The sequence below is a fragment of the Chiloscyllium plagiosum genome, unplaced genomic scaffold, assembly GCF_037043375.1.
Source record: "Chiloscyllium plagiosum isolate Xiang-an unplaced genomic scaffold, Cpla_swu_hap1 HiC_scaffold_17, whole genome shotgun sequence".
NCBI classification, from domain to species: domain Eukaryota; kingdom Metazoa; phylum Chordata; class Chondrichthyes; order Orectolobiformes; family Hemiscylliidae; genus Chiloscyllium; species Chiloscyllium plagiosum.
In genome coordinates, this window is record NW_028270155.1 from 22,235,469 (window position 1) to 22,307,557 (window position 72,089).

Sequence of the window (72,089 nt, forward strand, 5' to 3'; positions counted from 1 at the left end):
TTAACCTTAAAGTTAGTTGTGGCATTAAGAAGCACTTCTTCATAAAATGGAAATTAGCAATTTCTTCAAGCTGTTGAGCTAAGATTAATTGAACAGTGTTCGGTAAGGTCATCAAGAACTGTGAAACTAATTGAATTGAATTGAATTGAATTTATTGTCATGTGTACCGAGGCACAGTGTAAAGTTTTGTCTTGCGAGCAATATAGACAGATCACAGAGTTAAGTAGCATAGATAGTAAATAATAGGTAAACAGCAGCAAAGACAAAAACACAGGTACAGGTGAATGTTAAGAGTTTGTGAGTCCATTCAATATTCTAACAACAGTAGGGTAGAAACTGGTTTGAAACCAGCTGGTGTGTGTGTTCAGGCTTCTGTACCTTCTCCCTGATGGTAGAGGTTGTAGAAAAACATTGCCAGGGTGGGATAGATCTTTGAGAATGATAGCAGCCTTTCCTTGACAGTGGGCCTGGTAGATGGATTCTATAGATGGGAGGTTGGCCCTTGTGATTGTCCAGGCCGAGTTCACCACTCTCTATAACCGTCTCCGATCTTGAATGTTACAGTTGTCACACCAGATAGTGATACATCCAGGCAGAATGCTGTCGATGGCACACCTATAAATGTTGCCAAGGGTATTCGCCATCATGTCAAATTTCCTCGGCTGTCTGAGGAAGAAGGGACATTGTTGGGCCTTTGTAGCCAGTGCATCCACATGAAGAGTCCAAGACAGCTTGTTGTGGATGACCACTCCCAGGAGCTTGACATTCTCCACTCGTTCCACCTCTGTGCTGTTAATGTGTTGGGGGCATAAGTAACATCCCGCCAAAAGTCAATAATGAGTTCCTTGGTTTTGCCGGCATTGAGAGCTCGGTTGTTCTCAGTGCACCATTTTTCCAGGTCTTCTACCTCCCATCTGTAGTCTGTTTTGTCGCCATCTGAGATTCAACCGACAATGGTGGTGTCGTCAGTGAACTTGTAAATGGCATTAGTCTGGTATTTGGTGATGCAGTCATGGGTATACAGTGCGTACAGTGGGGGGCTGAGTACGCACCACTGGGGGCTCCAGTGTTGAAATGTTATTGAAAGGATGAAATGTTGTCCCCAATCTTCAATGATTGTGGCCTGTGGGTCAGGAAACTGAGGATCCAGTTGCAGAGAGTGGGGCTTAGTCCAAGGTCACTAAGTTTAGCAATCAGTCTTGAGGGGATAATAGTGTTGAAGGCTGAACTGTAGTCAGTGAGTAGGATTCTAACATTGCTGTTCTTGGTGTCAAGATGTTCTAGGGAGGAGTGAAGGGCAAGTGATATGGCATCTGACATGGATATGTTGGTCCGACAGGTAAATTGGAGTGGGTCAAGAGTAGTGAGAAGAAAGTGAGGTCTGCAGATGCTGGAGATCAGAGATGGAAATGTGTTGCTGGAAAAGCGCAGCAGGTCAGGCAGCATCTAGGGAACAGGAGAATCGACGTTTCGGGCATTAGCCCTTCTTCAGGGCTAATGCCCGAAACGTCGATTCTCCTGTTCCCTAGATGCTGCCTGACCTGCTGCGCTTTTCCAGCAACACATTTCCAAGAGTAGTGAGAGGCTGGAGTTGATTAATGCCATGATCAGCCTTTCAAAGTACTTCACGACCACCAAAGTTAGGGCCACTGGGTGGTAGTCATTGAGACAGGCTGCATGAGCCTTCTTAGGCACAGGGATGATGTTGGCCCTCTTGAAACAGGCAGGGACAGTGGCCTGCTGCAGGGAGAGGTTGAAGATGTCCGAGAAGACCTCTGCCAGTTGATCTGCACATGCTCTGAGTGCACGGCCTGGTACTCCGTCTGGTCCCATAGCTTTCATAAACTAAAGTTTGTAGATGGAAATGCAATACAGATAAGTGATGATTGGAGTAAATTAATGAACAGTTTGAAGAGGCTGAAAGGCCATTCTTTCCTATTCAGGTTAAGGCATGTAACTTGCCATTTGGATGAGGTTGGTATCCATAAAATCCATAACCAAAACTTTTGAAATGGAAATAAAATCCCAGAAAATTGGACGGGGTGGAATGGCGTGGGGTGTGGGATTCAATTGGGTTATCACCCTACACCCTTAGCATTTGACTTAAGCGGTAGGTTCCTGGGAAACCTGCATTCTCCCTTCTGAATTCCAACAGGGGGAGACAACCATGCTCAGCGGCCACTCAGATCAGAATTAAGGAGGCAAAGTGAGTTGATCATGACAGACGGAAATACGACATCACCAACGCCCAAAGCCGGTAAAAAGGGGTTGCGATGCATCCGCTAAAGCCGCTTGCATTTATCTGCAACCTCATAGCGGGAGCTTCCTAATCTATGCCTGAGCCGTGTTATCGGATACTGTGGGAGCTGCAGTAAAAAACCAGCCGCAGCGTTCCTACGAACTACAGCCTTTTTATTATCCTTGCTTTTGCTCTTCTCTTAGTCCATTGATAGTCGGATCAGGGATTTGTTATACAGAAGTTCGCCAGCTGACTCACCTATCGCTCAAATGGCTACGAAGATAGATAAAGATGCGTGCAGAGAGTCTTATAACCTCGTCCGGGATGATAACAACGATGTCAATTGGTTCGTTTTAACCCAAATCTGCCTCACTGACCTGTAATTATGCAAACTTCATCTTTTTTTAAAAAAAAATCTAACTGTGCATGTGTATCTCTTCCTTTGCAGGGTTATTTTTAAATACGATGGACACCTTATTGTTCCCGATTCACAAGGCACAAATTACGAGGACTTTAAACTTCATTGCACAAGTAAGATTTAGGGCTTTTTTTTTAAAGAAGCAAGATGTAAACGCCATTTGTTCTCGATTTATTCATGTTTGGTGTGTGCAGCATCCATCTCATGGAAGGAAGGAGATAGCTCGCCTGCCTCCGAAAACACTGCAATGTGAGAGATCACTTCGTTGTGTGATGCTTTGTAGTCGCAAAGAAAAGAGGGTATAATCTCAGGTTAGCCTGCATCTGGAGAACTGCAGTCCCAACAGAAATGATCATTTCTAATCCACGTTCCCCACCAATATGCCGATGGTTCAGCTTTTCCGCACTATGTATCCAACGCCAGGTTAACCATTAACCAGGCTGGGCTGGACTGTCCTCCGGTTTAACATCTCAATGGAAGGGGTGCGCATGTTTCTTAAACCAGGGAGAAAATTATTTGACAAATCTAAAACAACGTTTTAAACAACAGCTTTTTTAAAATATCTGAATGATCATTCACTATGCAATCAATGTGTGTTTTAAAGGGGGCGTTTGAAAAATCATTTATTTAAATACTAAATATTCATCACTTTTTATTAATTCTTAGAGTAGCCCACTGCTACGACGTCAGCCGACTAAAGCTGTTTTTTTAACCTCAGGAAGAAATGTGCGTTAAATTAGCTCCCAGATATGTTTTGTTACCAGTTTAAAGTTTGCGATTAAATTGTAACTTTTTCTTTAAAAAGGTGTGGTTCTCCACTGGGGAACTGTTCAGCGCCTACTTTTGGTTCCTTGTTCCTCTAAGCGCTGAAATCAGCTGATCTCCCTTAAATATTTAATAAATTTTTTTGACTTAAAAGACATTTTAAAAACCAATTATTTTTTATGGTCCGAATTCCGAAGATTGGAATTTTATGTTGTGATGCTTTAATTGACCATAAATGTAAAATAGTTTAGCTGCATTGAACTGCAAACGTTAATCAGGATTTAACTGTTGGGCAACTTCATTTGTCTTAGGAAGGAACCATTTTGTTAAAAGAAAATTTGCATTTGAAACTAAGTGATTTGATGTTTGCAAACGTTTACTATTTTAATTTCCATTTTGAAAGATCTATGAAGAGTAGATTTAAGATCATTTTCTATTACTATTGGATAGTTTGAGTTGATCCCAAAGATAGTTGAGATTTTGCTGCTTTTTTTTGTGCTGACCTTCATTACCCATCACAATTGGGTGTGGGGAGATATGACTCTGAGCAAGACATGAGTCAGAAGTTGGAGCCCAGTTTCTTTTCCCTTTTGGGGATTGGTACAAATGCTTAATGTCTTGTCATCCTATAAGCATTGCATGTTGGCACACATTCTGCAACACCTTCAAGAAGTAGCTGTGACAAGTTATCCCTTCACTTTTCAGACTTCTGCCTTTGTCTTATGTGCTTTAAATCTTTTGGTCATTAATGAAAGAATAAGTGTTAGAAACAGGTAATGATTTATTAGCGAATACATTCTGCCTCTTTTATTTGTTTTAAAAAAAAATGTGCAGCACCTAAAACTCTAAGATAAACTAGGAAGCACTCAACATCAATAGAGAGAACAGCCTTGCTGATGCTTATTGATAAGTAATTATACTCCAAATGGAGGTCCTTCTAATTTACTACCATTCTGCAGGTGACTGTATTTTGTTCGGGTTTCATCGAATCATCACTGGGGATGCCATGAGCAAACGTGCCAAGTTTGCTCTTATCACCTGGATTGGGGATGGTGTTGCTGTGCTGCAGAGAGCCAAAGTCAGCACTGATAAGAGTTTGGTGAAGGAAGTAGTACAGGTATGTCATTAGCATTGGTTGATTTTTCTTTTCAGACTTCTTAAACCCTTTTCAATAGGCGGCTTTGCTCTCCAGTACAACTGCAAGTTAACCACTTATGATGTTTGAACTAATGAAATATTATAATATGGCGAAGGTATAGAAAATCTGGTGTAGATTTGTAGGATGCCTTTGTTGCGCAAAAAAAAATTGACTGTGCCCTAACATCTATAGATGCCAAGAGAAGCTTAATTCTTCTGTAGTTGCATTAGGAATGGCCCAGTAAAACATAAGGGCTTTTCAAATGCAGCTACATTTCACTCGTCCAAGCTATGTCTTCCTATGTTTCGTGATGACTCATTGAGCTGAGTGTGTGTGTGTATATGTATTCTGCTCTTTTTTAATATCTAACTGGTGTGCAGAATGACCATTAACCAGTTGAACACTTTAATAGTTTGTTAATCTTATTCATTCTAACCAACCAGCTTGCTTAGTTACTTCAAATAAAAGTTGCTATTCAGTAAGCTATTAATATAAATATAGGCAGGGGTGGTGTTTCTCTTGAGGAGAAACTAATAAAATACTGTACTGCCTGCCTTTGAAAAATCCTAGCTTAAAATATTAAATCTCCATTTAAAAAAAGCTTTAGGGCTACAGACCCTGTATTGAAATTTTTAAAAGCATTTTACAATGTGGCTTGTTCTGTCAGCAATATATTTATGATTTAGACTTTCTCTCAACACTACTAGTATCTACAGAGAAAGGCAGTTTCCATTAGCAGACAGTCTCTAATGAATCATAACCTGCTCTCCCAAACATCTTTTGTGTGAGATAGCATGCCACAGGAGTAGTAATTAACTTTAATTGTAATGTAACCCACTAGGGATTAAATAGAATGTTTATCATGTGGACTACTATATTTGTCTTCACAATTTATTTTTTACAAGTTACATGATTATTTGGAAGCAAGACATATCAAGTAAATAGTACAAGTGATTTGACCAGTTTTAATATATATTTACATATATTATTTCTTGCACCATCTAATTATATTAAAAATAACTTGCGGCAATTCTTTAATGGACTTCTGTGCATTAATACATGAGCAATTAATTTGCTCTTTCATACTAGCTCAGAATTTTTAGTGCCTCCTGTTCCACGAATTGGCCACAGAGGTTAAGTAGGCAGTTTATGGTTAAGCCCAAGAAGACTCTGAAAAAGTTGTTTAATTTATACTAGAATTTTGTGCACTTATGTAAATATAAAATGGTAAATAACATTGGTAGCCTACAGCTACACAACAACATGGGAATATGATGTCATGGTGTTTAGAGATTTGGTTCGAAAGGATGTGACCTTTGTTACTAAATATTCTTTGAGTAAAACGTGATCAGGAAAGATCTGGAGTGAGAAGGACAGGTGACTATTGATTTTAAGAAGAATATTAGTACTGGAGAATGTGGATGCCCTGGAGAGACTAAAGAGAAACCATTTCGTTAAACTTCATAAACCGTGGAGGTACCAGTATACTAAGTATGCTATTTAGATCAACAAGGAGGGAAGACGTGGAGGGGCAAAAGAAAGAATTAGTAACGATGATAGGAGTCTTTCTTCCATTTGCCATATGTCTGCTGGGAAAACCAAAAAAAAAGACAAACGGGGAAAAGAGATATGAAGTATTAGTGAGTTTTGAGAAGATTTGTAGCTCAGATTGAGGTTCAGGATGTAGCTTTGCTCACTGAATTGGAAGGTTCGTTTTCAGGCGTTTCATCACCATACTAGGTAATGTCATCAGTGAGCCTCTGGATGAAGCACGGATGTCATGGCCGGCTTTCTGTTTGTGTTTCGGTTCCCTAAATAGAAAGCGGGCCATTCCACTAGTGCTTCATCCAGAGGCTCACTGATGATGTTACCTAGTATGGTGACGAAATGTCTGAAAACAAGCCTTCCAGCTCAGCGAGCAAACCTACATCCAGAATTATGAAGTATGCTTGAGCACATTTTCTTGCTTGGTACATGTGTCCTACCCAGGAAAAATTGATAGTTCTATCATCTGGTTCTGATGAGTGAGGTAATTAGTGTCAGTAGGGGGAGCATTTAGAGGACCGTGATCACAATACCAAAATTTTTAAGTTGGCTTTAGAAAAGATGAGCAATCAAGTGAAAAATCTTAATCGGATGCTGGAAACCAGTGTCTAGATTAGTGGTGCTGGAAAAGCACAGCAGGTCAGGCAGCTTCTGAGGAGCAGGACTTTTGCCAGAAATGTCGATTTTTCCTGCTCCTTGGATGCTGCCTGATCGGCTGTGCTTTTCCAGCACCACTCTAATCTAGGCTTGTTTATCAAGTCCAAACTAGTGTTTTGTTTCCCTGGTTGTCTCCTGCAGAATTAGGAGTTTAGATATCAGTTAACAAGTGCAAATTGCATACAAGTAAGGGGAATGTGATTTCTATAATCATAGAGCCATAGAATCTCCACAATGTGGGAACCAGGTTATTCAGCTCATCAAATCCACACTCTCTTCCTCCAGAGAGTATCCCATCTGAACGCCGCCCCCCCCACTCCATCCATCCCTGTAACCGTGCATTCCCCATTGCTCATCCACCCAGCATCTTTGGACTCTGGAAGGAAACCAGAGCACCTGGAGGAAACCCATGCAGATACCAGGATAACATGTAAACTCCACACGGTCTTTCCTGTTGTTTGGACTGTTTGCAGAATGGAAGGGCTAGTTGTTTCAGATGTTCCTGAGGAAATAGTTGTGTAGCATTTCACATGTTCAATAAGGGCAAGATTTTGTTTTTTTTAATGTAGGTGCAAAGGGTTATCTACCCAAGGTAGGTCTCTTCCTTATTTCTGCTCTCCCTTTGTTATGCAGATGACTATGATTTATGGCCTAGAGGGCAATTGAGAGTAGAAAAAGACAGCAGATTTCCTTCCTTAGAGGACGTTAGTGAATTTACAATGATTGACAGCAGTTGCATGAAGGCCATCTGGCTAGATTTTGAATTCCAATTCTTGCTGATTTTAAGTTTCCCCATCTGCCATGGTGGGACTCTAACTAGTGACCCCAGAACATTTAGGAGTTAAGGTGTCTCAGTGGTTAGCACTGCTGTCTTGCCCACCAGAGACCTAGGTTTAATTCCAGCCTTAAGCAACTGTCTGTCTGTGTGGAGTTTGCAAATTCTCCCCATGTCTAGTGGGTTTGCACCAGGTGCTCCAGTTTTCTCCCATAGTCCAAACATGTGCAGGTTAGGTGGATTGTCTGTGCTAAATTGCCCTGTAATATCAGGGGTGTATAAATTAGGTGAATTAGCCCTGGCTATTAAGAGGATGGGGTCAAGGTAAGGACCTGTGTCTGGATGGGATGCTATTCGGAAGGCCAGTGCAGACTCAATGGACAGAACAGGACTCTTTTTTTTTTTTTTTTTTTTTTCCTTTTTTTTCGACACTTTATGGACTCTATGAATTACTTAACAGCTGACATTACCACTCCAGCACTGTCTCCTTGTTTTAGAGGTCACTCTGAAAAAGCTGTTCATACTATTTAAAGTGTCAGTTGGTTAATGAAACTGAAAATCCACTATTAATTTGACATTTTAAATAATTGAGCAAAATGACAGAATGCTTGGAATACTTGGGGGTTTAGAACTGTTACAGTGCATATTATAGTGGTGTGCACTGCCTCTGTATCACTGGTGGATGGATGCCAATTATGTGTGTTGCATTGTCTTGGAAGGTGCCAAACATCATAAATGTTGGAGCTGTACTCTGCAGATAAGTGGCAATGTATAGAACCCCTACGGTGTGGGAAAAATGCCCTTCGGCCCAAAAGGTCCACACTGATCCTCAGTACCTTGCCCAAACCCATTACCCCGACTAATGCACCTAACCTACACATCCCTGAACACGGGCAATTTAACATGGCCAATTTACCTAACCTGCACATCTTGCGATTGTGGGAAGAAACTGGAGCAGCTGGAGGAAACCGAGACAGACACTGATAGAATGTGCAAACTCCACACAGACAGTGACCTGTGGCTGGAATCAAACCCCGGTCCTCGGTGCTATGAGGCATAGTGCTAATTACTGAGCCACTGCTGCCTAAGTATTCCATATCCAACTCCTGACTTGTGAAGGTGGGGGGCAGGCATGGGCGACAGGAGGTGATTTACCCACTGTGAGATAATTCCTAACTTCTGTTTATATGGCCAATCACATTCTGTTTCTGGTCAATGATAACGTCTGGGATGTTGATGGTGGAGGATTCAGTGATGGTGGTGCTAATGAACATCTAGGTAATGGTTCAATTCTCACAAGTATGGACACAGATGTTAATTGTCATTTATCAGCACAAGCCTGTTGAGATCTTGCTGCAAATGGCCATGGACTGCTATCATATATGGAGAATGTTTATGAAGTTGGACCTTGTGTAATCGTCAGTGACTGTCTGTCTACTTTGGAGCTTTATGAAGGAGGACAGTTAATTGAAGCATTTGGAGATGTTTGGGTTCGAGAACATGACGCTGAGGAGAGCTGTTGTGCCAGAAGACCTGGTTCCAACACCATACCTGCCCAACACACTTTTTTTTTTACCCCTCCCCCCGCACACGCACATGTAATAACAACCTGTCTGAATTTATTGATTCAAAATATCTCACCTTGATGTCACTCTGTTAAATGCTGCTTTTGATGAAGAGCATTCACCCTCGTTTCCCTATAGAGGTCAGCTGTTTTGTCCATGCTTGTTCCAAGCCATAACGAGGCCTGGTGTTGAGTAGTGCAATGGATCCCAAACTAGGAGTCAATGAGCAGATTATACCATTGCAAGTACCATTTGATAAGTGATGACTTCTTCCTATCACTTAAATGATTGACTGATGGGGTGGTAATTGGACAAATTGAATTTGTCCTCCTTTATGTGCACAGCACTAACCTAGACAATTTTCCGAATTTTCAGGGTGATATCAGCGTGATAGCTATACTAGAATAAATTGGCTGGAGGTCCACCCCAGCTTTGGAACACCAGTCCTCTGTTTTGTTGCTGGAATGTTGTCAGGAGTTAGTCTTTGCATTGTCTGAATTCTTTGGCTGTATCTTGGTCTCACATTGATGGCATCAAATGATGGACAGGCATCTGACATGGGAAAAGTGAGATGGCTTTTCTGCCTGAAGGTAAATGCAAATGTTTCAGCAGTGTAATTTGCAGAAGGAAAACTAAAACTAAAGCTATGTCAGCTAAACAACAAAATATGTAGGGCAATTGTGGCTACACAAAAATCGTTTAGCCGTGTTAAGAGTAAGAAAACCAAAAATATTGTATTGAGGGCTAATGAAAGGTTCTCTAGCAGATACATTATATTCAATAAATGATTTGTACTAATGTTAACTGAAATTAATAACGTAGATACTCAAATTATTCTGTCCAAGATAATAAACCTTAAAATAGATGAGTGCTGGCCTAGTTGAAATGTGCCAAGAGTCCTTAAAGGGACAATTGTAATGCAGGCACTGTATATTTTTAATAGTTTACTGGAGTCAAATTTGTATAACTGCAGTGGCTGGATATTAATTGTTCCATATTTAAAAAAGGTACAGCCAGGTAAGCACAGCCCGTTAACTAGACTTCAGAAATGGGTAAGCTTTTGTTTTCAAGCATGTTTTCTGTTGTAATTAGCCCCCATCCTTGATGAGAGATGGCACCTGGACGTGAAGTTTTGTATTGCAAATGTAATTTTACTTTTATGATTTAAACAATGTGGGCAGTCATGTCAAGTGTGTGTCTGGACTTCCAATACATTTTTGACACTCTCTTGCAAATATTTGTTCCATGTAAGAATCTTGTGGAATTGGAGAGAATTTACTACAACTGAATGCCCATAGTCAAGGATTTTTGGATTTGGATTTGTTTTCTGACCAATTACCAACAGCCTCCAGCAAGGTTCTCTGTTTGGGCCTTTCAGTTTGTAACTTTGTCCAAGCCGTAATTAAAAGGTAGTAGACAAAAAGCCATTCAGTTTGGAAATTGAACAAAGTAGTGTTAGGCATGTAGAACATATTCAAATACAGAAAGCAGTTTTCAAATTATGGGGGCTATTACTGTATATACTCATGAAAAAATCAAATTTTTTTTAGACTTTTTAAGGTTTGAATTTATGGGATCGACTATTACATGGATACTACTTTGAGCTGAAATTCATGCTACAGTCCAAAATACCGTATCATTAGCAGAAGTCCAATTGACCTCTAAATGAATAAAGAAAAACACAACAAATTACAGTAAACTGACCTGATGCATCTTAGATGTTTGTGCCACATTGGTGTGAATTGTATATCAAAACACAATAGCATGAAAAAATTAATTTCCTTGAACATTTTATATACAGGATAATACCTTGACTCTCAAATATTAATGTTATCTGTGAAGAACTAGAGTCGACAATTACACAAGGTATATGGAAAATTCTAGGTTTTGGGGCCAAAAGTAGGGGGTCAACTTTTACAGGAGATTAACTTTTACTTGAGTATATACAGTAATTTGTTTGTCAAGTGATGTTTATCTCCAGCAAATATAGTGTTGTGCATGTAGGGAGAACTAAAAATATACTTGCACCTTAGGGAACAAAAGTGAAAGCAGTATTGAAGGAAACTCTAAACAAAAGAGCCGAACTCATGAGGTGAGTGATTGCCTTTGGCATCACTTAGTTGAGTATTGCATCAAGGAACCCTAACAAAATAGAACTGGGAATAAATTTGACTAATTTGATTTATACTTTTTGATATAACAAGGTGACTAAATTTTGTGCAGCCGAGTTACTTCAACTAGATTGGTTAGGGAGGGTTGAGGGTCACCATTGGGTTATCTGGGGGTCTGTGTTTTTCTCCCAATTCTTCAGAGTGGTCGGCCTGTGAAATGAATTGCAGGCTCAAGTGGTGAATGTTGACCTTTCTGTTTGCATAGAAGGGTAAACTTGAACTTTCTTAACCAATACAGCAATCCTATTACACGAGTCCTAAGTACATTGTCATCATTGTGGTTTCCTCGGATAGTTTGGGTTGCGCCAAATGATTAGGAAGTTGGGTATAGATGAAGGGCTTATGCCCGAAACATCGATTTGGACACTGCTTGACCTGCGCTTTTCCAGCAACACATTTTTCGGCTATAGATAATTTGTGACTGGATGTGACTAGCTTTGTTTCTGTCTGGTTACATTGCTCAGTATGGCTAGTGGGTGCCAAATAATACATTGCAATTCTAAAGGAGCATGTTTCATGAACCAATTGGTGTTTTCCTGCTCAATACTTTGGATTCAAATTTAGATTTCTATTTGGAATGTTGTGGCCTCTCTAAAAATTCCACTAAGTAGAACAATGTTGTATTTGTGCAACAGCTTTTTGTGTAAGCAAGGATTCCAAGATTCTTTACGGGAACATTGGCTGGATGTCATTCCCTACAAATCTTTAAAACAAAAATAAGGTGGCCAGGTTAGAAAAGAAATGCTTAAGCACTTCAAGAAACTGAGCTTGCGTAGAAATCCAGCGCTTGCGACTAGGCACCTGAAGGTCTGGCCACCAGCTATGATGTGATTTTTAAAATTGAGAATGGTCTGGAAGCCACAGTTTGAGTACGTAAATCACTAAGGACGTGGGGCTAAAGGCTATGGAAACTGAGGGCTGAGGCTGTGGAGGGATTTTAAAATGGAGGATGAGAATTTAAAAATAAAGATGTTGATTGTCCAATCCCTTTGTTTAGGTTAGTGAGTGGAAGCACACGGCTTACTGTGAGTTAAGACACTGCTTGAAATTGTATGGAAGGTAGAATGTAGGAGACCAGTCAGGGGTGTGTTGGGATAGTTGAATCAAGTATGTTTTGGGTAGAGACAGTGAAGCTGGAAATATTATGGAAATCAGTTTTTTTTTTATTTCTAGTCATTCATGAGACATGGGCTTTGGCTGGTCCAGCATTTTAATGTCCATCCCGAGTCATCCTTGCCATGATGGTGAACTGTTGTTTTGAACTGCTGCAGTCCAGTTAGTTTAAGTAGATTCAAGAAGCTGTGAAGGAGGGAGTTCCAGGATTTTGACCCAATGACTGTGGCGGTATGTTGATATATTTCCAAGTCAGGATGGTGAGTGTTATTTGCTATCCATGTCCTTTTTTTTAAATGGAAGTGGTCATGGGTTTGGAAGGCATTGTCTAAGGAGCCTTGCTGAATTACTGTGGTGCATCTTGTAGATGATGCACACTGCTGCTACAGCCTGTCAGGGTGTGAATGGTAGTTGATTTGTTTGCCAATAAAGTGGGTTACTTTCTCCCAGATTGTGTCCTGCTTCCTGAGTGGGGAAATTCTGTTTCATTCCTAATTTGTGCCTGGTAGATGGTGGACAGATTTACAGGAGTCAGGAGGGAATTTACTTGCTATAGGATTCCTAGCCTCTGACTTGCTCTTGAAGCCGCTGTAATTTTCATTGGTTAGTCTTGTTCAGTTTTTGTTTTTCATCAATAGTAATCCCTTGGATGTTTAGTTTTGCTGGGCTCCGGTGTTGTCACATTCTGCCCTTGACATCACAGTAGTATTTGGCAATTACGCTTTTTTCCCCCTTTTGTCCAGGTTTGAACCAAAGTTGTAATGAGGTCTGGAGCTGAAAGGCCCTGACTGCTCACTGACATTCAGTTTGGTTTCAGGTCATTGCTAGCAAGTACTGCATTGTTAATTTAAACCCCTTCCATCAGTTTACTGAGAGAGAAGACTGATGGGACAGAAATTGGTTGGGTTAAATGGGTCCAGCATTTTGTGTATAGGGCAGAACCTGGGCAATCTTGCACATTATCAGGTAGATGCCAGCATTGTAGCTCTATTGGAACACTTGGCCAGGGGGCTAGCAAGTTCTGGAGTGCAAGTCTCCAGTCTTATTTCTGGAATACAATAGACTGTGTGTATTCTTTGTAATTTAAATGCCTTCAGTTTTTTTTCTGATCATTTTGGAGTGAATCAAATTGGCTGAAGACTGGCACCCTTGGAAGAAGCAGAGTTGTATCAAATATCTGGCATTTCCAGCTGAAGATCACTGCACATACTTCAGTCTTGTCTTTTCGCACTGATATTCTGGCTCTCCCATCATTGGAGAGAATGATACTTATGGAGTACCTTCTTCTAGTGAGTTACTTACTGATTCACCCACCATTTGTGACTGGATGTTCAAGACTGCAGAATTTAAATCTGATCTGTTGGAAGAGAAGAATTAGCTGCTTATGCTGTTTTGGCAAGAAAGTGTTGTGGAGTAGCTTAAATCAGATTGGCACTCCCTGGTGCAGCTCCTGGCAAGGCATTTTGTACTCTGTTGGATAATAACGCTAGAGTGGACAATATGCTGGGCTATGAGCTTGCTGAAGTCCAGTTGAGTTGCAAGGTCTGTTATGAGGTCTGTCCCATTTTAGCACTGTGAAAGTGCAGTAAACCTAGAGTATCTTTGCTGTGAAGACAGGACTTGTTAACATAAGGACTGCGTGGTGGTCACTCCTACCATTACTGCCATAAGCTGATGCACCTGTCGCAGACAGATTTGGTGAAGATGAGTATGTATGGATTTGTTTTTACTTCTTGGTTCCTTTGGCACCTACCATGAACATTTTTAAGCAGCTATGACTTGAAGGCAACAGCATATGGAAGCTCATTTCTAAAGCACATGTAACACAGATTGTGAACAGGCTAGAATAATCTTGAACTTTTCCTGGGAAAAGGGATGGCGTCTGTATCAAATAAAAGGGTGTCTTCAATAGTGTCTTCAATTTTCTTGAGTGGAGGAAATTTATTGCTACTGCAGTGCTAGCTTTCTGATACACTGTAGGACTCTAGAAATGTGGTGAAGTAAAGTTGGTGTCTTATGTGCACAGATGAAAACCTAATTCTGTGCTTTTGAACATTGTTCTGGAGGTAGCATTCAACTGAGAAATCATAGTGATTTAAGGAGAGAATCTTGTGGGATGTTGGAGATGATAGATCAGGAAGAGCAGCCATTGCAAGTGACTCTGACTTTTTGGATGTGTGAGAATGGGTTTACATGAATGCAGTTCAACTGTACAGAAGGGTCTTGGAGGCAGACGATGTGATCACCCATTTCAAAGGTTGTAAATTTGTTTCGAAGCCCAAGGAAGATATGTTTAGCTTTGTCACAGCAACATAGAATGGAATTTGTGACTCTGAGAGCTGATTCTGTACTGTTAGTTGAGGAAACCAGATTGCAATGAATCAAAGATGTAGTTCTGGGAAAGTTGGCAATGGATTTGGAAGCCAGTAATTCTGAAGGATATCATTATGGCCGAGGAGGCATTTAATCATCATCTGTCAGTGGGAGGGTGTTTTTGCAGCATGACTGGTTAACATGGGCAATTTCTATTGTTAATGTGAAAATAGTGCTATGTGATTTTAAAATAAGGACCGAGCTTAAAATGAGGACTAAAGTGTGGCTGGAAGCAGGGGGCAAGAGTGAGAGTTTAAGTTCTTAGCACTTTTTAACAGCAGTTCTGTGGTGGGAGGCATCTATTCAAAATGAATATTTTGCCCCCCTCAAGATTGGGTTAGGTGCTGTCATGGCATGGTTCATGAAGGGTCTGGAGGCTTTTAGTAAGGAAATGGCCTTGAGAATGCAGATGTAGAAATGAGACGTATAAAGAAGTGAGCATTGGATAATATTTTTGGAAGCAGTGTCATATTAGAGGAAACTAGGAACTGAGGAAAACTGAGGGGATATTGATGCATGTATGTAAATGCACAACTTGACTGAATAAGGTTGGTGAGCTACCATTATAAATGATCAAGTGGGACTATGATGTAATAGCAGTGACTGTAACGTTGTTTTAAAATGGAACACTGGACACCAAATAGTCATCAATTCAAGTGATCAGAAAAGACTGGAGGGAAAAGTGGGGGTCAGTTAGTATTACTTATTAAGGAAGAGTTTTTTTATTTGAAATGGGAAAGGACAGATCCATTTGGTTAGATTAAGGATTTCCAAGAACATGCCATGATGACTCTAATGCGGGGAATTCCATAAGCTTCCGAATTCAAAGTATGCCAATATAATTTCCAATGTAACTGTGTTCAGAGATGTTGTTACACCTATCTGGAGCAAGTGGGACTTGAGTTAGGACTTCTGGATCAGAGCTGGGACACTACCACTGCACCACAACTGCATCCCCCTTCAAGTTTGCCTAAACTGGACTGGTGCTACTGGACTTAAATGGAAGGGTGGGGTCTCTGAAATGTGGGAAGACTTCTGTGACTAGAGCACTGAACATCTAAGAGGGATTGCAGGATCTGGTCCTAGGAACAGTGGGCCAAGTGTATGTTGGACAGCCCTTGAGTAAAAGTCATCCTGGTATCATTAGGGTTGGATTAGCAATACAGATAACAAGTAACAATCTAAAATAGAATCAATCAATTAGGATGTTGCAGGGGTGTTGGGAGGGTGTGGTGGGGAGGGCAAGTGGGCAGTGAGTGGGAAGAAGGTTGAACCAGGGTAAAGTGGAACCAAAGATTGATAGGAAACTGAACAATGAGATATTTAAGGTAGGTTCCAACATGTTGGGAAATCTGATGTTTCTTGGTTTTTGTAAGAGATAAAACGCAAAATGTGCATCATGCACATTGGGTGAATTGAAGTGAGAATTTGGTTGAATACAATAGATTGAGTTGGAGATGAGCAGAAAAATATCTCTGGCAGAATGAGAATAGAAGTGCAGTTAACATGAAGGTGAAGCAAAAATATTGTCATGCAAACAGTCAGTGGGTATTAATAGCTGGTAAAGGGCTTGATAAAGGTGCAGGGAAAAGCTAGAAGACAAATGAATTAAGGAAGCAGAAACTGACACAACATCCATGGAAGTGGAGCTGATGGAACAGGCTGAATAGGTTGCTTTTTAAAAACCACATTAACATGGATGAGGTGGCACTGATAAAGGATTTTTGGAAAGGTTGGCTGTACTTGTTGCAAATGGATTTCCTCTGGATGGCTGTATCCCAGATTGCTGAAGGAATTTGGAGTTGAGATTGTGGGAGGACTTGCCATAATCTTTCAAACTTTCCTGAATATTGGGGCAGTACTTGAAGAGTGGATGAGAAGCAGGGGTGTACTGCTTCTATCACTGGCCAGGTAAGACAGACCCAGGCTCATGCTGTGCGACTGTGGCTTTCACCTATTCCATGATGGAATTAAAATCCCATGTATAAGTATGGAATTTCAAAGAAATTAGTTTACTGGAGCCCATGAATCCATTGTTAATTTTGTCACTTAAAGGAAAATCTGGGTCACTATTGTATTTTGATGGAAGAACTGTTTACCAGGTCTGTCCTGTGTGTATCTCCAGAATGACAGCAGTATGATTGATTGATTGATTGATTTATAATGTCTGAAATGGCTTCAAAAGCTATTCTGTCAGTCATGTATGAAAGGATCAGGATCCCTTGGTGGGTTGGTTTTGCTCTCATGCTTAAGCCTTTGTCTGCTGTTCAATCATTTTATCTGTTGCAGGTAGATGTTGAATCTAGAGGGATAAAGACCTCAATCTACAAGACCTTTTTTTAACAGATTTTATTAAAACTATTTAATCTATCTTCTTGCTCTGAAATCTGCATGTATGTGGACCTTGAACATGAAAGATTTTTGAAATTTTAGACTGGGTTCTGTACAATTTTAAAAAAAAATATTCAAGGAAATGTTTTATAATCACAACTTTCCAAGTTGACACTGACCTATTGTTTTAAAGAAAAAAAATGAGGTGTGGCGAAATGAGGGAGCCAGTCTACTCCTTGCCTGATTGTAACCAGATGCATTTGTTTTCTGTTGCTCTGTCTGCTCTTCTCAACTTTTTTCTTTATTCAGTTCCACTCATGCACTCTCTACAGTACTTGATATCCAAGTTAGATACGTGGAACTCCAAAAAGCTTCTCTTTGTTTTGTTTCTACTTGGCAATGTAAATTGCTATGGGTGGTAAATCTGTGATTGTGAAGGAAAGTTCAAACAATCCTACACCAGCCAGGCAAATATAGAGGGGTCGGGGTCTGATACAAAAGTGTGCTTCTGAAAGGCAAGTTTTTTATATAGCTGTGGACAAATGATGCCAATTTAAACTAGGGAAGTGATGAATTGGGATATCGACTAATTGGCTTCAACCTAGAAGAGGGCTCCAGGGGTGTTGGAGTAGATTTCACAAAAATTGTGCCGAAGGTAGCAGCAAGAAAGAATGATACACAGATCTTGGGTTGTGGATATTTTAAATCAACCTGTGCAGAGATGTTATTGCACCACTTTTGGAAAAGGTGAGATTGAACCCAGGCCTCCTGGTTCTGCATTATGGGATCCCTTAGATCTTGGATTGTACACTCGAATGAATTCGGCAGAAATAGAAGATAAGTCTGCTCAAGATACTAGTGCAGCTACACCATGACAAGAATTGTATATTTCAATGTGTTTCAGAAATACCATGCATTAAAATAAAAATGGTACACCAGAGATAGTTTAGTCTCGGTGTGTTATTTGTGGGAGTGAAAACCTCGCTCTGGAAAGAAGGGCTTCTGTTGATCTTCAAATTTGTGCAGTTTGTTTATTAATTTCACTTTCCACAGAACCAGCAAAAACAACCTCTGACTTGAAAGGTGAGGGGCATAGAACATTTTGATGCTTGTAGGGAATTAATTCCCCAGAGGGAAGGGGTGGAGATTAAAGTGCATGAGAGGTTTTGGGATTTGGAAATAGCCAGAAAGACCCTGTTCACTTAGGAACCTGCATTTTTTTGTGTTCCTGAGTACAGCTAATTTTCCTCCTCCACTTCCCCAGTATATTCGTCTCCCTGGTATCTTGCTGTGCTGCTTCAATATATTTATGGACTAGCTTTTTTTTTCAAAAGTGCAGATATTGCACATTGTAATTGGTGAACAAATGGCCCACTCAATTTGATCACTACTCAGCACCCTTAATTTTATACAAATGTGTAATTGATTTAATGCTCGTGAATTGTGTAGAAATTTCAAACTGTAGCTACCAAATAATAATAACATGAAATGGAATGTAGCCCAATGTAATGTGTAAGATGTGCTACAGGCAACTACTTCAGAATGTTTTTAAATCACCCTTTCCAATAATGTTGCTACTGTAATTTTATAGCAGTTAAAAATAATTTTGTCATTCACTTGTAGCTTGGAGAAAACTCAGACATAAACAGCTTGGAAAGAAAATAAATATAGCAAACAATTAAAACTTGTTCCTTGGAAACTAATTATGAGCTGAGGTTTTTGTTGACTAGAGCTTCTGCAAGAAGTAGGATATGTGCGTTTTACAAAAGTACAATTTGTGTTCATTGTGCAGAGTAAATTAACATGAGTATCAGAGCCTCTGCTAGCAAAACGCAACCATTCTGTCACTTACAATGCTGCTTTTGTAACCAATAATAAATGGGTCAAAAAAACCGGATGGCCAGAATTTATAAAATACTGAATGAGACTTGATGCTGAACCTGATGTTAGCATTTCTCCAGTTTACTGCTTAGACTACTTTCACCAAATTTGAAATATTCATGAGTTACCATAACAATTAAGTAATTGATTATAAAATTAGAAAACTTTTTGAATTTTCTTTCACCCAAAGGGCGATTTCAGTCTTGGAATTCACTGCCTTAAAGTGTAGCTGAGGTATGAACCTTCATTTGCATTTAGGAAAAAATCTTGTTTGAAAATGTGCATTTGCAGTGCTGTGAATTCAACAAGATTATTGGCCTTGAGCTGGGAAATGGGATGAAATTGCATAGGCCCCACATTTTGTCTGAATGGTGATCTTCGTTTATGATTGTATACAGAATGAGCTGACTCTTGGATATGGGAGGTCATGCGCTAAATATTTAGTAACATTGTACAATTCATTGTTGTTTTCCTATAAACATTTTAGCGGCACAGTGGCTCAATGATTAGCACTGCTGCCTCATCGTGCTAGGTACCCAGGTTTGATTCCAGCCTTGGGTGACTGTGTGTGGAGCTTGCACATTCTCCTTTGTCTGTGTGGGTTTCGTCTGGGTGCTCCAGTTTCTTCCCATATTCCAAAGATGTGCAGGTCAGATGAATTGGCCATTCTAAATTGCCCATAGTGTTAGGTGCATTAATCAAAGAGAAATAGGTCTGGGTGGGTTACTCTTTGGAGGGTCAGTGTGGACATGTTGAGCTGAAGGGCCTGTTTCCATGCTGTAGGGAATCTAATCTAATCATTTTAACTTCAGTTCACTGACATCTAAGTAACAGTTCCTTGTGTATATTTTAAAGTATTTTGTCAATATAACAAATGTTTTATTTATGCATTGTATTAAGTCAATGAATAATTGATCAGGCCTTGTATAGAACAGATTGGTATATTTGTGATCTCCGAGGAGAAAGTAAGGGCTGCAGATGCTGGAGATCAGAGCTGAAAATGTGTTGCTGGAAAAGCGCAGCAGGTCAGGCAGCATACAAGGAACAGGAGAATCGACGTTTCGGGCATAAGCCCTTCTTCAGGAATGATTCCAGCAACACATTTTCAGCTCATACTTGTGATCTCCCACTGGATGAACACGAGTCAACAATAATACATTAAGCCTTTCAACCTAACATTTAAAATTACTGGAGTGTGGTTTATACAAATCATTAATTTCCAAAAAGCAAATTATTACTTTTGTTCCAGTTTTGGAGGTAAAATGCTTTTGAGGTTCAATATCATAGATACCCCTTGGCTCACAGGTTGCTTTTTCTCCCAAAGCTATTTTAACAATTCATTTTATTCATGCATTGTTAATTTCTATGAATATTCTAAACTGGAATTGTTTGGCATCATTTTGCTACTTGAAATATTTTTCCAAGTTCTACTTAATTTGCGATGCTGATAGATTTTATACAGGTGGTGTGAATTGTATAATCATTTTATTAACCTAAACCATCTCAATGTAAATCTAGATCTGTGTGCATTATTGGGCTTTGGGCCGTTCTGTGTCAATTCCATTTACGTGTGGTTTTGAAAACTTGATTTTCTTTTAAATGTGGTAGCAGAAATAGAAATGGAAATTGGTTGGTTGAAAGACTTCAATGTTTTTGAGGGGTCTATAGTAGAGAGTTATGTGGGAGAAGGGGAAATTGTATTGCAACCTCTCTGAGGAAGGAGCCACTCATACCCTTTGGGAAGAAATAAACCAGATATGGACAACAGTTCCTATACATGGCAGTGGATTGTGGTACGAAATATTACATGCATGTGCATTTGAATGCTTGGTTGAATTTAATTGTGTGGAAATCCATACCTATATGGATTTGTTCATAATTAATATACCAACATTTATTTTTTAAGTCTTTTTGAAATGGAGTTCAAGTTGACTGAATACAAGATTGTCACTAGTGCACAATAGGCTTAATATGCAACCAAAATATACACAAGTCTTTGGACTGTTGTTAATTTTCTGTAGTAATCCTGATTTTCCTGATTTTTTTTTTTCAAAGTTGCTTTTACAAATGAATAGTTGCTCAGATAATGAGATGCATTTCAGCTTTTTTTTTTTGCTTGTGGGATTTGAATTCAATGTGTATTTTAGCTCTAACAATCTAATTAAGAAAGCATTTTCACCTTTTTATTTTCCAAGGTCTTGAGCCATTGAGGTCATTTAACTCTCTGGCCCAGACTTTTGACAGTTTTTGTTTCTCCAGAATTGAACACTGGGTATAATGTGCATTTGGTTTGAAATGCTTTGACGCTGGTAATCTTGGGGGAGTCAACTGTGTATCAGGTGCATAAGTCATTGTGAAATCTTTCATTTCATTCTTTTTTTTATCTTGTAGAATTTCGCTAAGGAGTTTGTCATCTGTGACCAACAAGAATTGGCTGAGGAATACATCAAACAGGAACTAGAGAAAACTGGAGGAGCCAATTATGATGCACAACTTGAATGAAGTGTATTAGCAACCTTCTACTTGCTGCTTGGCTATAAGGATGTGGGAAAAAATTGGATGGCTATATAGTTGCACCTCTACCCACAGCAACCCCCAAGGGACATTGTAGTCATTCAGCATTGTGAATGCCCTCTTAAATTTAGTTTGGAGGTGCATGTAAGAGTCCACCGGCACAGTCAAAAGCTTTTCATCAGTTTATTTGTTTGTTTTTGTTTCAAATTGTGGTTGACACAATTTTTCTTCCCAAATGGTCCTAGGAGGAGATTACTTATTTTGTTTCAATTTTTATATGCAAGTTTGCCAAGGCTCCTTGTTGTGGAAAGATGTCTATTGGAGGAGGTTTGGGGGTAATAGATGGTGGTGATGCATTCTCAAATAAATTTTTTCAAAAACAAAACGTGTTTTTATTTTAATAAAGCAACTTTTAATGATCCTGGAGCTACAAGCTATTAACCTTAATTGTGCTTACGAGATGTGATAGCAGCACTTTGGCTAGCAATGGTTGCTGTGGTAACTGTAACTTGATGGTAGGATTGCATTTTTTTTACTAGTGTCCCCTGGATAGTAACTGCCTCAATCCATTTTAAATGATGAAATCCCATTTTGCTCCTGCCTCATGATAGAATTTCATACCACTGGTTGTTCTATTCCGTAACCTTGCTGAGTGAACTGGTAAAATTCCAAGGATTAAAATTCTACCCACAAATATGCAGAAGCTAAATAAAGGTTGCCAGCAATGGCTATTTGTCGCATCTGTTGGCTATAAACAATATGCATTCAAGATGGCATTTTGTGTTCATAACTCCATGTGCATTTAAGCCATTTTTTTGTTTTGGTGCATTTATGATTTTGGTTTGGCAGATGCCCAGTGAGTGGTTTTGCACACTAGTCTTGAACCAACTTTGCACTCCTTGTTTCTTGCTTGTTTAATACCATTTGATGTAACATTTAACAAAGAACATTCTCTGTTTGAAACGCAAGTTGTACAGTGACTTGGGATGATTAACCTTTATTTTCTTCTAAACTTACATATACTAGCTACTAGCAAAACCTGTGCTAACACCTGTGCATGCAAGTGGCTCTTTACTCCTCTTCCCTCATTGTATGATTCAATGGAATGGTCACAGCCATCTTGGATGCAATAAGACTCAGAAGGAGGTCAAAGTCCTCTTGAGTATACCACATTCAGATAATGGTACCTTGTAGTGCTAGCAGCCTTTTTAATATAGCATCATTTAATATGAAATGTCCAAAGTATTTCAGGAACTTTATCGAACAAAATGTAACACAGACCATGAAACAAGATAGACTGAGAAAGTCTGAGGAGAGGGGGAATTCGAGTTTAAAACTTGGGCAGCTGCATGAACAGTCATCAAGGGTGAATAGTACTAAACGGAGGCTGAAGTTAAAGTACTTGCAGTTTTGTTGGGGTGGGGAAGGTTAGCAATAGGACAAGGATAAGGCACAATAGAGACTTGAAGATATTTAAAATTGAGACTTCACAAACTGATATTCTGTTTTGGTCAGTGAGTACAAGGCAATGGATAAACCAGGAGTTGGTAAGAGTTAGGATCAGTACAGTGGAGCTTCAGATGGGCTTGTGTTTATGGAGTTGGGATGGGGTGGGGTTGCAAATGGGGAAATATGGTTAGGGGAAATGTTGGAATAGCAACCAAAGGTGCAGTTAAGGCATATACCAGTGTTCAATGCAGCCCCTAACCAGACCAGAATTTCTGTAAGTGTTGGAGATTAATCTGTCCTCTTGCCCTCCAGCCAAAGCAGCATTATCACTGGCAGGTGTATATGAAGGAAATTGCAGTGGATTGAGATGAGCCACTTTGTGACCAGTCAATTCAGGTTGGTGCAATTGATCAGCTGATGCAGTAAAAGAGAGGTCAAGGCTCAGCTGCACTTAACAAGCAAATTATTTGGTTCATAACAAGAATGGGTTTGATGTTTTGGTTATCAGGCTTTATGTAAGCAGTGGTGATATAGGCAAGTTGTCAACAGGTATTCGTTGCATTTGTCTCTCTATATCACATTGCAGTTCCTACTCCTGGAAAAGTACCAGACGATTCTCCATTCTTGAAGCTTTGCTGAATGATATTGATTTTTAATAAGCAGTGCTACAAATGGTGATGTAAGTTAAAATAGCATGCTTGTGACTTTTTTCCCCATTTGGATTTGTTGAGAATTGTAAATTTTTTAGATTCCCGAAACTCTCTTCTCTCCTGTAGCACTTCTCACTAATCCAGCTGATGCATGTCTAATGGAATATTGGCTGAATCTTAACAAGGACTCCATTTTTAAAGCTGATGGATTGGAGATAGTTTGGTTGCTATCCTATGTTAAGCTAAATTGATTTGATAATATAGAAGGATTAGGTTTTTTGCTTTGTTAATTATCAATGATATTGTTGAAAGGGAACCTGGACTATTTATAGCCTGTATGTACCAACTGAAAATCAAGTAAAGACTAGCCTTTATGGTCAGAAGCGACTATAAACTTATCTTGCAACTTGCTGTGACCTGAGATGATAGTGCTAAGACATCTCTCATTTTTCAGCAGTTAGTTCCTATTCTTCTATGTTGAGCAAACGGATACATGATTTCTATAAACAAATGATGCAGATAGTTGCCATCCATTAACATTGACCCAGAATGTAGCTTAAAGGTGCATTGAATAAAGGTATAAAATGGAATTCTGAGGGCAAGCATGGATTGTTCTGTTGTCTGTTGAGTTTGTACATGTATCAATTGTAGTGGCAGTATAATACTCCAAAGCAATTAATTTAGTTGAACTAATTTGAAACCGTTCAAAGAACTGCAACAAACAAAAGCTTCTATTTGTTCCACAGATCCTTTACACAATAATAAAGCAAGCATAAGTGTAAGCTTTCACAAAAAGCAAAAAAAAATCATTTTCTGTAAGTGATTTGTACAGTGAAAAACTCACTCCCTTATTTAATATCCTACATGGAGCAAAGCTAAATGCTGAAGGAGGTAAATAATAATGTTTGCAAGGGATAGTCACCTCTTAAGCAAATTTCACACAGGAGCAGTCAATTTACACTTCTACCTCTGCTGTGAAACATGGGTGGCAGTAGTTCTTTTAGTCACAGGCAGCATTTTAAGAAGACGCTGATGCAGCATGGAAACTGAACTACAGGCTGTGTATGAGAAGACTGTAGGAATGAAGCCAGAGTATTCTAATGCCTTCAGAAGGGTTATCCTGCCTTCTAGGAGGCATGCAGTATATTGAGTCAAAGCTTTCAAGGTAGAAATGTCTTTTATGAAAAAATAAAAGTACCCTCTTCAGTACATTGTCAGATGGGTGTATCTATACTGAGTTGTGGAAAATGCAAAGTGTCTGAGGAGTTGGAGTTAATTTGACTTGTAAGCTCAAGTCATGTGTCGTCAGTCTTTCCAGATTCAAATACTCTAATCGAATACACAGTATAAAGGACATCCTTCTATAATTGGAAATCTTGATTAGTGGCTTGCTTTTCTCACTAATATCCTTTTATGTTAGTTATTTCAAAGTGATATGGTCTTGTCCAAAATGGAATAGTAGATTTTTGTATTTCTGGTTCTTCTTTGTTTGAATTATGATAGGGGAGGTCTTGCGCCTCTGAGATGGAACCTCCTGTTTTGAATACCATACCAAGACTTGTTGGTGTCAAGCATGTTTTTCGTAATATAGTCAAATAAGTTGGTTTATTAATCTGCTCCAATGACAGGAGGTAAGAGTGGGAGAACTTCCTTATCAGCCATGTGATGGAACAACATTATTCTATCAGCATTAACCACATCTCTACACCACAACACTGTACTCTCAATGATCTGTAACAGACTATCAATGCAGATATTTTTTATTTTTATTTTTGAGATAACCTTATGAAATTTAGGCTCTTGTTGTTCAATGTTAGCTGAATACCTTTTACAAGTTGTGATACAAGTTTTTGGTTTGTTTGTTTGTTTTAGTCCAGATTTCCAACTTAAGACTGAATTCCGATGTTGTGCAGTAATCACTCACCATATATTAGCATTACTGTTTAGGAATATCTCAATGTCCAGATAAATGTAATTGAGCAATAATCCTCTTGTCTCTCATTAGTTTGTTAGGAACAAAACAATATAGCTCGAAAATAAAAGTAGGGTTACTATGCACAACACTAAATTTTTACTATGTGTACAAAGGTGGATAAGAATACCACTGAACACTTATAAGCTAGAAATAATTGTAATGGCTTGTGTTTGTATTTGCATGAACCGTCTATCACCAGGTATCCTTCTAGTTCAGAGAATGGATATAATGCTGGTGGGCTGTTGGATTCTCCTAGTTGAGGTTCTATTCCAATTTATCTACTTTCCAGAGTGGAACACCCTCTGGATCTCCAGAATTTGTGACTAGTTTTCTCTCCATTCCTTGCTAGCAGTTGAGGCAAATTTCTACAGCTTTCTATAAAGCAACTCTGCCTGGTTTTAACACTGGTGAATGTGGTGGAAATTTTATGGATAAATGTTCATTTAATGGTAAACTCAATTCTAAATTTTGGATTGGTAGAAATCAACTATGTTTCCAAAGATCTGAATTGCTATTCTAGATTTCCAATTCCAGTGAGATTCCACTTTTTGGTTTTGAGTTTAACTTTTTTCTCCAGATGCCTTGGAATGTTTTCTTTTTGTTAGTATGCTTTCACCATATTAAAGGTGAGGATAACAAACTTCACACTCAATAGCATGCTTATCAATAATGTGCTGGATTGATGGACTGTTGACTCCACCTCCAAGCTAATTTTTAAAAGGGACATTGTGTAATTTTGTTTTTAAATTTAGTGATTTTCTTAGGGTCACTTAATTAAAAGTGGCTTTATGTAAAGAAATAAACAAAAGACCATTTATATCCGAAGTAATTTCTAAACTTTGTGCAAAAATGACCCTTTTTGTTAGGAATAGACAGTAGTGAAGATTAATTCAATGTATGTCTACTAGCAATTCTTCACTGAATTGGATATAGAATTACCCATGTTCAATTTTAATATGCAGTATAGATTATACATTGATACCGATCCAGCACTGCCAAAACACAAGCTCACTGAAGGGTCAGCTCATTGCCGATCTTTCCTGACGTATCCAGGAATGCAGGCTTTAAGCAATGCAAGGAATCTAATTTTTGTTTGTGATGGCTGAAAGAACAACTGAAGGGTGAGGGTGGGCGGCATGTTGGCTCTGTGGTTAGCACTGCTGCCTCACCGCGCTAGGAACCAAGGTTTGATTCCCACTTCGTCACGACTGTCTGTGGAGTTTGCACGTTCTCCCCGTGTCTCTGCGTGGGTTTCCTCTGGGTGCTCTGATATCATCCCACAATCCAAAACTGTGCGGGTTAGGTGAATTGGCCATGCTAAATTGCCCATAGTGATAAGTGCATTAGTCAGGTGTAAAAGAAAGGGTAGGGGAATAGATCTGCGTGGGTTACTCTTTTTGGAAGGTTGGTGTGGACTTGTTGGGCTAAAGGTCTGTTTCCCGACTGTAGGGAATCTAATTTAAACAACAAGAAATCTAATTCATTCTCCACAATATTGATGTATGGGTGAATTTTGGTCACATTGTAATCAATTCATTTTAGTCAGCGTGGAGTATGATGCCTCCTCAGTGGGTGTTTTTGTGAGATGTAATACTGGTGAAAGAATTGCTCTGAACTGTTCACAATGATAGACCCCACAGGACCCCAGTCTCCTTTTAGTTTGGAAAACTTGGGAAAGGAAATGGCTCAAGTGTCTAAATGGATCAGGTCAGGTTAATTTCTAGAGTTCACCAGTATTATGGTGTGAATTCTTCCCAATCCTTGCGTAATGTGGGCACTGGTGAGTCAGCTGAGAAAGTATGGCACGATCAGAAAAATGAGATTTACTTTGTTAAAAAAAAATTATTTTAATCACTAAGTTTTTAATGTTGAGGTGAGATTCACACAAGTCCTGAGCAGCCTCTTTGTCTATGATTAGGTGTAATGTGCAGTTTGCTAATCTCCCACAGAATGGATAGATACTAGATACCAATAAGTTCTGACTTGCAAGTCTGAGCAGGTACTTGCTCCTCCAACTCGGCTAGCGATTCCCAATCTCTCAGGGCACACGGTGACTGCATGTATCCTTCATCCACAGAGATTGGCCTCACCACAACATCATGGCACATCTCCAATTCACTTATAACGGTTATCCAATTCAATTCTGTACTTTGGAACTCATTGACACCTTACATTATTGCTGTTGTCAGGTTCCTTTGTGTGCAATCATGGGTGCCCCCTCGTGCACTTCCCAGTCATTTTGGTCAAGTGCTTGATTACGAGATGCAAGTTGCATTTTGTGAAAAATTATTTTCTGGAGAAGCCCAGTTCTTAAAGCTCCACCTCTCCAAAGTTAAAATGTTATACCTTCCCCAACAATAAACTACCACATGAGCCGCAACCATTTTATTCAGAAAGCTATAGGGCTTTTCTACTGCTTGTTCTGCTATAACATTCTTGAAGTGCTAAAATGGATAACATGGATTGTATCTGTTCAAGAAGATGAATTCTCAAGAATAATTTGCAATGGATAATAAATGTTCGTTCACTTACTGTGATTTTAGTGTCACCAAACATGACAGAGGGCATCCTTATTTTGAAGACAGGATTGTCTACATAAGGGCTAGGAGGTGGTTATTCCTAATGATAATGTCAGAGATGGATGTATCTGCGACTAGGAGATTGTTAGCAATAAGGTCATGTGTATATTATTTTCTCTCTGCAATGCAGCAGCTTGTCATATCTCCTTCAACAGCAACATTGAAGTTAGTATCCTCTAGATTCCTAAAGGATAAGGGCAACAGTTACATGGGAACATAAGATCTTAAAGTATAGGAGCAGAATTATGCCACTCAGCCCATCATGTCTGCTTCGTAATTTGATCATAACTGATTTGTTTCGGAGCTCCATTCTCCTGTCTTCTCTCCATAAGCTTTGATCCCCATAATAATGAAGAAACTATCTCGCTCTGTCTTAAAGACCCTCAATGGCTTGGCCTTATCAGCCTTCTGTGGCAACGCGTTCCATATATTCATCACCCTCTGGGTGAAGGAAGTTCTCCTTATATCATCTAAAGGGTCCTCCCTTCATTCTGAGGTGTGCTTACATCATCTAGTGTTCATTCTTCTGCATACCAGTTCTTACAACTTCACTGATTCCATGTTCTAGAACTCTCTTAGTGCAGGGGTGTGCTGACATAACATGGTCTAGAATGGTTCAACAGACAATTCACTACCACCGCCTTCTCAATGTCATCTAGGGATGGGCAAAAATGCTGGCCTTATTATTGATGCTTATAATCCATGAATAAATAAAAGTAATAGACTGACATTGATTTTGAAGATGACTTCATGTCGGGTTGTAGAGGCTTGTTCAACAGAAACCTATTAAAGAACTGTAGCTGACAAGAGACTATCAGACGTTTTATTCATTCATGGAATGTGGCCTGCATTTATTGCCCATCCCTCGGTGTCTTTGAGAAGGTGGTGGTGAGCTTCCTCCTTGAACTGCTGCAGTCCATTTGGTGTAGCTAGACCTACAATGCTGTTAGGGAGGGAGGTCCAGGATTTTGACCAAGTGATACTGAAGAAACGGTGATATATTTCCAAGTCAGGATGGCAAATAGCTTGGAGGGGAACTTTTAGATGGTGGTGTCCCCATCTATTTACCACCATTATCCTTCTAGATGGTAGAGCTTGTGGGTTTAGAAGATACTATGTAAGGAGCCTTGGTATATTTCTGCAGTGCATATTGTGGATGGCACAGACTGATTACTAAACATCAGTGTGTGAAAAGACTGAATGTTTGTGGTGCTAACCAACTGGGCTGCTTTGTCTGAATGGTGTCAAGCTTCTTTGAGTGTTACTGAAGGTCACTCATCCAGGAAAGTAAGGATCATTGTTTCACACTACTGATATGTGTCTTGCAGATGGTAGACAGAATTTAAGGTGTCAGTGGATGAGTTACTCACTATATAGGATTCTTGCCTCTGACCTGTTGTAGAGTTTATATGGCTAGACCAGTTCAGTTTCAGTAATCCCCAGAATGTGGATAGTGGGGGATTCACAGATGGTCATGCTATTGTATGTCACTGGACCCAAAATGTTAACTCTGCTTTCTCTCCACAGATGCTGCTGAGTTTCTCCAGCAATTTCTGTTTTTATGCCAAAGATTGATCTGATGTCCAATGCACATAGACATTCCAGCAGTGTGCTATGCTTTAAAAGCAGGATCTTTTGGCCTCATTTTTCTCAGGTTCATGCCAGTGATGTTCAAGTATTTCAGCCAATTTTTAATGGGAACTGCACTGCATTGTTACAATTTGTAAAGCAGAATGCATTTGATGGACCAACTGATTTTTAACTCATTCCAGATTTTCTTTTATCATTAAGACTCCAGAGATATGTATCTTAGCAGTTTATTGGAAAATTTTCTTTGGCACCACACACTATGACTGCTAGATGTAGTCAGCAACAAGTATAGGCAATTGGACACACCAGCACAGTAAGGGGGCGACACGATGGCTCAGTGGTTAGCACTGCTGCCTCACAGCACCAGGGACCTCGGTTCGATTCCAATCTCAAGCAACTTCTGGACACGTTCTCCCCATGTCTGTGTGGATTTCCTCTGGGTGCTCCGGTTTCCTCCCACAATCCAAAGATGTGCAGGTTTGGTGAATTGGACATGCTAAATTGCCCATACTGTGCAGTTATGTGTAGTTTAGGTACATTAGTCAGGGGTAAATGTAGAAGAATGGGTTTGGGTGGGTTACTCTTCGGAGGGTTGGTGTACACTTGTTGGGCCAAAGGGCCTGTTTCCACACTGTAGGGATTCTAATTTTTATAAAAAAGTCATGTAATTAAAACAAAAACTTCTGAAACAGACCTTTCAGGAGAAAAAATGGATATTATTTGTAAAGGCTTACAATTTCTTCACTGAAATATTCTTTTTAAAATGAGAGTAAATGTATTAGATGTGAAAAGGTCCTGTTGCATGCGGTACAGTTCAATCACTTGTTATTGGCAGTGTTAAACAACAGTATGTTATTGTCTCTCTGGTCACAGATGGTGGCAAAGAAAACAAAAGTTCACCAAAATGCATGACTGCATCTTAAAGCAAACAACAAGCTTGTAACCAATGCTGAGGACAAGGGTCGAGAGTTACTATTTAGTAGAGTTTTTTATTTCATAATATCCACCTTTTTTTTTCTATTTGAAAAAAATATAAGTAGATTTATATAAGTAAGGTAATATTTTAACATCATTTGTACCAGTGGTAAAAGTAATGTTAAGTTTAATAAAATTAAGAGCATTTTTATATATATTTGCTATGAATTTAGTGAAATTTATACATGTGGAAAGACTATAAAAATTTATAAATAATGTTGACTTTGTCTAATGGAAGTGCAAAGGTACAAATATGACTAGACACCACTTTAAAATTTCAAATCTTTGGACACAAGAGAATATCTGCTCTGTATCAGGAGTCACAATAGAACTAGTACAGGTGGAAAGTACCCTGTTGGGCATCAATATAAGGCTGGTGTTTCCTCTCTCTCCCCTGATACTGGAATGAAAGTTTAAATCTAGCTGCCTTGCATTCCCAGTGGGAACTCCCTTCAAGTGCAGGGAACACTGGATTTCTCAATTTACTCAGTGGATCTGTTGACAAATATGGCCCGTTAAAGTCAGTCTCTCCTCATGAGCTAAGAAAGTATCAACTTATTATTCAACCGGGTACAACTTGGAGGCTGTGGAATCTGTCCCAACATACAACCTTTAAGCAATGTTCAAGCGAAACATTATTAAACAGGGAGCTCTTTGCTGTTACGCGCTCAAGGACATTGCCTTGAGCTGTGCTATACATTGGCTCAGATTTGATTTAAAGCCTATTGGTGGTAGCAGTATTTTAATTATGTATTGAAAATCAGCTCCAACTACTTGAATGAGTGTCTCACACTGACCTTTAAGTGTAACCGTGAGAATGTGCTGGATTCTTTGAAGTTTAGATGAAACATTAAACTGCGGCCTCTTCTGCGTATTTAAAAGATCTCATGGACTATTTTAAGAATAGTTCATCTCATGTCCTGCCTAAAATATATGCTTTCATCAGCATCCTAAAAAATAGATAAATTAGTAATTCATCTTATTGCAAATTGGGGACTTTTTATGCAAACTGAAGGTTGGGAAAACAAACAGGAAAAAAACTTTTATATAATGCTTTTCACGATGTCAGGATGTTGCAAAGAATTTTACTGTCAATGAAATGCTTGTTATTTTGAAACATATAAAGGAAATATGATAGCTAATTTTCTTGTGAGGTACTGCAAGCAGCGATGAGACAATAATCAAATGTATATTTAATGATAATACAAATCTCGAAGAATGTAGATGCTGGAAATATTGAAAATTCTCTCCAGGTTTGATAGCATCTGTGGAAAGACAAAAACAAAGTTAATCATAGAATCCCTACAGTGTGGAAACAAGCCATTTGGCCATTGGGTTCATACCGACCCTCTGATGAGCATCCCACCCAGACCCATTCCCATACACTATAACTCTGCATTTCCCATGGCCAATCCACCTAACCTGCACATTTTTGGGACTGTGGGAGGAAACCAGAGCACCCAGAGGAAACTCACACAGACACAGAGGGAAATGCATGCCCGAGGGTGGAATCAAACCCAGGTCCCTGGTGTTGTGAGGCAGCAGTGCTAATCACTGTGCTGCTATGCCACTCAATGGTGAGATTTTAGTGGATGAGATTTTAAATCAGTCAAAACTCTTTCGCCAATACAGAATTAAAGATGAAACCCTTTTAGGCCAATGATTGAGTGATGAATATTGGCCTGGACTTAGAGCAATAAGTGATTTTCTTTCCCTTTGAACAACTGCCGCAGGCTGTGTTGGTTTAAAAACTCCTATGAAAATCAACATTTCTAACAATGTTGGATATCCTCAGTAATAATCTGGAATTTTCAGCTTTGGTTTTGTACCTAAGGCTCTGAAGTTGAAGTTTCTGATTCAGAGCTGGGAGTACTACCCATTGAGTTGAAGCTCATATATTCGTGAGGGGTACAACTTCAGAATAATGTATTACAATAGTGAAAACTAATTCTTGTAACGTGCTTTCAAACCATTTTGTTTGGAAGCTCAGCTGAGGATCAGATTGGTAGTAATCTAATTCACCCTGAGGGTGTTGTCAGTGATGCAGATGGAATCAGTAGCAAGGATGTGCATTTTTAATTGTGGTCAAAGCTGTCGGCTTTGATAACAATGTTCAACTGAAAGAATTAGCTTCAGAACTGTGACTAGAGACTTCTTTCTCATTAGGGTCAATACCATTCATTTCACTACCGAAGCCCATTTGAGTGATTTGCCCATTATTGAAGATGAAGTTGGAGGGAAGAAGCAAGACAAGTTTAAATAAATAATTGATGGTTTTGTAAAGCACTTGGTGGCCTTTACCTTTGAGTTGACCTGAGGGGTGTGAGTGGCTTCGTATGTGGTGATGCCTTATGTGGCTCAACCAAACCACATAATGGGTAATTAAACCAGGAATGTCCCAAACACTGAAGTCTTGGACTTGAGGAAGAGGAGATGAGGAGATATGGGCAATGACTGAGATGGAAGAGAATATATGTTGTGTGGCACAAAGACATCAATGAAACATGTGCATAGGATGGTTTGTGGAACAGGTTATGTGTGGATGATGAGCAATACAAAAAAGAGAATCAATGATTAAGTCATGTAAGTAGAGAAGTCATACAAAATGGCAATTTTGGATATGAATTGGAAAGTTTAGATGGACAAAGAAATTTACAGATTCTAGGAGTGATAGGAGGGAGAGTAAGATGTGGCCAAAGAAGCTGAATTGGAATAAAATTAAGTGCTGAAAGGAATAAAAGATGGATTGAGAGTAGGAGAAGAGATCAAAGTATGATTGAATGTTTTGATTACATTGATACTATCGTGGTTTGTTTAGGGAGGTTGATATACCGTATACAAAAACAGAAATAGCTGGCAAAACTCAGCAGGCCTGGAAGCATCTATTGGAAGAAAGCAGAGTTAACATCCAATGATTCTTCATCTGCAGTTCTTTGTTTTATTTTGGGGTACTGGATATTCAGCTGAGAAGGCTTCACCAGCAAAGAGGTGTTGCATATCGTAAGTAAAGCCAAATGTCAGACTATTAATTTCATCATATACAAAATAAAGTCATGGATGGAAAGTGTCTTGTACGTGAGTAAGTGCACAGTCTTCAGAGGGAATAGTGATTGGATTCATGAGTCAGATATGAAATAGGTTGGTGAAGTTTTCCCCAATGGTTGTGTTGCTGCTTGTAAAGACAATATAATGGGTGCTGTTTTGGGATCCTTGGAGCGTTGGAAAACAGTAGAAAGATCACAATTTTGTAATCTGAACAGGAATGAATACATTGATCTTTTAAATTATCTGAAATTTGATTCATGGATGAGTTAGTAAGGATCCCACCTGAAATCTCAGTGTGCTTAAAGATAGTGATTTTTTTTTGTGTGTGCCTGTTTTTTAAAGTTATTTTTGTCCAATCAAAATGTGTTACTGATACATTATAGGAAATAGCTTGAAAGGTTTATTTATCAGAGATGTAATTGTTAACAATCTCATCACTCCATCTCTGGCCAATTTTATTCTCTTGGTTTGTCAGTATCAAAATCTGGTTCAGTCAGAATTGCTCCATTTATCTGATATTTAAAATAAAGCTCAATAAGAAATTAATCAAAATTGTTTAAAATTTGACTTCCCTCCCCTAATCCTACAATTGCCTTTCCTGCTGGAGTACAGTTCCCTGGGGGCTAGTGATCCTCTAGTGCCTCCAAGTGTATTGAGAAGAGTTATCAGCAGTTTATTTCACCATGGAAGGCATGATTCTATTCTCTTGAGACTAGAATTACTGAGTCAGGTTGAACATCCCAAATATTAGTTTGACTTAGACTTACTAATATTCTCAAAACAGTTCATGGGAATCTTTTATGTCTGTCCTAAATAGTCAGAGTTAGGCTATCAATCTAGCACTTGTGTTGTTCTGGAATTTGATTTAGAGGGAGAGCATTATCAAATGAGTTCATTTTTTAAACACTGTTTTTGGAATGCAGTATTTGTCGTGCATTCTTTGTAGACCTGCAGTCAGAGCCGACTAGATTCTGTACGATTAAAGTCACATGTACAATTGTAGGACATCCAAGCCGAAATAAGCCATTTGGACTATCGAGTCTCTCTGCCATTCAATATGATCATGGCTGATCTAATAATTCGCAACTCCACTTTCTTGATTTTTTTTCCCATAAGCCTTGATTCCTTTATTGATTAAAAACCTGTCTCTCTTACAGATGAATATTCTTAACAACCCAGTCTTGACTGCTCTCTGTGGTAAAAGTTCCGTAGATGCACCACCCAGCGAGGGAAGAAATTCTTCCTCATCTCTGTCTTAAATGGGTGACTCCTTACTCTGGGCTATGCCCTCTGGTCCTGACTCTCCCACAAGGAGTAACAACCTCTCTAAGAGTCACATGTCTCCTCTCATTCTCCTGAACTCTAATGTGTACAAGCCAACCCACTCAACTTTCCCTCATAAGAAAATCCCTCCATACCCAGAATCAGCCTCGTGAACCTGCCTTCAATGCCAGTTTCTTTCCTGAGATAAGGGTACCAAAACTATTCACAGTATGCCATGTGTGGTCTGACTCATGCCTTGATACTTTTAGCAAGAATTTCCTATTTTCAAACTCTATTCACTTTGAAATAAAGACCATTTGTAAACTGTATATTTACCTTCCCTATTACCCACTGAACTTGGATGTTTCTGCATGAGAAACTTCAAATCCCTCTGTGTCACAGCTTTCTGCAGTCTTTCCCCATTTCAATAATAGTCAGCTCTTCCATTCTTCTTGCCAAAGTGCACAACCATATATTTCCATATACTATATTCCATCTGCCAAGTTCATACCCACTTGTTTAACCTGGATATCCCTCTGCAGACTCTGTATCATCCTTACCACTTGCCTTCCCACCTATATTTGTGTCATCTGCAAACGTAGCAATCGTACATTCATTTCTATCATCCAAGTTATTAGTACATATTGTAAAGAATTGCTGCTTCAGCATTGGTCCCTGTGGTACTCCACTACTTACAGATTGTCATTCTGAAAATGCTCCCTTTATCCTAACTATTAGTTAGCCAATCTATCAATGCTAGCACAATACCCTAACAGCATGGACTGTCAATTATTAACTGGAGTTAATTGTGTACATTATCAAATGCCTTTTGGAATCCAAATATATTACATTCAAAGCTTCTCCTCTATCTATCCTGCTTGTTACCTCCTCAAAGAACTCTAATAAATTTATAGGCATACAGGCTGAACCAAGTGTAGCATGCTCCTTTCCCCAGACATTAAAAAGCCATTTGGGTTTTTACAGCAATCTAGCAGCTTTTATGGTGAAATTTTGGCTCTTCAAATATCAGATTCTTTTTAAATTCAGTTTTACAAGTTGTCACAACAGGATTGAGAACTCTGTGTTCCCAGTCGTGTGTTATAACTACCAGATTATGTACAGAAAGAATGCTTTTGACAGCAGCAGGATAGGCTAAGTCCATATTCAGTGAATAAAGTACTTTTAAAATGTCATTACTTTTGTAACATAGGAATGCAGTCAGTCCATTTGTACACAACAAGCATCAACAGCAACAACTTGATAACATGTTTGTCAGTAGTTAACTGTTCTGTTAACTGTTACTGAGCTGTAATGCTGTCTCTGTTTCCCTTTCCAGTGTTGCTCCATGACCTACTGACAACTTCCAATGTGGTCAGCTTTTGTAAGCTTTTATTTTAATCATGTTGATTGAGGGTTGAGTATTTACCAGGCATGATGGCAAAGCTTCCCTGCTGTTCAAATAACATTTTGGGATCTTTTATATCCTCTTGCAATGGAAGACAAGTTTATGTTTTACCATTTTTTTCCACAGAATTGCAACCGTGAGAGTGCAGTATTCTTTCAGTGCCATGTTGAAGTATCAGGCTGGCTGTTGTCTTCCATCGTCTACAATGTCACCCAAGACTGACAGGGCAAACAAGACAATTCAGCACATACTGTTATATGCTCAGCACTGAATAAACATGACAATTCAGCTCATACTGTTATACACTCAGCACTGAATAAACATTTTATTCAATCAAGGAAGAATTAAAGAAGAGTCACAAACCTTAAATAATAAAAAATTGCAAACTTCTTCAATAGTAAAGTCACTATACTCCCAGAGGGCCAAAGGGCTGCTCTCTCATTAGAGAGAAAGATGTCTGGCAATGGTTTAACCTGAATGTCAAGAGACCTCAGGTGAGGGGAGAGATTGAGGAGAGTCCTTCACAGTAATCTCAGCTGGTGTGGGAATTGAACCAAGGTGCATTGCAATCATCCTAATAATGAAGTGTCTACAGATGCTATTAACCATCCTGAAAATTGCTCTAATAGACACAGAAGAGATAAAGGTGTCTTCTAATGTACAGCCGCATGAGTTATACGTGTATTTTAACTGAAGTCTTTAAGGTGGGCTTACAGTGTCAATTTACTGTAATTAATTTTATTTTTGTAGTGATTGTAACAAGGTCAGCCAGGTTGACCTTATAAAAATGAGTTCCCTAATTGGGGTTGTTAACCTGATCCCATCAGGGAGCCCTGGCTGACAGGTATAAACAGGACTGTCAGAAGTTCTGTTCGCTCTGAGATCTGGCTCTGAGGAAGCCAGACCAGCATCAAGTGCTAAGCACGTGTGAAAAAAAAGGATGTCTTGGTGATGGGATAGCGGCCTCTGTGGAGCTATTTCAATTTTACTGCATATGACTTGTATAAATCAAGTACAATAAAATGAAAAATATTGCAGAACAACAAATCTCTTATCCAATGCAGTGTCCTGAAGCAAAGAGACAAAATGGTGAGTTAGAGTAATGCCCTGATACACAACACTGATAATATGTGTCAGGCTAATTTGACACACTATACTTAAAAGTACTCTGCAGGGACTACCTATTATAACATGACAATAGTAAAGGAAAGGTAAAGAGTATGTGCAGCACAGAGGTGCTATAGTACTCTGAGTGAAGATGAGCCAATACGGCATCTTTCATTTGTGATTGAGACCTGGTGAATATGTTTAATCTAAAGTGTGGCATTTCTGACATGATTCTCAATGGTTAGGTAAGTATGCCATTCAATTGAGTAGTGAACCCTATGTGAACATGATGTAAACTTGTGATGTTTATCATATTTAGCAATGACAAACACTCTTGGCTCAATGGTAACATTCTTGTCTGAGTCTAAAATCTGTAAGGATTTAAAGGTTTAAGCTCTTGCCCAGCAGCAAATCTAAGCTCTGACTTCAGTAGAGCACTGAAGGAGAACTACTGAAGTGAAATACCACAGAGACTGAAAATATAGAACAGAAAATGTTGAAACTACCCAGTAGGTCAGGCAGCATCTGTGGAGAGACAATAAGAGGGTTGAATTTTATGGTGGCAACGGGGGCTTTGCTGAATGCTAGGAATGGGCAGGGGAGTAATGTGGGGGTGTGGTCAGGGTTAGTGGGACCTGGGACCACATCATATTGATGGCAGCCAGTTCAGTGGCTGTCACTGCAGCTGCCACCTCCGTTAACGACAATGGCCCACAGCCAAGAACTGCTTGCCAATCAGTGAGTGGGCATCTCAGCAGTGCTCAGAGAGGAGGGTCACACCTCAAGCTGGCCTGGAGGCTGCCAGGGCTTAACTATCCACTTCCAAACTCAGCTCCCAAAGCGATGGTGGAGGAAGGAAGGAGCCCTGAATTGGCCTCTTCAGTAGTTCTACTGGGCTCTAGGCAGGTGTCCAGAATGCACCCCTTCTGCTACTAATATGGTACAATCTTCCCAGACTTCTGAGCTCATCACTGAAGGGCTGGGGGTAAAATCCAACTCAGAGTCAATGTTTCAGATCAATGACCTTGTCATCAGAGCTGGAAAAAGTCAAAGATGTTACAGATTTTAAGGAAGTATGATGCATAGAACAAAAGGGAAGACCTATGAGAAGGCTGTAGGCAAGAGAGATTTGATGACAATGATGTACGGTTATGACGTGGACATAAAAAGGGATCTGGGTACTCTTGTATACCAGTCAACTCTTGTATAGGTCCTGCAAGAAATTAGGAGGGCAATTGGGATATTGGCTTTCATTGCAAGAGGATTTGAAGTCAAAAGTAGGGATGTCTTCCTGATGTTATACAGGTCCTTGGTAAGACCTCAGCTGGAATATTGTGTTCAGTTTTGGTCTCCTTGCCTAAGAAAGATCATACTTGCCATAGACAGAGTGCAGCAGAAGTTCATTAGACACATCCTCCTAAAGGTGTCTTCCCTCCTTGACCACAATGGGCAGATCAGAGACCCCTGGAGATTCTGACCTTTGAGATCATTGCCAAGGAGCAGGTTGACCCCATCTACAGCCAGAGTAGGAACAACAGCCATGTCACTGATCCCAACACTAGATACACCCGGTAAAAGGGAGTGCGCTCCTTCAGTCTCTTCTACAAATACTTTGCCACTCATTGTACTCTCTGGTGGGAAGAGTATGCCTTTTCCCAGTAGAGTTTGACATGCCCCGGTGTCCCGTGGTCTCATAACAGGTGTGTTAGTCTCACTCCCAGGGAATGTGGCTGCACTTCCTTTTGATACAAAATCCCAGTAACTCTCAGTGATATGTTTAAACTTAACTACTCTCAGGAGTGTCTTTACAGGGACTTGTGGTTGTAATCAGTGCCAAAACATGAACTGCTACACACTCTGACTGACTCCCATTCTCTACATGAGGTTTTTATGTCTTGATAATTCTTAGAGGTTTCTCCTGTAATTTCCAGCAACTGGCTTGGACTTGCCTTACCCTTCAGCACTTAAAACACACAGAAATCTGGGCCTCATTTTTCATTTCAATACTACCCTTTATACCTGACGAGAGCTCCAAGAACTTTTCTCTTTCCCATGAGTGCTCAATTTTTTATCATTTCCCAATTCTATCTTTTCCTGTTGGGTTTGGCTGACATGGGATGGGTTTACTCTGGAAATGGGATGTGTAGATCAGTTCATAATCATCAGCCATGTAATGACCTGCCTAGACCAAATTAATCTGTGTTCCTTAATAGGTATTCGTGTATGAAGTTTACAAATTCTTAAGGAGAAGTAATCCCTGTAGGTTTTCAGCAGCGGCTTCTGTCTTAAGTGGTTTCTGTCTCAAACCAAGCTGCCTAAGACTTTCAAATTCCAGGTATAATCAGTCTGATTTCTGAGGATGCAGGCTTTTGGACAGTATGCCTCTGGCACTAATTGATATGCATTTTCTTACTGCCTCATAATCAATGGCACCTTCCTCAGGTGAGAGGAAGTAAACTTCATGTACTTTCCCTGAGGGCTGACTTTGTAGTGCTAAGAATCAATGTTTTGGACTGGCCAATTTAATTGCTGTGCCACCCATCTGATAGCGGATAAAGAATTTTTCCTGAAATTCCATCTCTTCCACTCTTGCGCTCTCCTCCTTTGTCTATTTCTTTTCCTCTCATTCTCTTTCCCATTCCTCTCTCTTTGTCCTTCCCTTTCCTTGAACTGCTAATTTCAGCTGCTCCAATTTTGACCTCCCTTCCGCTACTCCATCTGTTTCATCATCCTCAACTTCCACCTAAAAACCATTGGCTTCTTTTAAAATTTCAAATTATCTGATTAGAATGTGAAATTTTAACTCCATGTCCCTCACTAAATGTTTTAACTGTTTGAGAGACAGACCTTGAACTTTTAAAAGTAACAACCTATTTCAGCAAGGGCTGCATCCTGCAGACATTTCCGCGCTGTGCTTTTCTCTGTGTTGCATTTATTTTCTTAAAAATTGGATTCAACTTACAATTTACCCAAGCTAATTCCTTCATTTCAAGTGTGTATACAAATTGTGGATACAAGTGACAAGTGACAGATTCACACTGGACTTTATCACAGTCACTAACTTTACATTGGCAATTTTCTATAGTAGTTCTCTTTTTCTGAAAGTAAGTAAATAAAAAAGTCTTCAAATATTTCAGGGTTCTGTCCATTATCATACCAAACACTCAGTCGCAGTAAAATGAATATGGTGAATCTCATTGAATGGTCAAACTAGATAAAGCTTAAGATTAAAAATGGCAGGAGATCTCAGAGACCCATGTTATGGTCCTCTTGCTCAAAGTAGGAGCTCAGGGACACAGCTGATATCCCTGGCTCCTTCACGTGCAAAGCGTGTGTCCAGTTACAGTTCTTGTTAGACCACATGACACTCTGGAGGTGCGGATGGACTCACTTTGGAGCATACACGATGCTGTGGGGGTCATAGATAGCATGTTTAGTGAATTGGTCGCACCTCAGATTAGGATTGCTGAGGGAGAAAGGGAATGGGTGACCAAAAGGCAGAGAAAGAGCAAGAAGGCATTACAGGTGTCCCCTGCATTCATCTCCCTCCAAAACAGGAATACTTTTTTGGATACTGTTGGGGAAGATGGCTCACCAGGAGAAGGTAGCTGTAGCAAGTTCATGGCATTGTGGCTGGCTCTGCTGTTCAGAAGGCAGGAAAAAGAGTGGAAGAACCATAGCCATAGGGGATTCAATTGTAAGGGGAGTAGATAGGCGTTGCTGTGATTGAAAATGAGACTCCCAATTGGTATGTTGCCGCCCTGGTGCACGGGTTAGGGATGTCTCGGATTGACTGCAGAAAATTCTGAAGGGGAAGGGTGAACAGCCAGGTGTCGTGGTGCATGTAGGCACCAATGATATCAGTTAAAAATGGGATGAGGTCCTACAAGAAGAATTTAGGGAGTTAGGAAACAAGTTAAAAAGTAGGACCTCAGAGGTAGTAATCTCAGGATTGCTACCAGTGCCACGCGCAAGTCAGAGTAGGAATGATAGAATGAGCAGGAGGAATACGTGGCTTGAGGGATGGTACAGGAGGGAGGGGTTCAGATTTTTGGGACATTGGGACCGGTTCTGGGGGAGGTGGGACTATTACAAGTTGGATGGTCTACTCCTGGGCCGGAGTGGAACCAATGTCCTTTGGGGTGCTTTTGCTCACGCTGTTGGGGAGGGTTTAAACTAATGTGGCAGGGGGATGGGAACCAAATGCGGAGGTTAGCGGACAGGAAGGGAGTAGTAACTAAAGCCTGTAAAGAACGAGATCATGAAGTCAGCATGACTAAGGGTAAGAGTAGGCAGGAACGCAGAGGGACTGGTGGTCTAAGGTGCATTTGTTTTAATGCCACAAGTGTAGAAAGTAAGCCATGTGAACTTAGGGCTTGGATTAGTACCTGGGAGTGTGATGTTATTGCTATTACTGACACTTGGTTGAGAGAAGGGCATGATTGGCAACTAAATATCCCAGGATATTGATGCTGCAGCTGGGAGAGAGTGGGAGGTAAAGGGGTGGAGGAGTTGCATTACTGGTCAAAGAAAATATCACTGTTGTGCTGAAGGAGGGCACTATGGAATACTCATCAATGAGGCAATATGGGCAGAGCTCAGAAATAGGAAGGGTGTGGTAACAATATTGGGGCTGTACTACAGGCCTCCCAACAGCAAACGTGAGATAGAGGAACAAATGTGTAAAGAGATCAGAGAAAGATGTAGGAACAACAGAGTAGTGGTGATAGGAGATTTTAATTTTCCCAACATTGACTGGGATTCACTTAGTGTTGGAGTCTGGATGAAGCAGAATTTGTAAGGAGCATCCAGGAGGGTTTCCTAGAGCAGTATGTAAATAGTCCAACTTGGGAAGGGGCCATACTGGAATAGCAGCATCAGAGGAGCAGAAAAATCGACATTCCAGGCAAAAGCCTTTCATCAGGAATGGGCTGAACTGCTGTGCTTTTCCAGCACCAATCTGATCTAAACTCTGGTTTCCAGCATCTGCACTCCTCACTTTTGCCAAGAGGTCGTAATGGACCTGATGTTGGGAAATGAACCCGGCCAGGTGATTGATGTTTCTGTAGGGGATTACTTTGGGAATAGTGATCATAATTCCATAAGTTTTAGAATACTCATGGGCAAAGATGAGAGTGGCCCTAAAGGAAGAATGCTCAATTGGGGGAAGACCAACTATACCAAAATTCGGCAGGAGCTGGGGAATTTAGATTGGGAGCAGCTGTTTGAAGGGAAATCCACATTTGATATGTGGGAGGCTTTTAAAGAGAGGTTGATTAGAGTTCAGGAGAGAGATGTTCCTGCGAAAATGAGGGATTGTTATGGCAAGATTAGGGAACCATGGATGACAGGTGAAATTGTGAGACTAGCTAAGAGAAAAAAGGATGCATACATAATGACTGGGCAACTGAAGGCAAACAAAGCTTTAGAAGAATATTGGGAATGTAGGACCGATCTGAAATGAGGAATTAAGAGGGCTAAAGGAGGTCATGAGCTATCCTTAGCGAGCTAGGTTAAGGAAAACCCCAAAGCCTATTATTCACATATAAGGAGCAAGAGTGTAACGAGGGAAAGAGTTTACCCACTCAAGGACAAAGGAGGAAAGATATGTGTGAAGTCAGAGAAAATGGGAGAGATTCTTAATGAGTACTTTGCTTTCGTAATTACCAAGGAGAGGGACATGGTGGATGTTGAAGTTAAGAATAGATATTTGATTACTCCAGGTCATCGGCATAAGGAAGTGTGTGTATTCAAAAAGGCATTAAGGTGGACAAGTCCCCAGGTCCAGATGGGATCTATCCCAGGTTTGTGAGGAAAGTGAGAGAGGAAATAGCTGGGGCTTTAACAGATACCTTGCAGCATCCTTGAACATGGGGGAGGTCCCAGAGGACTGAAGAATTGCTAATGTTGTCCCTTTGTTTAAGAAGGGTAACAGGGATAATCCAGGTAATTACAGATCTGTGAGCCTGAAGTCAGTGGTGGGGAAGCTACTGGAGAAGATACTAAGGGATAGGATATATACCTTGTTGGAAGAAAATGGGCTTACCAGTGATAGGAACCATGCTTTTGTGCAGGGAAGGTCATGTCTTACAAACCTACTAGAATTCTTTGAAGAGGTGACAAAGTTGATTGATGAGGGAAGGAATGTAGATGTCATATACATGGACCTTAGTAAGGCATTTGATAAGGTTCCCCATGGTAGGCTGATGAAGAAGGAAAAATCACATGGGATCCAGGGTATTCTAGCTAGATGAATAAATAACTGGTTCGGCAACAGGAGACAGAGAGTAGTAGTGGAAGGAAGCTTCTCAAAATGGACACCAGTGGTGTCCCACAGGGATCCGTGCTGGGACCATTGTTGTTTGTGATATACATAGATGATTTGGAAGAAGCTGTAGGTTGCCTCATTAGTAAGTTTGCAGATGACACTAAGATTGGTGGAGTAGCAGATAGTGAAGGAGACTATCAGAGAATACAGCAGAATAAAGATAGATTGGAGAGATGGGTGGAGAAATGGCAGATGGAGTTCAATGCAGACAAATGTGAGGTGTTACATTTTGGAAGATGCAATTCCAGAGCAAACTATACAATAAAGGTCCTGGGGAAAACTGATGTACAGAAAGATCTGTGTGTTCAGGTCCATTGTTCCCTGAAGGTGGCAACACAGGTCAGTAGAGTGGTCAAGTAGGCATATGGCATGCTTCTTCTTCATAGAATGGAGTATTGAGTCATGTTACAATTATATATGACTTTGGTTCGGCCTTGTTTAGAATACTGTGTACAGTTGTGGTCACCACATTACCCAAAGGATATTGATACTTTGGAGAGGGTGCAGAGGTGGTTCACCAGGATGTTGCCTGGTATGCAGGGTGCTAGCTATGAGGAGATGTTGAGTAGATTAGGATTATTTTCATTGGAAAGATGGAGGTTGAGGGGGGGGAACCTGATTGAGGCCTACAAAGTCATGAGAGGTGTGGACAGGTGTGGACTTTTTCCCAGAGTGGACAACTCAATTACCAGGGGTCACGAGTTCAAAGTGAGAGTGAAAATAGGGGAGATATATGTGGAAAGTTTTTCATGCAGAGGGTGGTGAGTGCCTGGAATGCGTTGCCAGCGGAAGTGGTAGGGACAGGAATGACAGCGTCATTTAAGATGTATCTAGACAGATACATGAATGGGCAGAGAACAAAGGGATACACATCCTTAGAAACTAAGTGGCAGGTTTAGATAGATGATCTGGATTGGCACAGGCTTGGAGGGCCATAAGGCTTGTTCCTGTGCTGTAATATTCTTTGTTCTTTGTCATGTTATCATGGAACTGAACTTTCTTATGAAATATACTGGAGAGCTAGCAATGCAATGAACTTGCATGGTTCCAACACAACATAGCTAAGTTAAAATTCTTTTGAAATTGAATGAGATAACAAACCAATCATTCATCTTTCCAGGTTGTGCTTAAATCCAACTGAGATGCACATGTTTTTACAATTCCTTTCTGCTAGCTTTGACACTTGTGTGAATAATTTGTTTCGGCAGTCAGGCTCCACAGGGGGTATGTTGGCCTTGTTTGCAGACCTACAGTGTCGTTTAAGTCCTAGATGCAATTTTAATTCTTTTCATTCTTGCCTCTGGATCTTCATATTTATTGATTAGATTTGATTAATTGTTGTATGTACCTAAGTACAGTGAAAAGCTTCATTTGTGAGATATGCAGGCAGATTATATCAAATATCGAGTGCTTTGATAGAATGAGGCATACAGGTTACACTACACAGGAAGTGTGCCAAGCAAGGTTAACATTAGCGAGATCTCATTATTTGAAGTTTAAAAGTCAATTAATTTGTTCTTGAACCTGTGGTGCATGTGTTCAAGCTTCTATATCTTCCACCTGATGGGAGAGGTTGTAGGAGAGCATTACTGAGGTAGGAGGGATCTTTGTTGATGTTGGAAGCCTTTCCACTACAACAAGAAGTGTAAATGGAGTCCATGGATGGCAGGTTGGCTTCTGTGATGGTCTGGGCTGTGCACACAACCTTCTGTAGTTTCTTACGGTCCTGGATGTTGTAGTTGCCATACCAGGCTGTTATGCACCTGGACAGTATGCTCTCTATGGTGCATCTGCAAACGTTGGTGAGGGTCTTTATGGACATGCAAATTTCCTGAGCTGCCTGAGGAAGAAGAGGCGTGGTTGTGCTTTCTTGACTGTCGCATCTACATGGGAAATCCAGGACAGGTTGTCGGTTATCATCACTCCTAGGAACCTGACACTCTCCATCCTGTCAACCTCCGCTCCGTTGATGTAGATGACAGTGTGTCCTCCTTTCTTTCTGAAGCCAATCTTCAGTTCTTTTGTTTTGCCGACACTGGGAGAGAGGTTGTTGTCATTGTACCAGGACACCAAGCCCTCTATCTCCTTTCTCTATTCTGACTCATTGTTGTTTGATATCCATCCTACCACAGTGTGTCGTCAGCAAACATGTAGATAGTGTTCATTCAGAATTGGCTGCACAGTCGTGGGTGTACAGGGAGTACAGTAGGGGACTGAGAATGCATCCATGGGAGGCTCCAGTATTGGAGGAGGTACAGTTGTCTATCTTCACTGATTGGGTCAGGAAGCTGAGGATCCAGTTACAGTGGGTGGTGGAGCTGAGACCTCAGTCTCAGAATTTTGAGATTAGTCTCGGGGGCAATTATGGTTTTGAAGGCAGATATGTAGTTGATGATTAGGAGATTGATGTAGGTGTCCTTGTTATCTAGATGTTCAAGTCTTATTTATAAACTTTCAAAGAAATTTGGTTCTACCTTTAGTCTAGTCTTTTGTTCAAAATTCTATAGATAATCATGGAGCACAGAAAGAGGACATCGAGTCAATTATGATTGTACTATCTCTTAGAATTAGAGATCACTGGCATTGTCCTTTTTTATTCTTTTCAATAACTCTTCATTAAATGGTCTTGTGGTGCAGTGGTCATGTCCTCTGTCTGGGTTCAAGGTCCTATTGCCCTAGGGTGTGTCATGATATTTCCAAACAGTCTGATTAAAAATACTTATTTTTTAATATTCAATTTTGTTTTGAAAGTTACAATTTAATCTGTCTTAACTATTTAACTCTTTAAATAGTTAAGTTCCAATCTTACAGTGTTAAAGAAAAGTCTCTTCACCTTGCCTCAAAGGATTTCTTGTTAATTATCATAAGTCTGAATCAACCAAAACTCTTATCCAATTAAAGGAGTGTACTGGATGTAATGGTTGTTGTGGTGGCTCTGTCTACTGTTTGGAGAACCTGCTACAACCACCATGATAGCAATTAAAATCCAATCAGGTCTTACCAGGTCAGTGTCAGAGTTTCCCAGATGCTGCAGGGTAGATACATTGCTCTGCTATACAGAGACTGGCAGCTGTTCACTCCTAGCTGTGCCACTGTGAGTGGTGGTCACTGCCAGTACTACAGCATTCCCCAGGAGCTAGAACAATCATGGAGCTATGAAAATTAGGTAAAGTGAAATGGTCTCCCTGGGGGCCAGTCAGCCTGACGATAGGAAGGGAATCAGTTTGAAGAGCTGGACTGATTCTTCCTTCAGGATGGCTTTACCACCAGTGTGCCCTTGTAGGCTATCTACAAAAGAAGCTCCCTCTCAGGTCACTGGCAGGCCCTTCAGGGTATATGTGATGGATTGTCAACATAGCCTGGTTCCTCTGCCCTGACCCTTTCATTGTATGTTGAATACCAGTGACTATAAGCCTATCCCCTTACGTCTGTAATTGGGCACATAAGGGCCTTGTTGGCAGCAAGTCTGACCTTGAGCCTTTCCAGTCTTGATTTAATTGGATGAAGTTAGGAAGCTGACAGGCTCATTACCTGATGTCTTCAAACCTATTTTACAAACTCTTTCTTTTAGATCCTATTTACTCTACCAAAATCTTGCATACGTTTAAATAACTCTAATAAATTTCACTTGACATTTCAAAGATACTTCCCATTTCCAAGGTCTTTAAAATTGCTTATCCTGTAATTGTTCCGATAAATGTTTGAATACATCCTCTTCAAAGTCAATGATTTCAAATATAAAATTATATTGATAGATCATTTCAGATATAGGTTTCTCAGGTTACTGAATGTTTCAGTGCTCCATAACCCTTATGCTGAAACCTATTCTGTCCAGACGCAGAGAAGATCCAGCCTAATTGCCACCCCTGTAGGTTTGAAATTTGTAATAGTTATACGGATCCCACAAAAATGCTTGGTGTCTTTAATATTCTCATATAGGTGTTCAGAATTCTTCACCAGACATCATGTATGCCATTGCATAAACGAGCAATTTATCCTGTGATAAGCAATAAGAAATTAAAACCAGCTTGGTCATATATCAGAGGAGATTATAAAAGGTCTCAGTTGATTATGCTTGTTCATCTCTGCATTGGTTTACAGATGATTCGGAGATGCCGATGTTGGACTGGGGTGTACAAAGTTAAAAATCACACACCAGGTTATAGTCCAACAGGTTTAATTGGAAGCACACGAGCTTTCGGAGCGACGCTCCTTGAATCACCTGATGAAGGAACGTCGCTCCGAAAGCTCGTGTGCTTCCAATTAAACCTGTTGGACTATAACCTGGTGTTGTGTGATTTTTAACTTTGGTTTACAGAAGTTGCTTATAGCTGACTTTACCTCTGTTCCCGTATCATTATGTGCTATAAATAGGGTGTAGAGAATTAAAGTACACCAACCAAAATGGCGGCACCAGCTACACAGAGAGTGTAAATAGAGAAAAAGTGAATATAATGGAGTGTATATAATGGAGGATAAAATATAATGGTATGAATAATGAGATGCAACGTTAAGTAGAAGAAAGTACTGTAGAAAGAAAGCAAAGGAAAATAAAGGCAAAGATTCCAAGATGTATGAACAGATACAATTACAGAATTAAATGCCAAATGGACATTATCTTAAGTAAAGCTGGGGAATTAGAGACACGTATTGGAATGGAAAAGTAGAGTTTTCTAATCTCAGCAGTATGTTGTGATTCAATTTTAATGCAGTCTGTCTGGTAGAAACATGCAGATGAAGTCTTAAGATAGCAGTTTATGATAATGTTGTGCCCTTTTCAGTCTCTGAATTTTTGACTTGCCTGAATTCAGACAGAAGAAGATTACCTAGCCCAGATGAGTAGCAGTCTGTTGTTTCATCCTGATGATGGTTTGTGAGTGTTTTGACCGTAGATCAAACTAATTCTATCTTGGAAACACACAGCCTGCAGACTTTTGGGTCTTCCTCATTTACTTTGCTGGGGCTCACTTCTGTGAGTGTCAAAACTTGAAACTCCTCTGGATACCAACAAGTTATAACTTCTTCCTATCAGAAATGGGATAATACCATCTGATAGGAATCAGTGGTGGGATAAACCATGGAAACTAAATTAAGGACTCTGGCCAATTTTAATTGCTCTTTTGTCTAGTTTCCATATTTAAGGGTGGGAGCTAAATCAGAAACAGCCCTATAAATATCAAATGGAACCTACTTTCTCTCATATGAGTAGCTGAATTTGTACAAACCATTGGTTTATCCTCAGTTAGAATAAGGCATGAGTTCAGGATGCATTTGATTTCAATTCTTTGATTTGAATTTCAAATTCTACTAAGCCTTCTATATGCCACTTCTGGAATCTTACACTTAATTGCAGCAGAAGTATGTTTTGTAATTTGGACTAGTTTTATGGACCCCACAAAAATCTGAATTGCCTTTTGTATTCTCATGCTGTGTTCAGTATACATCATTTTACTTTAATATGTGTTCTTTTTATTGATAAAAAGATAGAAGTGTCTGATTGTGCAGTATTGTTTGTTTTACATTATCCAGATTATGCTCTCACAGTGACTTACAGAAAGTTATTCTGGTCCTTTGAAAGATAAACACTAAAATGTTGATATTATGTGGTTAACAATTCAGAATTTCAATATTTTTAATCAACCTCTTCAGACCTGTTATAACACATCTCTGGGGTAGGTGAGACTTGAATATGCACCTCCTGGCCAGACATTGGGACATTACCACTGTGCCACAAATACCTATAATTCAGGTTTTACACTTTTTAAGATAATAAATTACAGAGCTATTTACTGAAAGACACATGTTAAGATGTATGCTGTTCAGCCCCTCAAAACATGTTTGACCATTCAATTAGATTGTGGCTGTCTTAACTACATTTCCTTCCTTTGATTCCATACCCCTTTAGATCCTCACTTAACCAAGATCTATCAATCAAATGGTGTTGGTGTTTTCATTGTGCCCATTGTATAATGAACAAAGTGAAGTCCTTCCTGCTGTGTCTAGCAGCAGCTGGTATCACTGATAAGACCAACTCAGCAAATAGTTTTCTGTTAGCATTGCATTCAATAGCCTCAATGCATTGGCATATCATACCGCTGGAGTGTTCTTAACAGGACATGATAATGCAAAGTAGATAGTTTTAAATTTAGCTTCATACACAGTTTCTGACCCATTAACTTTTAGTGGAAAGAGTTTTTATTAAAGAACTATTTTACATTGCTAGTATTTGCTGACACAAAATCTACTTCATTGCAATGCAAAGCTTCTTGTTACTATCGGTTCCTGTGATGATTGTAACCATTTAGATCTGGTAGTGGCTGAAGATGGAAGAACTAGTTTCCCCTTTTCATTCAATACCCCTGTCCCTGTGTTGGTTTCAACAAGGTTAACTTAAAATAAAGGATCCCTTCCCTGTGGATACTTCTTAAATTTCAAATACATTTATGTTTTAAAGAGGAGTCAACATATTTAGGCTTACTTGAATTAAAGAAAGGGTGAATTTTAATTACTAAAATATAAAAAAGTACAAATCACATGCACAGATTAAAAATAAGCAGTGTGTGAAAAGAATACAGTTTAAAAAAAGACATTGGAATCAGTCTTTGGCTTGTCTAGTTGGAGGAGATGGTGCAATGTTGTGGCCCTCAAGTTGGGTGATTCCAATGGCATTGACTCTGGCAGCGGAGCAGCTGATTTGGAAATTCTGGGTTCTGCAGATGAATTGAAAAAGATTGTCTAGGTTCCAGTTCGATTTTGGCTTTTGACTTATAAATTGCTTCCAGTAATCATGACATGAAAGAAAGAGAGTGAGGGAGAGAAATCTCCTTTTCCTTTTCACCTGCATGTGTATGAGAATGGGAGTGCATAATACATGTTTTTCAACTGTAGCCTTCATAACACACTGTAGTCCAGTAGCAATAGAATGCCAGATGGACACATATACACCAAAGGTGACTTTTGACCATGTTTCTTTTATATCCCTGATAGGAGAAAGCACAGAAATGTCTCTTGCTCAGACTACGTTCTATTACCTCACATTATGTCCACAGTCTGGGAATGCAACTTACAGGAGATGGTTCAAGTCTTTGCATTATATTTCTTCTTTGGAAGAGTTCCTCTGAAATGATACCTTTCTAAGTGTAACAGTTTATTGTCTGTCTTAGAAACTAAGTGTAATCTACACAGGGAATTTCCAGACATTCACTGAATTGCATTCTCAGTCTTCTCCTGTAGCATGTCCTTTTATTAAAAATAAAAAAAAGTCTTACTTCAAAGTTCAGTAGGTAATTCAGAGCTATGATAGTTTGTCATGACATTATTCTATTATATATTTACTTTATTGAGGAGAATGGCAGGGAAGGAGCTGTTGCATGAGAAAGTAATAAAAATCCCTTTAGGTTTTGGGAGGGTGTCAAGGAGTTGGGTAGGTCTGGCACATGGTAAACTGAGGCTTTTCTTGTAGTGCTTAGAGGACTATTCCTAATCCTTCTCATTTTACAGAGGAAATCTTTTAACCTAGGTAGAGAACCCATTTGTACTTGGTGCTAGCTGACAACTTAATTAAGCTAGGTGGTTTAAATGGTTTGGACCCACTAAAATTCTGTTTGGATCAATTGATGTGATAGGACACCCATTTTAAAACGTCATGTGTTTCCTGCCAACTTTATACAAATGCCACATGTGTGCACAGAATTGTGTGGAGAGTGGGAAATGTTAGTTTCCAAGCAGGTGATTAATTTGACTATTTTCAACCACAAGCCCCAATTTAATTTGGTGATGGATTGAGTTAAAAGAAACTTTTCAATTGAATTACTTCTAATATGATATAGATTGCAAAGCATTGCTTCAGAAGTTAACTTTGTAAAAACATTCTGCCCTATTAAGGTTGAATTGGTTTATTGTGACATTCCTGGAGTAAATACATTGAATTAAAACAGAGTCTATCGCAAATTGTAAACAGAAATGTGAAGGTATCGTTTCAAAGATTTCACCAACACCAGCAATGTCATTGACTCTTACCTGCCCTCTGGGCAATTAGGGAAGGGCAATAAATGCTGACTGAGCCAGTGATACTCTCGTCCTTGAATGAATAAAAAAAGACTAACATTTGTCCCATGTATAGAAATGTGGAAATAATCATATCCTATGCAGTTCATTTGTGTTTTACATTCTTACTCCAGGATAAATATTTGCCAAGAAGATGGTACAAAATAGAATCAGAAAGACATAACAGTTTTGTGATTTTTTCCGGTATGTTGACTTATCTCATTAATTTATTTCATGGCCAGGTCATGAGAAAACTGCCCACGGTAAATTTAGAGAATGGATTTAAACCCTTCTCCATTGAATAATTTTTCTGGATTATCTTCCGTGGGTGGCACAGTGGCACAGTGGTTAGCACTGCTGCCTCACAGCACCAGAGACCCAGGTTCAATTTCCACCTCAGGTGACTGACTATGTGGAGTTTGCACATTCTCCCCGTGTCTGCGTGGGATTCCTCTGGGTGCTCCGGTATCCTCCCACAGTCCAAAAAAATAGCGCAGGTTAGGTGAATTGGCCATGCTAAATTGCCCGTAGTGTTAGGTTAAGGGGTAAATATAGGGGAATGGGTCTGGGTGGGTTGCTCTTCGGTGGGTCAGTGTGGACTTGTTGGGCCGAAGGGTCTGTTTCCACACTGTAAGTAATCTAATCTAAAAAAACCCAGCAGGTCCAGCAACATATGTGGAGAGAGAAGCAGAGTTAATGTTTTGAGTCTATTATGACTCTTCTTCAGTACCAACAATCATGTTGAACTTGAAATGTTAACTCCTTTTCTCTGTTCACAAATAATACTGGACCTGCTCAGTTTCTCTGGTGTTTTCAATTTTTAGTTCAAATTTCCAACATCTGCAATATTTGGACTCAAAAGTACCCTATACACTTGTCAGTTAGCTGTGTTGGAGACAGTAAGGACTGTAATCTAGTAATCTTCCTGGTTTTGTAGATATCTAATAGACCTAAAGTAGTTGTAGCAGTCAGAAAAATCAATTCTCAGAGGACTGCATTTCTTCATGTATTTAATTCTAATATTCAGGACAGAGTTGTACTTTAAAGCCAAACTAGTCCCTAGCTATAATTACAAAACAAAATCAGAACTTTTCATAACCATTTTGTGGACATAAAGTATTTTGCCGTACCCTTGAAAATTTCTATATTCAGGTAAATATATTTTAAAAGTTATAGGATTTAAGGAGCACTGTGTCTAAATTTCATTTTTCTACAAGAAAATCAATCTTGCAATGGGTCTTAAGTAGACCTTTGGTGTTGTATTCATAATGTAAGGAGATAGTGCCTACTTCAGGTCTGTGTACAACAGTTCTTTAGGCCATCACTAATATAGTAGATTCGGTACTTCTGGCTTGTATTGAGTTTGTGGAAACATCAGAGAATATTTGGTGCCTGAAAAATGAGTATTACAAATTTCTCAGCAAACACAGTAATAGATTACCACACGGTCTCATAAGCTTTGATTTCAATCGGAAAGCACGAACAGAATTATACTTTTATATACAAAGTCAGTGTATTAAAAGTCTATTTTACAGGACAAAGTCCATGTTGATTAGTTGTAAATTGGTGCCATATCAAATGTTGAAGTGAAGTATTTAGCAGGTTGTGGAACTTAAAACCCACATATTCAATTCACTAAAGGAAAGTCAACAGAGTGAGTGAACTTTGGGCTCAGTTCCACACTCTACATTAGGTACAGGGTTGGAATTTTTGATGAATAAAGCTTTTATGTTATTGAAGGAAATCAGCCTGAGTTAATTAATGTATCTCATCTTGATCAAATAACCATGTTCAAGCAAACTTGACACCTAAACCTGGGCTACACTAGTACCTGGTACAAAATTAGATTTGAATCTTCTATCGACTGCTAACATTAATTAACATGAGAGGTTAATGCTGAGGAATTGAAAACTTTTCCACACTGGACCTCCAGTGACAGCATCAAGCATTTCCACAACATGCATTCCCAGGCTAGGATTCCAAGTAAAGTTATCTCTGTTCTGTCCCAGTGTTATACAGAAATGCCTTCATGCCTATCAGCATCCTTGCACCGTCCATGCCTTGCCTTTCCATGCCAGTTAGCACAATCTCACATCTAAGCAGCTTGCCTTGTTGCTCAACAGTTGCCAGTCAAGGGGGTGAATGTCCTGCTATCCACCAGTGTGTTATGTCAATCACACACCTGCACCATGTGCTAGTAGCTTATACAGCAAATATGCAATACTTGCAGCAAAAAAGCAGCTATGTCTCAAATTCTGAGGGGAGTAGTTCTCACTGAGTGCTATATCTGTCAGTCAGGGCTCCCAGCACAACATGTAAATGGCAGCCTCTCATATAGATTCAGGAGCCACAGTAAGCCACTTGGGATTATTTTGGTGAGGGGCTCCATGGTGCATTCTGCAGGGAACGGGTCATTGTCAGTTCTGTGGCTCTGTACTGGCCCATGTGGGACAGTAGGCCTAATAGTGTTGGGAAAATGTCAGCCAGGTCCGGCTATTTCTCATCCAGGGCTGTCTGATTGGGTTACTCAAGGGAGTGGGCCATGGTCAGTCCATCGGTAATGTCCACAAAAACTAAAGGGAAAAGGGATTGGTGGGGCAGGGAGTTTAAGGTTGGCTGTTGCTGTGGGATTGAGACTTGACAAATTAGATTTTGGGATCAGGAGCTACAGGCGGCGGAGGTGTTGATGGATGACAGCTGTAGAGGGAGTTAATGTATCAGCAACATGGGGATACATAAAGCATACTGGGAAGAGAGTCATGAGGGAGTAGGATTTATCCATGGTCAGGAGCACGCTGGCTTCAAGAAGTGGGGCTTTGACATGGTAGGTGGTGGTGGTGGTTGGCTATGACCACACTTATCTGCCAGGGAGTAGGTGGGAAAGGTGGGTGGGCACATGCAGATGGATTGGATATATACTCGCAGGGTATGGGTTTACAAGAAGGTCTACCAGGCCCAGGGGCTCATCAACACATTCAGATGGACTCTGAAAGTCAGTGACTGAGGAGCTTTCACTGTGGCCTTCAATTGTGCTGGATTTCGAAAGTGTGTAATGGGAAAAAAATAGCTGCATCCACAAGGGGTGAATGAGGTAAATGATTCAACTTGTTGGGGGGTGGCGTAGCTGTGTGAGGTTCCTCCTCTAGTTAGGTGTCTCCTAGCAGCACCATGTCTCCTGGCAAAAAAGGAACAGACACTTCCTTTCTCGTTTGGCTTCCAGTACCCGTATTGCCGTGTCTTCTGTCCTGAAGACCAATGGTGAATAGTACAGGTATATGATCCTCTCCAGCTGCCCCTGAGGATGCTGGGCCTGTCTCGTCATGACAGCCACCAACCTGTCCATGGAGGCCAGCTGATGGTCAGACAAAATACGGCACAATAGCAACTTCTGGTCTGTGAGGACCATTGTGTCCTGCATAGGTTTGAGAACACGTACCGACAGATTCAAGAACAGCTTCTTCCCTGCTGTTATCAGAATTATGAATGGATCTCTCATATATTAGAGTTAATCTTTCTCTACACTTTCTCTGTAGCTGCAACACTATATTCTGTTGTATTATCCTGATATCCTTAAATTAAGGTAGGATTTGCCTCCATAGCATGCAATACAATACTTTACACAATAATAATAAATTGTGAAAAGTATTGTATTTCATGACAATAATAAATCAAATCATGTCAATATTGTGTGCAATTCTGATCTCACTCCTATAGGAAAAATGCTGTGAAACTTGAAAGGATTCAGAAAAGATTTACAAGGATGTTACCAGGGTTGAAGAATTTGAGCTATCGGGAGAGGCTGAATAGACTGGGGCTGTTTACCCTGAAGTGTCGGAGACCGAGGGGTGACCTTATAGAGGTTTATAAAATCATGAGGAGCAGGGATAGGGTAAATAGACAAGGTATTTTCCCTGGGCTGGGGGAGTCCACTACTAAAGGGCATAGGTTTAGAGTCAGAGGGGAAAGATTTAAAAGAGACCTAATGGGCAAGTTATCTACGCAGATGGTGGTGCATGGAATGAGCTGCTAAAGAAAGTGGTGGAGGCTGGTACAATTACAGCATTTAAAAGGCACCTGGATAGGTATATGAATAAGAAGGGTTCAGAGGGATATGGGCCAAGTGCTGGCAAATGGGACTAGATTACTTTTGGACTCTATGACTATGATATCGGTCAGCATGGGTGAGTTGGACTGTCTCCATGCTGTACATCTTTATGACCTTAATCCTCTTTGTGGATGAAGTCCTAATTGCCAACACCACCGGGTCCTCTCCTGCCTGGGGCTGAGCAGACACCTGGTCTCCTGGATTTCATCGAGCACCAGTGGCCAGGGCATTTCATCCTTGCTTAGTTGTGGAGGTGTGGTAGTGATGTGCTCACCAGGTTGTTAGCAATCCTTTGGATATGGCATTGGCCTGGGTGATGACCTTGGACCAGGTCTAGTGACCTGACCTCTATCTGTCCCCTCGGAAGAGTATGGCCCTCCTTCAGGCTGGCCCTTTGACCACGTCCTCCAGGTCCCTGTTGGAGAATCGCAGGGCCATCATCACATCTTCCAGAAATGCCCTTAAGTGAGCAGAACAGCTGATCTTTCTAAAAATGGGGAGACAGCTAGGAGTGCTGGTTTCTCAATGGAGATCCACTGATTCTGCAAACAGTGTGTGATAAGGTGGGACTGGAATCAGACATGAGAGATACCATGGGGTAGGGAGTTCATTACTGAAGTGAAGTTAGTGATGGGAAATGAAAGCTGACACAGTTAGCAATACCCACATCCTGTGAGTGAATAAAAAGCATAAGATTATAGGTGGGTTACTCTTCGGAGGGTTGGTGCGGACTTGTTGGGCCAGATAGCCTGTTTCCACACTGTAGGGAATCTAATCTAATCTAATTTTAATTAACTCTTTCTCATTGAATAGTATTAGATCTAAAATACACTGTGCCCTAGTTGTTCCTCAACATATTGATCGAGAAAACTATCTTGAACACATTCTAGGAATTCTTCCTCCACGGCATTGTTGTTCATTTGATTTACCCAATCTATCTATGGATTAACATTATCCATGGGTTATTCCATTCCCCTTGTTATCTGCACCTTTATTTTATGACCGGAAATAGCGATAGGGAATAAATGATGGTCCTAGCCAAAGATTTCCAAATCCCCTGAATGGATGAAATAAAATAAAAATTTAGCAAGTCAGGCATCATCTGTGGAGAGGGAAACAGTGCTAACATTTCAGTGTCAACTGCTTTATCTCTGCACAGATGTTGCCTGACTTGCTGAGAATTTCCAGCATGTTTTGTTTCATTTCTAATCTCAGTCATTCTTGTGGTTTACATACGGGAGTCTGCCAAAGTAAGTTTTTCAAGCATGGAGCAATCATAACGGGTCTGAGACAGCCAAAGGCTAATCACCTCTTACAGCATCAAGAGATGGGACACTGTGACCCCTTTATTACGGACAAATTGATTTCTGGTTTGAGAGTTCGAAGAGCAACTTATTAAACCACTTCAATATTCAGTTTCCTCATTTCTGCAACTTAAATACTTGAGAAAAAAACAGTTTTCCATTTAAATCTAAAATGTTTTCCTTCCATATTAATGCAGTCACAACTGAGTTGGACCAGTCACGCAGCCAGAATGTCTGACATATGCTGATCAAAAGGAATCCTGCCTTTAGTCCAGGATGCTTTTTCATTGCAGTCAAACAAAGTACTACAAGGCCACTCTGAAGGTTTCTGTTAGGATCAGGTAAACAGGGGCAGAGGGGCTTGCTCTTTATCCAGCTCCTTATTTGACTACAAAAGGTCTTTTTTAAAAAAAGTGTTTCAGGCTTGTCAATTCAAATAGTGTTTAATGTTTCATATGCTGTGTCCATAAAAGACACACGGGATAATTTTCTTTGAGCATTTAAAAAGGAAAGTGGGTAGTGTTTAATGTATTTAACCTAGTGTAAGTAAAATATTAAACAATGCTCCAACTTTGAGACACACACACACACACACATAGTTACAGAATGTGAGGATAAATTAAACAACTTAAGATCCAGCAAAGTTAAAGGGATGGACTAATCTTGAAGGTTGGTGACTTTCTGGCTTCAGCCTGAACTTGACGGTCCTTTGGGGTTTGGGGTCAAGGCAGAGAAGATCATGATGATTGATGTATCTCTTATTCCAGAGCAGCAGCTGTTCAACTAATCGTTTGTTCTCTGCCTGGGGTACATAGAGAGTTAAAATATTAGGCAGGGATTAAAACTCCAAGTTAGTTGGCAAGCACGACAGAATCCATCCAGTATGTTGTTTCTTTTGCATCCTATTTGCTTATACACCAATCTGTAGAGGAAACAGGTGGTCTCTCCAATGGCCTACTGACTCAAATATAGTTATGACTAATGGATTCCAATTGCCTGGCTTACAGGAATGGATTACATCTGGGGACATTCCTTTTCTAGCTCCAGTCCCAATGTCCAAGTGATTATATTTAATTGTTTGTCTCCACCAAGTTGAGACCCCAGGTGTTTGTCTGAACACTTTGACAACAGAGTAGGAGATGGCTCCCATTCATACTCCTTCAAGGTAATTGCTCCAGGTGAGGTTTTAAAAATATGTTGTTCCCATTCCATCAGTTTTGGAATGTGTAATTTACAATGGCATTGTATTCAGCTATCCTTGAGATGAAAATTTCAAGTCATTGAAAAATGGCCTCAGGCTTTTTTTAGAAAAGTTTAATGACCAGTTTCTATCCAGTAAAGTTAAGAAAAAAAAGTGATACCAAGTACAGTTTCACAGCTTCATTTACGAGGGTTGACTTCAACTTTGAATCACAAGGGATATGTCTGCACCTGGCACAATCAATTTACAAATGATATGATCTCCTTTGAAAGCAAGGCCACACAGAGAAAAAAAAACACAAGGAAAGGAAATTCGGAGCCAGCAACTTGTCCAAAATTCAATCATCTTTGATATCCTGTCCAATTTACAGTCAAACTTTCAGGGCATACATGAGACTCAGCTGTCAGCTTTTTATCCACTGGAAGATACCAAATATCCCCAATGATGAATGTGATTATCTTCACCTCAAAGGATGAACAAGAAGACTCCAAACAAAGTACAGAAACAAATGCAAACCAAATTCCACAAGATACTCACAATGAGAAAATAAATTTTACTGTATCCCATGTGGTCCTACCATATCATAATGACCCATATGCACCATTACAACATCCATTTGGGACCTCTAGTTATTACTTTTTGCAAATTGAGTGCAGATTTCTAATCTTCATTGTATATCCCATAACTAATCATGGTGACACAATGACCTCTTTATTCTGTGCATAGAATTTAATGAAAGATTTCTTTTTTGCTTAGCTCTTCACAATAAGACCAGAGCCTCAGGTACTTGTTTATACACTTATGGGTACGTCGAGCTGCAACTGCACAAGAAGTAGGTAATTTGACCTATCAAGTCCATGACCCAATGGAATTCTCAACAGAGTAATTCAATCAGTCCCATTTCTCTGCTCTAAACGATAGCAAGTTCCAGGTCATTAACACTTAGTGCACAAAAGAATTGTTTCTCATGTTCCCCTACATTTCATGCCCAAAACTTTAAATCTACGCTATCTATTCTTTATATCATCAGCTAATAGGAACAGCTTTTCTTAGTCTATTTATACAAATCTGTTCGAATTTTGTCTGTCCCTATAAATCTCCTCTTTATCACTTTTGTTCCAAGGACAGCAACTCCAGCTGCTCTAAACTAACATTGTAGATCCTTTAACCGCAGAACCATTCCAATTCTTCTGCACCTCCAAAGGACTTACATGTTCTTTCTAAAATGTGGAGATCCGAACTGGTCGCAATACTGTAGTTCAGGAATAGCCAGAGCTTTTTACAATTTGAACATAACTCCTCTGCATTTGTACTGAATGCCATCACTAATGTTGTGAAAGAACAAAAGGTTGAGCTGAAGATTTTGGAGAACCTCTTGACAAAATGTTCTGCTATTCTAAGTCTTCTAAAGTACCAAATGTTCTCTTTGTACTAACAACTTAAATGCTTTGTTGACCTTGATGAATTGACTGTATCTCAAAAATGAGTGATTACACATGCCATCTGAGAGCCTTTTGTTGTCCTGGTTACATAAGGCAATGAAATACAACCTAATGCAGTGTAACTTTATATGATTTAACAATGGAACCTTGACGGCGACTCAGCAGATTATTCATCACTTGTAAGATGTTCTGTGCATTTATCATTTCTCTTCACTCCTACTGAGCATTCTTGTCACGCTGCTCTATGGCACTGTATTTTGGATGAAAATACAAATATAAGAAAGGAAAACTGGTGGTCTCTTTTATGGATGGATGCACCATTCTGACTGACTTTCCTATGTACTCTGAACCCAAGCATTCTAATAAGCATATGCTCAGGACCAGGAAGGTCCAAGTCTTTTGGTTTCCTGATGCACCAGTCCTGTTGATGGATTGAAATAATTCCGACACAACTTCAGACAGATGGATTAGTCAGGTCTGTGAGAGGATTAGGTAGATTTCATTCCTATGTCTGCAGATGGAGCAGATGCATTGATCTGTTTGCCTGCCAACAGTAGCACTCCGAATGAAGAAAAACATCAGAAATACACGTGGTTGAGTGAAAAATAGCAGGAAGGTGTCACAGACAGTAGGCTTTGGAGAACCTTGAATTCATCTCTTTGATTCATTTTTTTAAGTCAAGCAAAGATAATTAATCTGCAAAATTCTGAGTAGAGGCTACATAGGAACTGAAAGACAAAATATAAACCGTTTCTGGGCATTTTCAGAAGATACATGGCAGATTTGAGTTTGATGATAAAATGGGAAATTTTAATGATTTATTCTCCTGCTGTATTGCTTTAGGGGAAAATTAACTCAAAGTTCCAAATAAGAACAAAACACATGATTGTACAAGGCTATCCAGATGACTTGACCTGCCCTTGGCTTTAAGGATGACACAGTTATAAAGGCATCTTCTGTTACCACTAATACATTGAAAGCATTCCCAGTTTGAAGCAGACATCTTTACATTCCAGGCTTTTCTGTTATCTCTTTTTAAGGCTCACAATCCCTTGGAAAAGTGAATCAATGGAAAAATGTCGGGTTATTTCTGTGCTCCTGCATTGCTAAACACGACCTATGCTCAAAGGGGGCCCAGGTTAGAGATATAGCTGTAACTACTAGGCCAATTGGTTTGACCTGTACCCAATCTCTCCTAAAAGGACTGATTTTTCAAACAGTCCTGTTTGAGCAGATTTTAAAGAAAGTAAAATTTACAGTAAGCAGATGTTGTCATGTTGAGAAAATTGATCAGAATCTTCTGATTGTTAAATGGTAATTTGAGTAATTTTCTTATATTGTCACATAATTATGGACTATCTTGTCATCCATATTATACAATTGTAGAATCCCTGCAGAGCAGATAGAGGCCATTTGGCCTACAGAGTCTACAACAACTCTCCAAAGAGCATCTCACTCTCTCCCCATAACTCAACATTGACCATGGCTAATCCACGTAGCCCACACATCCTTGGCCACTGCAGGGTAATTTAACATGACCAATCCACCTAATCTGCATACCTTTGAACTGTTGGAGGAAACTGGAGCACCCAGAGACACAGGAACAAACCCACGCAGACACAGACAGAATGTACAAACTCCAAACAGACAGTTACCCAAGGTTGAAATCAAAGCTGGGTCCCTGGTGCTGTAAGGCAGCAGGGCCAATGACTATGCCACTGTACTGCACCTTATACCTGCTAAGTCTGTGGGCTGTTGAAAGGCTTATGTGGTCTAGATTTTGTGTTCAGGGGTCTTCTGTTCTAATGAGAAGTTTAAGCATTATATTGTTTACAGTTGTTAAGAATAGGTTTTGTATTACTACAAAAATTGGTGTGAAGATGTAGCCTTGGGTCAATCTTCCACATGGTCCTACCTGATCAAGCATCAAAAATGCATGTACATGAAACTCCCTACATGCTTGAGGAATTAAGCCATTTGTGGTTTTCGATATCTGTTGCTCATGTGACATATATCATAAAAAGTAAGGGTCTGTTGAGTCAGATATGTTGATACCTTACTTAAATCATTATCTGTTCACACAGAATGCAAATGCACTTACACATATTGTCTGGTTCTGCTTTACTGAACATTATACACACATAATTGGCTGAATACAGATTCGCTTGCACAGAGAAAATGACTATTTCCCAGGGCAGAAATGACTAACACGAGGGGTCATAGTTTTATGCTGGTTGGAGGAAAGTATAGAGGGGATGTCAGAGGCGGGTTCTTTACACAGAGAGTTGTGAGAGCATGGAATGTGTTGCCAGCAGCAGTTGTGGAAGCGAGGTCATTGGGGACATTTAAGAGACTACTGGACATGCATATGGTCACAGAAATTTGAGGGTGCATACATGAGGATCAGTGGTCGGCACAACATCGTGGGCTGAAGGGCCTGTTCTGTGCTGTACTGTTCTATGTTCTATGTTCTATAAGAAGGGTACATTTAGACTGGAAGATTACACATCATGATGTCGAGTAACTGAATTAAAGAAACAGTGTTTGTATGATCAGGAATCTATGCCATAATACAACAGTGAACATAGCTACATCTTTCTTTTGCTAAGATTCAGATTGATTCTTAGCATAGACACATTCTCTATGAATCATTGGCTTCTTACATATCACCAATATCTTGTCAAGAGCAATATTTTAGTCTTGCTGGCAATGTCCCAACATGTTGTACAATTGGGTAAGATTTATACCAAAGTTTTTTTATAGTATAAGCTCACAACTTCAATGAAAATCTATTTGGAGCTCTATTAAAGCCAAAGATATTTTGGTTGTGCTATTAACCATGATCTCCTGTATCACTCCTATGTCATGACAATGGAGGAACACTGAAGTACACACAGATATGTTGAAATTTAATTAATCTTTTTTACGAAAAGGATGTATGGCCAAAAGATATCCGCAGATGTGAATTCAGTGGCTGTCTGGAGAGAAAGGGAGAACCTGAAATATCACAATTGATGAGTTGTCAAGAAAGCTTCAAGGGGATGGACTTCAAAGGGCCTACTGCCTTGTAAACTGAACGATAATCTCCTGGGAATTTTCTCAGACTGTGAACATGATAGGAGAAAAGACAACAGTCTGGGTGAGAGGCATGTTTTTTGTCAGCTCATTTCATGAATAGAGAAGTACAGTGGTTTAAAGCCAGTTCAACCCTGGTCTGGGTGCGTTAATGAAAGAAGGTGTATGACTGAGCTGAGATGCTCATACATGCCAGTGTGCTGAGGTACTTTTGTGAACGTGCCTGAATTTGTGAAGGCCACAGTCAATTAACCATCCACGAGTCACCTCTGCATTGCAGATAAAATTACTCGCTGATTCTGAATACTACAAGCCAGCTAACTTAAAGAAGGGCTCTTTTTCTATGAGGTAAAAACAATGACTGCAGATGCTGGAAACCAGATTCTGGATTAGTGGTGCTGGAAAAGCACAGCAGTTCAGGCAGCATCCGAGGAGCAGTAAAATCGACGTTTCGGGCAAAAAGTCCTTCATCAGGAATACAGGCAGAGAGCCTGAAGGGTGGAGAGATAAATGAGAGGAGGGTGGGGGTGGGGAGAAAGTAGCATAGAGTACAATAGGTGAGTGGGGGAGGGGATGAAGGTGATAGGTCAGGGAGGAGGGTGGAGTGAATAGGTGGAAAAGGAGATAGGCAGGTAGGACAAGTCATGGGGACAGTGCTGAGCTGGAAGTTTGGAACTAGGGTGAGGTGGGGGAAGGGGAAATGAGGAAACTGGTAAAGTCCACATTGATGACCTGGGGTTGAAGTGTTCCGAGGCAGAAGATGAGGCATTCTTCCTCCAGGCGTCGGATGGTGAGGGGACGGTGGTGAAGGAGGTCGAGGACCTCCATGTCCTCGGCAGAGTGGGAGGGGGAGTTGAAATGTTGGGCCACAGGGCGGTGTGGTTGATTGGAGCAAGTGTCCTGGAGATGTTCCCTAAAGCGCTCTGCTAGGAGGCGTCCAGTCTCCCCAAAGTAGAGGAGACCGCATCGGGAGCAACGGATATAATAAATGACATTGGTGGATGTGCAGGTGAAACTTTGATGGATGTGGAAGGCTCCTTTGGGGCCTTGGATGGAGTTGAGGGGGAAGGTGTGGGCTCAGGTTTTGCAATTCCGAGGGTGGCAGGGAAAGGTGCCAGGACGGGAGGGTGGGTTGTTGGGGCGCGTGGACCTGACTAGATAGTCATGGAGGGAACGGTCTTTGCAGAAAGCGGAGGGGAGGGAAATCTACCCCTGGTGGTGGGGTCCATTTGGCGGTGGTAGAACTGTCGGCGGATGATGCGGTTTATGCGAAGGTTGGTAGGGTGAAAGGTGAGGACCAGGGGGGTTCTGTCTTTGTTACGGTTGGAGGGGTGGGGTTTGAGGGCGGAGGTGCGGGATGTGGATGAGATGTGTTGGAGGGCATCTTCAACCATGTGGGAAGGGAAATTGCCATCTTTAAAGAAGAAGGAGGCCATCTGGTGTGGTCTGTGATGGAACTGGTCCTCCTGGGAGCAGATTCGGTGGAGGTGGAGGAATTTGGAATACGGGATGGCATTTTTGCAGGATATAGGGTGGGAAGAGGTGTAATCCAGGTAGTTGTGGGAGTAGGTGCGTTTGTAAAAAATGTCAGTGTCAAGTTGGTCGTCATTGTTGGAGATGGAGAGGTCCAGGAAGGGGAGGGAGGTGTCAGAAATGGTCCAGGTGAATTTAAGGTCAAGGTGGAATGTGTTGGTGAAATTGATGAATTGCTCAACCTCCTCGCGGGAGCACGAGGTGGTGCCAATGCAGTCATCAATGTAACGGAGGAAGAGGTGGGGAATGGTGCCGGTGTAATTGCGGAAGATGGACTGTTCTACGGAGCCGACAAAGAGACATGCATAGCTGTGGCCCATACGGGTACCCATGGCTACTCCTTTGGTCTGGAGGAAGTGGGAGGATTCAAAGGAGAAATTGTTAAGGGTGGGGACCAGTTTGGCCAAATGAATGAGAGTGTCGGTGGAAGGGTACTGTTGGGGACGTCTGGAGAGGAAGAAACAGAGGGCTTGGAAGCCCTGGTCATGGTGGATGGAGGTGTGGAGGGACCAGGTATCCATGGAGAAGATGAAGCGTTGGGGGCCGGGGAAACGGACGTCTTGGAGGAGGTGGAGGGCATGGGTGGTGTCTCAAACATATGTGGGGAGTTCCTGGATTAGGGGGGATAGGACAGTGTCGAGGTAGGTAGAAATGAGTTCAGTGGGGCAGGAGCATGCTGAGACAATGGGTCGGCAAGGGTGGTCAGGCTTGTGGATCTTGGGAAGGAGGTAGAACTGGGCAGTATGGGGTTCCCGGACTATGAGGTTGGAAGCTGTGGGTGGGAGATCTCCTGAGGTGATGAGGTTCTGTATGGTCTGGGAGATGATGGTTTGGTGATGGGGGGTGGGGTCATGGTCAAGGGGGCGGTAGGAAGAGGTCTCCTCGAGTTGGCGTGTGGCTTCAGCGGTATAGAGGTCAGTGCGGCAGACTACCACTGCACCCCCTTTATCTGCTGGCTTGATGGTGAGGTCGGGATTGGAGCAGAGGGATTGGAGGGCTGCGCGATGTGAGGGTGAGAGTTTGGAGTGGAGGAGGGGGGTAGACAGGTTGAGGTGGTTAATGTCCCGGTGGCAATTGGAAATGAAGAGGTCTAGGGCGGGTAATAGGCCAGCACGGGGTGGCCAGGTGGATGGAGTGTGTTGGAGGCGGGCGAAGGGGTCCTCGGAAGGTGGGCGGGAGTCCTGATTGTGAAAGTAAGCTCAGAGGCGGAGGCGGCAGAAAAAGTGTTCGACGTCATGGCGTGTATTAAATTCATTGATGCGTGGGTGGAGGGGGATGAAGGTGAGTCCTTTGCTGAGGACTGATTGTTCGTCCTCAGTGAGGGGGAGGTCTGGAGGGATGGTGGAAACTCGGCAGGGCTGGGAGCTGGGACCTGGTGTGGGTGTGAAGCTGGGAGTGGGGGCGGAGCCCATAACTGGAGTGGGTGTGGTGTTGGGGGAATGGGGATGGAGTCATGAGCAGGGCTAGTGTTCCCCTCAGGGTTCTGGGGGGCTGGGATGGTGACAGTGGGATCTGCGGGGGGCGTGTCAGCAGAATGCAGGTGAGTGGCGGTGGGGGCGGAAGTGGTGGCAGCACAGCAGTGGGGGGGCGGAAGTCACTGAGCGTGTGACATCAGCGATTATGTGAGGGGCGGACGTGATGTCATGTGTGGTGCATGAGGAATTGTGAGGGGTGGAAGTGGCTATGGAAGCGGCCATGATGGGGGTGGAAGTGAAGTAATCAATCAGCCTGGGGATGGTGGCTGCAGTAGCTGCATGGCTAATGGGCTATGAGTGCTGTCAGCCAACAATCTTCTAAAGGAACTAGGAATAAAAATTTCTGCTTCTCAGATGCTGCCTGAACTGCTGTACTCTTCCAGCACCACTGATCCAAAATCAGTTTTTACCTAATTTCAACTAATCTGCCAAGCCAAGAATGGAGACATTGACTGCTCAACTATCAGAATTCCACTATCCTCTCTTCATAAATAATGTAAATGATGTAGAGAAAGGTGTAGGCTGCTTCATTAGCAAGTTTGCAGGTGACACCAAGATTGGTGGAGTAGCAGATAGTGAAGGAGACAGTCAGAGAATACAGCAGAATGTAGATAAATTGCAAAGTTGGGCAGAGAAATGGCAGATGCAGTTCAATCCAGACAAATGTGAGGTGATGCATTTTGGAAGATGCAATTCCAGAGTGAACTATGCAGTAAACGGAAAAGTCCTGGGGAAAACTGATGTACAGAGATATGGGTGTTCAGGTCCATTGTTCCCTGAAGGTGGCAACACAGGTCAGTAGAGTGGTCAAGAAGGTACATGGCATGCTTTCCTTCATTGGACAGGCATTGAGTACAAGAGTTGGCAGGTCATATTACAATTATATATGACTTTGGTTCGGCCTCATTTAGAATACTGCATACAGTTTTGGTTGCCACATTACCAAAAAGATGTGGATACTTTGGAGAGGGTGCAGAGGAGGTCCACCAGGAAGTTGCTTAGATTGGAGGGTGCTAGCTATAAGGAGAGGTTGAGTAGATTAGGATTATTTTCATTGGAAAGAAGGCGGTTGAGGGGGGGACCTGATTGAGGCCTACAAAATTATGAGAGGTGTAGACTGGGTGGATAGCAAGAAACTTTTTCCCAGAGTGGACGACTCAATTACGAGGGGTCACGAGTTCAAATTGAGAGGGGAAATGTTTAGAGGAGATAGACATAGAAAGTTCTCTACGCAGAGGGTGATGGGTGCCTGAAATGCGTTGCCAGCAGAGGTGGTAGAGGTGGGCACCATAGCATCATTTAAGATGTATCTAGAAAGACACATGAATGGACAGGGAGCAAAGGGATACAAATCCTTAAACATTAGGCAGCAGGTTTAGATAAAGGATCTGGATTGGCACAGGCTTGGAGGGCCGAAGGGCCTGTTCCTGCACTGTAATATTCTTTGTTCTAACCCATAGAAACTGATTCACTTTAAGTTTGATCTTTTCAGGACTCGCTTCTCTTTTCTAATCTCTTTGCATGTGTTTTGCCTTATTATTTCTTTTTGTGCATTGTAGCGAAAATACCCATTTGTTAATGCAAGAAATTGGCTTACTTTAAACATAAATTCATTTCAGTCTGGGAGAAGGTATCCACAAGGGAAGGGATTGTTTCTAAATTTACCTCGCTGTGACCAACTGGGAGGTGAATAAGGAAGGGGAGCTTTTTCACTTGAAAACTTACCAAATTGTGGTATTCCATCTGGGACCATAATAAATCGAGGAACTCATCCAGAGTAATATCATTTGCAATATCTTGCTTTTATCTGTTTTGTTGTTGAAGAGAGGAAACAGAGGAGTTTTTAACTCTATCGATATCCTATAGCTAAATAAGAAATAAACAGAGGTAAGGTTACATGATTTGTAAAACCTGATGGAGAAAGGGAAGAGAGTGGCTTTGACTGGTTAACATGGTGCATTATGAGTAACATTGGCCTCTCACCAACCTTTCACTGGGCTCTTTCAAATCTCTCACCAGATGTTTAAAGTTCCCTTTTTAATAATGAAGAGGAGAAAACTCATTTCATATGAAACTATTAATTGTCATAAAGTGTGCTGTTAAAACATTTTGCTGTATGCTATTTAGTGGGATGTGAGCATTGCTTGTAAGGCTAGTCTTTGCTTTTGCCCCATTTGAAATATCTGGCACTAACGAGTCAAGGACAATGTTGTGTTTCTGGAGTCATGTAGGCCAGACCAGGTAAGGTTGGCTAATTGCCTTCCCTAAAGAAAACCAGCTTTTCTTTTTCAAAAACAAAGGTGATAGCTTCATGATTGCTACTGGTGACTAGGATACAATTCCAAAATTGGTTAATTGAATTCAAATTCCAGCAGCTGTGATCATGGATTTGAACACTTGTCTCCACATTATCAACCTCGATCTCTACATTACTGGATGTAGGTTTGTTCACTGAGCTGGAAGGATCATTTCCAGACGCTTCATCACCATATTAGGTAGCATCACCATATTAGGTTAGCACTGCTGCCTCGCAGCGCCAGAGACCCGGGTTCATTTCCCGCCTCAGGCGACTGACTGTGTGGAGTTTGCACATTCTCCCCGTGTCTGCGTGGGTTTCCTCCGGGTGCTCCGGTTTCCTCCCACACTCCAAAGATGTGCAAGTCAGGTGAATTGGCCATGCTAAATTGCCCGTAGTGTTAGGTAAAGGGGTAAATGTAGGGGTATGGGTGGGTTACGCTTCGGCGGGTCGGTGTGGACTTGTTGGGCCGAAGGGCCTGTTTCCACACTGTAAGTAATCTAATCTAATCTAATCTAATCTAATCTAATCTAATCTTCAGTGGGCCTCAGGCGAAGCAGCGCTGATAATTCCTGCTTTCTATTTATATGTCTGGGTTTCTTTGGGTTGGCAATGTCACTTTCTGTGGTGATGTAATTTCCTGTGATGAAATCACTTCATGTTCTTTTTCTCAGGGGGTGGTTGATGGTGTCTAATTCGATGTGTCTAACTCTATCAACAAACACACCGAGTTACCAACCCTGAGAAAAAGAACAGGAAGTGACTTCACCACAGGAAATGACACCACCACAGGAAATGACGTCATCAACCCAAAGAAACCCAAACATAGAAAGCAGGAATTATCAGCAGTGCTTCACCTGAGGACTACTGAAGATGCTACCTAGTAGGGTGACGAAACATCTGGAAATGAACCTTCCAGCTCAGCGAGCAAACCTACATCCAGAACCTCAACCTGAGCTACAAATCCTCTCAAAACTCTACATTATTAGTTCAGCAACATTATCACTACGTGCCATTTCCCTCTAATTATTCCAAAGTGATCTATCACAGAAAAGGACACTTTAATAATTTCAGGAGCAGAGATCACAAACACATCCTTTAATTACACCTACAAAAAATTACTCTCAGTAAGAGAAAAAAATAAATACCATCCACAGATAATTGGAACAATTTTCATGCAATTCTAAATGAGATTCCATATGGAACAACAAACTTAGGAAGTGGTAGTGAATTTAGAAATACAATGTTATCAATTTTCTTAGCTTACATGCTTACATGAAACAATGTTTACTCAAGAGAAACTGGAAAAACTTTAAAGTCTTCAAATAGATTTATTTAAATGTAATTAATCAAATATAGAAATATTGATACAATTGCAATCTTAATCTAGGGCCAGACAAAGTATAGATAGGCCAAAATAAAAAAAATCATGCTGTTTTGACAAAAGCTTGGCAGCCTTTGTTTTAGTCCTAAAATTTTGATTTTTTGCTGCAGAATGGAGATGATATCAATTTATGTTAGTTGCTGAATATATCAAGAGCACTAAATATACTGAAACATTGCAGCAAAACCTGCAGCCATTCAGAGTAGCTTTATCTCACAAAGTTAAAAATCACACAACACCAGGTAATAGTCCAACAGGTTTATTTGGAAGCACTAGCTTTCAGAGTGCTGCTCCTTCATCAGGTGATTGTGGAGTATGGATTTATCTCACAAGGTTGACAATAGTCTGTGGGTTGAAATCAGTTTTTTTACTGTATGTCTTTCAATCTTGTTAAACATAGATGTTGTAAGAGCCTCAACCTCACATCAATGGAAGTTGATTTCTGAAATATTTTAATCTTTGGCCTTTGTTTTATAGATGTGGCCTGCAATAAAGAATTGTCACATGTCAGTAAATGAAGACCTAAGTGAGTTTTCTACAATGGAAGGTAACAGCAGGATTTAACAAATAATTTAGTCTTCCCTGCTCGACAAAGATTGATTCTAGATGTCTCTGATGTTTAATTAAGTAATTCAAATAGCAACAACTAACATTATATAGTACCATTGTGTAATAAAACAATCCAAAGTATTTTACAAGACTATGAGAAAACAAACAATGATATTGAGACACAAAAGCAGATATAAGGCAGATGGTTGAAAGGTGGGTTTTATGGTATATCTTAAAAGAATAAAGTTGTTCAGAGATGGAGAGATTTAGGGAGAGATTAGCATGAGGAGTGTGATGGAATATTCTCCATTTGCCTGGGTGGGTAAAACTCCTCGAATACTCAAGAAGCTCAAATTATTTAGAGCACTTGATTAGCACCCCATTCACTATGTTCAACATTCACTCCCTCCACCAGAGAAGCAAACAGTACTGCTACAGTGTATGCCATCCACAGGAAGAATTGCAGCAAATCATCAAGCTTTCTTGGACAGCACCTTCCAAATCTGTTACCTCAACCAACTAAAAGCATATGGAAAGCAAGCGCACAGGAACACCACCACCTACAACACCACCACCACCCTCTGTCCGCAAAAAAGACTCTGAGCTTCCAATTGCCTGCCACTTTAACACCACCCTGTTTCCTGGCCAACGTCTCTGTCTCAGACTTGCTACAGAGTTCCTGTGAATGTCATTTTCCACTATGTTAAAAATCACACAACACCAGGTTATAGTCCAACAGGGTTCATTTTCCACTACAGCTTTCTGGACTCAATATTGAGTTCAACAAGTTTAAGGCTTGAGCTATCCCATGTCCTTGCCCTAACCTCAGTTCCGAGGAAGGGTGATTCAACCCGAAATGCTTACTCAGATTTCTCTCCACATTTGCTGTCAGACCTGCTGAACTTTTCCAGGAATTTCTGTTTTTGTACCATCAGGTACAAGTTCTCCTCCAGGCTTTAGAATTAGAATTAGAATCCGTACAGTGTGGAAATAGGCCCTTTGGCCCAACAAGTCCACATCGACCGTCCGAAGAGTAACCCACCCAGACCCATTCTCCTATTACTCCACATTTACCCCGACTAATGGACCTAACCTACACAACCCTGGATACTATGGGCAATTAAGCATGGCCAATTCACCTAACCTGCACATCTTTGGATTGTGGGAGGAAACCGGACCACCGGGAGGAAACCCACTCAGACACAGGGAGAATGTTCAAACTCCACACAGACAGTCACCCAAGGCTGGAACTGAACCCGGATCACTGGCGCTGTGAGGCAGCAGTGCTAACCACTGACCCACCGTGCCACCTTGTTATTACACAGTCTGCTATGACACACAACCCATTGTTAGCCACTAACAGTCTCCATTAATAGCTATTCATCCTCCTAGCCAGATCGTTATTCACTTCTTTTCTGTCCAACTGTTCTTCTTTATCTTTGGCTCTATCTCCAGCTATCAGTTACTCCTTACCCCCGTTCCCCACCCTATCTTCTGCATATAAACCAACATTTTCCTAGCTACCATCAGTTCCGAGGAAGGGTGATTCAACCCGAAATGCTTACTCAGATTTCTCTCCACATTTGCTGTCAGACCTGCTGAACTTTTCCAGGAATCTCTGTTTTTGTACCATCAGGTACAAGTTCTCCTCCAAGGCTTACTCAGAACTATATAAATGTTTCTTCAATGGGTGGATACTTGGAGCTCCCTTCCTACAGCTCTATGGCTGTACCCATGTCATAGAGGTTGCAATTAGTAGCTCATTCCTAATGAACAATACCGGCCTTGCCAATGATGCCCATATCCCATAAAAGAATTCAAACAAATC

At 40.6% G+C, this 72,089-nt stretch overlaps 1 protein-coding gene across 1 annotated transcript; it reads left to right on the forward strand.

Annotated features, from left to right (window-relative positions):
• Positions 1 to 2,282: 2,282 nt before the first annotated feature.
• On the forward strand, positions 2,283 to 21,870 carry cotl1 (coactosin-like F-actin binding protein 1). The gene is made up of 4 exons (XM_043706641.2): positions 2,283 to 2,585; positions 2,688 to 2,770; positions 4,382 to 4,539; positions 21,363 to 21,870. Exons 1-4 carry the CDS (start codon positions 2,509 to 2,511, stop codon positions 21,471 to 21,473), a joined length of 429 nt encoding a protein of 142 aa, XP_043562576.1. The 5' UTR covers positions 2,283 to 2,508; the 3' UTR covers positions 21,474 to 21,870.
• Positions 21,871 to 72,089: the final 50,219 nt, after the last annotated feature.

What these genes read in the sequence shown, in the direction of transcription:
- cotl1 (XM_043706641.2), top strand. Translation starts at nt 2,509, where the DNA reads ATGGCTACGAAGATAGATAAAGATGCGTGCAGAGAGTCTTATAACCTC. An exon ending in GATAACAACGATGTCAATTG is followed by an intron (nt 2,586 to 2,687) that starts GTTCGTTTTAAC and finishes CTTCCTTTGCAG; the next exon opens with GGTTATTTTTAAATACGATG. An exon ending in CTTTAAACTTCATTGCACAA is followed by an intron (nt 2,771 to 4,381) that starts GTAAGATTTAGG and finishes ACCATTCTGCAG; the next exon opens with GTGACTGTATTTTGTTCGGG.